Here is a 72,089-nt window from a genome sequence, read left to right on the forward strand (position 1 = left end):
AGCTGTTCATTATATGATTGTATGGTATGTGGTATTATGGGGGAACTCACTAAGCTTCGTGCTTACAGTTTAGAGTTTTGGTTTCAGGTACCTCTTCAGCGAAAGGGAAGGAGTTGGCACGGTAACAGCACATCATACACACCCCTTGTTTTCCGCATTATGAGATTGTTCTGGGATTTGTACTCTGACACTATGGTTGATTCCATGTATTGGTTTTCAGACACGTAACATGATTTGAGAAACGATATGATCGAATTTTGTTTATTTTCAAATGTTTTGCAAGGTGTTTAATTAAAAATGGAATTTTTTAACAAAAAAAAAAAAAAAAATTGGGTCGTTACACATATTTATTTCTTTTGTTTCCATTTATGTGTGCCTTAAATCGTTAGAATTCATATTTTTAGTCACTTCAAATTTACCTTTATTTTGTATTAGAATTTAATAGTCACTTCACGAAACCTGAGTTTGGTATTCATTTTCTAGGCTAGCCTCTCTTTGCAAGAATTGCAGGCTTATTCACGTAATCATTTATAATCATAAACATTTACTGCATTGTGGAAGAAATTTTCTCTTGCTATATAATGCTACAAGAATTGTAAAATTTGGTGTTTCGAAAGGTTATTTCAGTCGTCTCACAAATGATTAAGGATTGGATTTGAATTCCACGACTTCATGGAAAGAAAGTTGGTTTCCATCATTAGTAGGATCAATTTTGTGCTCATTTCCAGCCTAATTTCAAAACAGAATGGAATTGTACTCCAGTACTGAAAAAAGAGATTGAAGGTTGTTTTTGTAGAAGTAGGCAAATAGGGATAAGTCTTAGGGTTTGAGAAGAGTAGCAGCTCATATGATTTTACATGGACGGATGAAGAGATGGAGCATATAATTGAATTCTTTGATATCATGAAGATGGGAAGTTTATCAAGTATCTTAATTTACTTTTTTATTCACCATATACATGTTTTATTAGATTCTTGAATATTTTAAAACTTTACTAATGTAAAAAATTTTGTATGTTTGGCAGCTGTGCCGAAAGTTATAACCTATTGAGACTCATTTTTTCAGTAATAGATTGTTATTATATGTGAAACGTAAACTACACTACCTATATTTGTTATAATTTAGAAGAGTAAAGTATGTTCTAGTTTTTTTATTCACCATATGCATTTTTTATTTTAGATTATTTCTTTTGTATTTGTTTCATCTTGTTGGTTTGAAACAAATCAAATGAAATAAAACTCATATGTGATTTACATGTGATTTGTATGTGATTTACATGTGAATTACATGTGATTTATATGTGATTTCCATGTGAATCACATGTAATTTATATGTAAATCACATGTAATTCATATGTAAATCACAAGTGAATTACATGTGTGTGATTCACATGTAATTTACATATGAATCACATGCAGTTCACATGTAAATCACAAGTGAATCACATACAAATTACATGTGATTCACATGTAAATCACAAGTGAATTACATATGAATTACGTCTATATACACACATGTAATTTGTGAGTTACATGTGATTTATATGTGAATTACATGTGAATCACATGTAATTCATATGTAAATCATAAGTGAATTACATGTGTGTAATTCACATGTAATTTACATATGAATCACATGTAAATCACAAACGGATCACATATGAATTACATGTGATTCACATGTAAATCACAAGTGAAATACATATGAATTACATCTATATACATACATGTATGAGTGTTATTTGTTAATTATTTTTTAAATTTTCTTATGAATTTCACAGTTGAATCTTAAAAGATACAATCACATTTGAATGTCACATTATATAATCACATGTGAATCTTACATGACATAATCACATGTGAGTCATACATTATATATACATATGCATTTTTGTGAGTGCTATTGCATTGATCATTTTTTTTCTTGTAGATTTGGAAGAATTTATGGAAAATATTGAAGAGATAAAAAAATGATAAATTGAAGAAAACATGAAAATCTTGACATGAAGAAATGATGACACTTTAAATTTTTGTAACATTTTTATATATATATTATTTTGTATCAAATAATATATTTGTAATATTGGGTTTAAATATTTGTAAATAAAAATGTATTTTGTTTTTTGATTTACTTACGAACATTATAATATAACAAATATATATATATATATATATATATATATATATATATATATATATATATATATATATATATATATATATATATATATATATATATATGCGCTTGAAAAAGTATGCATATATACACTTGAAATGTTAATTTTTTTGGTTAAAAACTTATAGTTTTTTTTTAATATTCCAGTTTTTTAAAAATTTACTGATTTTTAAAAACTTAATGTTTTTTGAAAAAAAATGTAGCTTTTAGAAAAAAAGTATTATTTTCAATTTTTTTAAAAGCTTGTGTTTTCAAAAAAAACAAAAACTCTCATTTAAAAAAAAATGAAAATTATTATTTTTATAAAAAAAATCCAAAATTTTGATTTATAATTAAATTTTTAGAAATTTTTATTAATATTCCCAACAACTCTAAAAATTAAACATTAGATAAGATTGATACGATGACGACCATATCCTTAATGACTTAATTTTGATATAACATTCCACATTTAGTTCTTGGGAAACTATGAGTTCTTAATTTTTATCTAATACCCCTATATATATATATATATATATATATATATATATATATATATATATATATATATATATATATATATATATATATATATATATATATATATATATATATATATATATATATATATATATGGAGAGAGAGAGAGAGAGAGAGAGAGATAGGTTCAAATGTTTCTAGCAATGATTGTGTTCCTAAATGCACCAATCACAATTTAGCAAATAATTAAATAATTAATTTAATCAAAAAGGTATTTATGGTTTTTTGCACTTGCAATTTAAGAAAACAAAATAAATAGGTGTTGACCTAATATCTCTTCTTTATAACCATCGCAGCTACTCAAAACCTTAGGCGAGTGCTCTGATCATGAATTTGTTGATATTGCTAGGTCGCGGCTGGTGGAGATCGAAGATGTCACAAATGGATATTAATGCTTGATAAGGTGTCTAAGTCCATAACTTATTTGGTACATACTTGTCACACCCCCAAACCAGAATGGCGGAAACATTCGGGGGTGGATGACTTCACGTAGTATCACAACAATTGAATATTGTAAAGAAAGTAACACAACCATCATATATATAAAATGAAAACGTATATTGTTGCGTTATACATGTTAACAAAAGAATATTACAATATGATGATAAATGTTTAATGATAAAAACATCCTTTGTGTTCCTTCTCCCAAAAGCTGGTAGTTTACCTGTATCACTGATTCCCTGAGAAATACAAGTGGTTTTGAAAAGTGTCAACAATTAAGTTGGTGAGTTCATGAGTGTTTCGAGTTGAAAAGTATATCCCTTTTGGTAGTAAATTGGTAAACGAGGTTTTTAGAAAATCCAATATTTTCTTGTAAAATGAAAAAGTTTCCAAAGTTGGAACGTGTTAGTAACTTTTATAAACAAATGATAACAATAATTTTGTATGAAAATATAATGTAGGAAAACTGCGATGCACATATGAATCTCGTAAATCAATCTTGTTTTATACTTTTTATGTGAGTTTTATAACCATACTAATGACACTGACGGCCTGTAACAACATTCTTCAAGTGTTGCAGTGTTATGACATTTGTCACCCCAGACCTGCCGGTCTAACTATAGCTAGTAGTTTAGGTGCGGGATTGTCAATCCCGTATAGATCTATACACAAGTATCACGCTCTCCCTCCAAGAGATTATGGTATATAATACAGGACTTGAAATGCATACAAAAATGTACGTTGAAGTTTAACTATCTCACATTACCTAGTATAAGTAGATTTACAATGAAATGACCTTACTTCTTTTGAAAGTGTTTCGTTTTTCAAATTGTATAAAATGTAGGATTGACTTGCTAACTATACCTATTATAGTTTTTCAGATAGTATGTTCCATTTCGTAGACATAACTTAGTGATATAATCGCCCTTGTATACATAAGATGTTTGTATCGATATTCGAAGTTAGAAATTGCATTTATGTTTATAAAACGATACTTTTAACGTGTAATGTACTTGTATTTCCCCCCTAAAACATGAAAAAGAATTGAAAAGTAGGGGTATGAACTCACTCGTTAAGTTTGAAGAGAGGGACTAGAGTTGAGCAGAGTTTCGATCGCGGATAGTTGCGTCGTCGGGCTCTTCGGGGATCTCTGCAACGTAAATCTTTCGAGTGTTTACAATGTTTTTGGGAAAAATAAGGTTGTCACATCATCCCCCTGTTAAGGGAATTTCGTCCCGAAATTTAATCTAAGATAGATATTACAAATTAGGAAAAAGATGCGGGTACTTTCGTTTCATTTGATCCTCTCGTTCCCAGGTGTATTCAGGTCCTCGCTTGGCGTTCCAGCGGACCTTTACGATAGGTATGCGGATTTGTTTAGTCCTTTTGACTTCCCGATCCATGATCTCTACTGGTTCCTCTACAAATTGGAGGTTTTCATTTATTGCAATTTCGTCTAGAGGGACGACAAGGGTCTCGTCGAATAAGCATTTCTTTAGGTTTGATACGTGAAAGGTAGGGTGTACGTTGTGGAGTTCCTGAGGTAGTCTAAGTTTGTAAGCCACTGGACCGATCCTGGCAAGGATCTCGAATGGTCCGATGTATCTGGGGTTCAGTTTCCCACGTTTTCCGAAGCGTATCAATCCTTTCCAAGGCGAGACTTTTAGTAGGACACGGTCTCCAACTTGGAATTCCAAGGGTTTTCGTCTCTTATCTGCATAACTCTTTTGTCTATCCCTTGATGCCCTTAGACGTTCTCGGATTTGAACAATCTTCTCCGTAGTTTCCCGTATGATTTCTGGCCCAGTAAGTGTGTTGTTAGTTGCTTGTCCTTTTGCTAGTTGGGTGTCTCCCACTTCGGCCCAGCATAGAGGTGACCTGCACTTGCGGCCATAGAGGGCTTCGAACGGGGCAGCTTTGATACTGGTGTGGTAGCTATTGTTGTACGAGAATTCGACCACGGGTAGATGCGTGTCCCATGCTTTGCCAAAATCGATTACGCAGGCTCTCAGCATGTCTTCTAGGGTTTGTATGGTTCTCTCGCTCTGGCCGTCGGTTTGAGGGTGATAGGCGGTACTCATGTCTAGTCTTGTCCCCAAAGCTTTTTGTAGCGACTTCCAGAATCTTGAGGTGAATCTACTATCTCGGTCCGAGATAATGGATACGGGCACACCGTGCAGTCGTACAATTTCCCTGAGGTATGTCCTTGTTAACTTCTCCAATTTATCCTACTCTTTGATCGGTAGGAAATGCGCTGATTTAGTTAACCTGTCGACAATTACCCAAATGGTGTCGAGTCCGTTTGTCGTTTTGGGTAACTTGGTTATGAAATCCATAGTTATCCGCTCCCACTTCCATTCGGGTATTTCTGGTTGTTGTAATAAGCCTGAAGGCTTTTGGTATTCTATTTTGACCTTAGCGCACGTCAGACATTTACTCACGTAGGTAGCAATTTCGGCTTTCATGTTCGGCCACCAGTACAACTTCTTGAGGTCGAGATACATCTTGTCGGAGCCGGGATGTATGGAGTATCGTGTTTTATGGGCTTCGTCCATGACGATTTCTCTGAATCCACCAAACTTTGGTGTCCATATTCGATCCATGAAATAACGAACTCCGTCGTTCTTGGTTTCAAGATTCTTATCCATTCCCCTTAGGGTTTCTCCTGCCACATTTTCGGATTTTAAGGCTTCTATTTGGGCTTCCTTGATTTGCGTGGACAGGTGGGAATGGATCGTCATAGTTAGGGACTTCACTCGGCGACCTGAGTATTCCTTCCGACTGAGTGCATCAGCCACTACATTAGCCTTTCCGGGGTGATATCGAATTTCGCATTCGTAATCACTTAGTAGCTCTACCCACCGTCTTTGTCTCATGTTGAGTTCTTTCTGGTTGAGGATATGTTGAAGGCTTTTATGGTCAGTGAAGATCGTGCATTTTGTGCCGTAGAGGTAGTGTCTCCATATCTTTAGAGCGAAGACGACTGCTCCTAGCTCAAGATCGTGCGTTGTGTAGTTCACTTCATGCGTCTTTAGTTGTCTTGAGGCATAGGCGATGACCTTCCCTCGTTGCATCAGGACACACCCGAGTCCTTGGTTTGATGCATCACAATAGACCACGAAGTCCTCCGTCCCTTCTGGCAGGGTTAGGATGGGCGCACTACATAATGCTCGTTTTAGCGTTTGAAATGCGGCATCTTGTTTTTCTCCCCAGTCGAAAGTCACATTTTTCTGAGTTAGTGTGGTGAGTGGCTTGGCAATCTTGGAAAAATTCTGTATGAACCTTCGGTAATACCCGGCGAGTCCTAAAAATTGTCGGATCTCTGTAGGGGTTCTTGGAATCGTCCAATTCTCTATTGCCTTGATCTTCGAGGGATCCACGTGTATTCCTTCCTTTCTTACTACATGTCCTAGGAAATCCACTTCTCGAATCCAAAATTCGCACTTAGAAAATTTTGCGTAAAGTTTCTCTGCCCTTAATGTTTCCAAAACCTGGCGGAGATGTTGGCTGTGTTCTTCCTGGTTTCTAGAATAGATGAGTATATCATCTATGAACACGATCACGAATTTATCCAGGAAGGGACGACATACTCGGTTCATCAGATCCATGAACACTGCTGGAGCGTTTGTCAACCCGAAGGGCATCACTACAAACTCGTAGTGACCATATCGTGTTCGGAAAGCCGTTTTGGGGATGTCTCCTTCCAGTACTCGTAGTTGGTGATAACTGGATCTTAGGTCGATTTTTGAGAAGTAGCTCGCTCCTTGTAGTTGGTCGAAAAGATCGTCTATACGTGGAAGGGGATATCGGTTCTTGATTGTCAGTTTGTTCAGTTCTCGATAATCGATGCACATGCGAAAAGATCCGTCCTTCTTTTTCACGAATAGGACTGGTGCACCCCATGGTGAGAAGCTTGGCCTGATGAATCCCTTGCTCAACAGCTCGTTCAATTGACTGGAGAGTTCCTGCATCTCGGCTGGAGCTAAACGGTAAGGTGACTTTGCTACTGGGGTGGCTCCGGGAATTAAGTCGATTCTGAATTCGACTTGACGTTCCGGTGGAATTCCTGGGAGATCTTCTGGGAAAATGTCTGGGAAGTTGCAGACTTCTGGAATATCTTTAATGTTCCTTGATCTTTCTTCTGGTCTACTACGTGGGCTAGAAAGGCATGGTACTCCTTGCGAAAATATTTTTGTGCTTTAACACAGGAGATGATTTGTAATTTTGCACTAGGTTTGTCTCCATATATGATGAGATTTTCACCGTTGGGAAGATTAAGACGAACGGCCTTTTCATGGCAAAGAATGTCGGCATGAGTCCATACCGATGATTATATCAAAACTTCTTATCGAAATGGGCATAAGGTCGATTTGAAATAAGTGTTCGTTTAAATTTAATGTGCACCCGACGTACATATCACTTGTGCTTTCTGTTTTTCCATTAGCCATTTCTACAGTGAATATTTTATTAAGTGGTTGGGGTCTCTGGTTAAGTAGATGTTTGAATTTATGGCTCACAAAACTTCTCTCCGCACCGCAATCAAAGAGTATGCATGCATAAATGTTGTCGAGGAGAAACGTACCCGTAACTACTGTTGGATCAGTTATTGCTTCATTTTGACCTATCGCCAGCACTCTCCCAATACCACCAACATTCCTTGTCTTGGGGCAGTCCCTCTTGAAATGCCCGGTTTCTCCACATCCATAACATGCTTGGCTTACTCCAGTACCAGGAACTTGAGTGAATGGCCGCGCTGGTGCCTTACAGAAACGGGTTGTGTGCCCTTTCCTGTCGCAGTTCTTACAGTACATCTCGCGACAATTACCGTGGTGATGGTAGTTGCATTTGTTGCACTTTGGCAAGTTCCCTGCATATTGTTTTGTTGGCGCCGGAGTTGTAGGAGTTGTGTCGGGAGTAGTAGCAGCATGAACCGCCACCATTTGTCTCTTTGAAGGTTCTTGCGAGGTTAGTCCCTTTCTCTTGTTCCAGAATTTCTTCTTGCTGTTGTTATTGTTGTCGTTGTTCCCTTTGGTTGGTTCAGTTACGATAGTCGTGACTCCTTGGCAGACGCCATGATCAACGAGAGATTGTGCCAGTTCTTTGGCACTATCGAAGGTCATGGGCTTGGAAGCTAGCACACTTCCTCGCAGTTGGGGTGATAATCCCCAGATGTACCTCTCCACTTTTTGGCTTTCTAGAATTAACATCCCAGGACAAAGTGTTATCAAATCGCTGAACCTATTGGTGTAGCCTGCGATGTCCGATCCTTTCATCGAAAGGTTCCACAATTCTTGTTCCAGCTTCTGAATCTCGCCCCTTGGGCAGTATTCCCGTAGGAGCATTCGCTTCAAATTTTCCCAACCCATGGAGTTCTCCACCACCAGGGTTAGTGTCTTGACGTGGCCGTTCCACCATGTCAAGGCGTGTTCAGAGAATGTACAGGCAGCAAATTTTACTTTGCTTTCTTCCGGGCATGCGCAAATTTCAAATACGGCTTCCGTTTTCTCTATCCATTGGGACAGAGCCAATACTCCTCCAGTTCCATAAAAGGGAATAGGTTTTCCATTGGTGAAGTCTTTGTAAGTGCAGACTCCAGTACGACCTTGGCTTGGGCCGTTGGTAAAGCTATTTATTCCACCTCCCGACCCATTGTTGCTCATTTGAGCCATCGCCGCAGTTACAGCGGCTGTTACAGCAGTTTGGAACATAGCTGTATCCATAGTTGGAGGAAGTGGTGGAGGTGGTGCTAGAGTTGAGTTTCTGCGTGTTGATCTACGAGGAGGCATGTTCTGGTAGAGAAAATAAGAATGAATACTATAAGTTTCTAATGTTTTGACAATCGTGTAGTTGAGGGTTAGTCGTATCTTGTAATTTGTTTTGACTTTAGTTTTTGGTTTCAAATTAGATATAACAATTTAATTAATTTCGAGAGGTATATAAAGAGGTACTGTCACACCTAAGGTGTGTTTCATTATGCTTCTAGGAAAATTTGACCTATCTAAGAGGTCTCCGTTTACAGATACAAAAGAAAATAAGAGAAAAACTTTATCCGCGGTCCTAGTCTATATCAAAATTTGTTGGAGCTTGAACAAACTCTACTTGTGACGCTTGGAGCTAGATTCGCATCTGACCGTTTGACTCCCATCAGTCGCCTCTCGAATTCCGCTTGTTGTTCTTTCATCTCTCTTATTTCATCTAGAGCTGTTATCATTTGGTTCTGAAGTGTCCCCGTGTAGATTTGGATATTCTCATGTAGTCCTTCCAAACGGCTGATGTCGGAGGCGTTACCTTGGGTAGCAGCATTGATCTCTCGAATTCTGGTTGCTTGTTGGTCTGCCTGGTAGTTCTGGTTAGCTATAGCGTTCACGACAACGGGAAGTGCTCGATCAGCTGAGCCTCCTCCACTGACATTGTAAAAATCCCGACACATGCCGAATGGAGGGCGTACACCTTGCTGACGGCTCCAGTAGTAGAGGTGGCTTCCCCAGATGGGAATGGGTCCCGGTTGATGTGGCCTGATCACTGGAGGATGGGGGATGGGAGGGTCGATTACTTCCGGTTCGGAATCTGTTCCGCTAGAAATTTCCACGATCTCCTCGTCGACTTCGTATTCTTCTCCGACTTCGATTTCGAATTCTTCTTCGACTTCTTCTTCGATTTCCTCTGGGTCTTCCTCCGGGTCTTCTTCTATCCAGCCTCCGTTACCTTGATTTAGGTAGTAGGGGTCTCCCGGTAAAGGAAATCCAGCCATTTGTCTGTACTGGGATAGAGGTATGAGATTTTTATAAGAAAAGAAATTTCTAATTAACGACTTCCTAAGCCTATTTATATCTTTACTGAGCGCAATGTTTTATCGTTTAATAATAGACTTATAGTATTTCAATTTAGCGAATTTAGATTTTATAAGTTTTTGGCTTGTTGACTACTACGACCATTCCTCGACGTATATTGGTCAAATCCAGGATAAATATAGTTGATCAGGCTATATTTATTCTTGATTTGATTACATACCCCAAGGCTCGATCGTGGTATTGCAACTTGCCATACTACTTTTTAGAAAAACTTGTCATGTTACGAGGCTGATACGTGCGGGTAAAATGTATATATTTAAAAGAAAATATATTTCTATGAAAATGTTTTTATCAGAGGGTTTTTGGTTCCCGTTGTATTTATAGTTTGTATATCTTATGTGGTTTGATATACTTAGTTCACTATAAACAATGCTCTGATACCAATCTATCACACCCCCAAACCAGAATGGCGGAAACATTCGGGGGTGGATGACTTCATGTAGTATCACAACAATTGAATATTGTAAAGAAAGTAACACAACCATCATATATATAAAATGAAAACGTATATTGTTGCGTTATACATGTTAACAAAAGAATATTACAATATGATGATAAATGTTTAATGATAAAAACATCCTTTGTGTTCCTTCTCCCAAAAGCTGGTAGTTTACCTGTATCACTGATTCCCTGAGAAATACAAGTGGTTTTGAAAAGTGTCAACAATTAAGTTGGTGAGTTCATGAGTGTTTCGAGTTGAAAAGTATATCCCTTTTGGTAGTAAATTGGTAAACGAGGTTTTTAGAAAATCCAATATTTTCTTGTAAAATGAAAAAGTTTCCAAAGTTGGAACGTGTTAGTAACTTTTATAAACAAATGATAACAATAATTTTGTATGAAAATATAATGTAGGAAAACTGCGATGCACATATGAATCTCGTAAATCAATCTTGTTTTATACTTTTTATGTGAGTTTTATAACCATACTAATGACACTGACGGCCTGTAACAACATTCTTCAAGTGTTGCAGTGTTATGACATTTGTCACCCCAGACCTGCCGGTCTAACTATAGCTAGTAGTTTAGGTGCGGGATTGTCAATCCCGTATAGATCTATACACAAGTATCACGCTCTCCCTCCAAGAGATTATGGTATATAATACAGGACTTGAAATGCATACAAAAATGTACGTTGAAGTTTAACTATCTCACATTACCTAGTATAAGTAGATTTACAATGAAATGACCTTACTTCTTTTGAAAGTGTTTCGTTTTTCAAATTGTATAAAATGTAGGATTGACTTGCTAACTATACCTATTATAGTTTTTCAGATAGTATGTTCCATTTCGTAGACATAACTTAGTGATATAATCGCCCTTGTATACATAAGATGTTTGTATCGATATTCGAAGTTAGAAATTGCATTTATGTTTATAAAACGATACTTTTAACGTGTAATGTACTTGTATTTCCCCCCTAAAACATGAAAAAGAATTGAAAAGTAGGGGTATGAACTCACTCGTTAAGTTTGAAGAGAGGGACTAGAGTTGAGCAGAGTTTCGATCGCGGATAGTTGCGTCGTCGGGCTCTTCGGGGATCTCTGCAACGTAAATCTTTCGAGTGTTTACAATGTTTTTGGGAAAAATAAGGTTGTCACATCATCCCCCTGTTAAGGGAATTTCGTCCCGAAATTTAATCTAAGATAGATATTACAAATTAGGAAAAAGATGCGGGTACTTTCGTTTCATTTGATCCTCTCGTTCCCAGGTGTATTCAGGTCCTCGCTTGGCGTTCCAGCGGACCTTTACGATAGGTATGCGGATTTGTTTAGTCCTTTTGACTTCCCGATCCATGATCTCTACTGGTTCCTCTACAAATTGGAGGTTTTCATTTATTGCAATTTCGTCTAGAGGGACGACAAGGGTCTCGTCGAATAAGCATTTCTTTAGGTTTGATACGTGAAAGGTAGGGTGTACGTTGTGGAGTTCCTGAGGTAGTCTAAGTTTGTAAGCCACTGGACCGATCCTGGCAAGGATCTCGAATGGTCCGATGTATCTGGGGTTCAGTTTCCCACGTTTTCCGAAGCGTATCAATCCTTTCCAAGGCGAGACTTTTAGTAGGACACGGTCTCCAACTTGGAATTCCAAGGGTTTTCGTCTCTTATCTGCATAACTCTTTTGTCTATCCCTTGATGCCCTTAGACGTTCTCGGATTTGAACAATCTTCTCCGTAGTTTCCCGTATGATTTCTGGCCCAGTAAGTGTGTTGTTAGTTGCTTGTCCTTTTGCTAGTTGGGTGTCTCCCACTTCGGCCCAGCATAGAGGTGACCTGCACTTGCGGCCATAGAGGGCTTCGAACGGGGCAGCTTTGATACTGGTGTGGTAGCTATTGTTGTACGAGAATTCGACCACGGGTAGATGCGTGTCCCATGCTTTGCCAAAATCGATTACGCAGGCTCTCAGCATGTCTTCTAGGGTTTGTATGGTTCTCTCGCTCTGGCCGTCGGTTTGAGGGTGATAGGCGGTACTCATGTCTAGTCTTGTCCCCAAAGCTTTTTGTAGCGACTTCCAGAATCTTGAGGTGAATCTACTATCTCGGTCCGAGATAATGGATACGGGCACACCGTGCAGTCGTACAATTTCCCTGAGGTATGTCCTTGTTAACTTCTCCAATTTATCCTACTCTTTGATCGGTAGGAAATGCGCTGATTTAGTTAACCTGTCGACAATTACCCAAATGGTGTCGAGTCCGTTTGTCGTTTTGGGTAACTTGGTTATGAAATCCATAGTTATCCGCTCCCACTTCCATTCGGGTATTTCTGGTTGTTGTAATAAGCCTGAAGGCTTTTGGTATTCTATTTTGACCTTAGCGCACGTCAGACATTTACTCACGTAGGTAGCAATTTCGGCTTTCATGTTCGGCCACCAGTACAACTTCTTGAGGTCGAGATACATCTTGTCGGAGCCGGGATGTATGGAGTATCGTGTTTTATGGGCTTCGTCCATGACGATTTCTCTGAATCCACCAAACTTTGGTGTCCATATTCGATCCATGAAATAACGAACTCCGTCGTTCTTGGTTTCAAGATTCTTATCCATTCCCCTTAGGGTTTCTCCTGCCACATTTTCGGATTTTAAGGCTTCTATTTGGGCTTCCTTGATTTGCGTGGACAGGTGGGAATGGATCGTCATAGTTAGGGACTTCACTCGGCGACCTGAGTATTCCTTCCGACTGAGTGCATCAGCCACTACATTAGCCTTTCCGGGGTGATATCGAATTTCGCATTCGTAATCACTTAGTAGCTCTACCCACCGTCTTTGTCTCATGTTGAGTTCTTTCTGGTTGAGGATATGTTGAAGGCTTTTATGGTCAGTGAAGATCGTGCATTTTGTGCCGTAGAGGTAGTGTCTCCATATCTTTAGAGCGAAGACGACTGCTCCTAGCTCAAGATCGTGCGTTGTGTAGTTCACTTCATGCGTCTTTAGTTGTCTTGAGGCATAGGCGATGACCTTCCCTCGTTGCATCAGGACACACCCGAGTCCTTGGTTTGATGCATCACAATAGACCACGAAGTCCTCCGTCCCTTCTGGCAGGGTTAGGATGGGCGCACTACATAATGCTCGTTTTAGCGTTTGAAATGCGGCATCTTGTTTTTCTCCCCAGTCGAAAGTCACATTTTTCTGAGTTAGTGTGGTGAGTGGCTTGGCAATCTTGGAAAAATTCTGTATGAACCTTCGGTAATACCCGGCGAGTCCTAAAAATTGTCGGATCTCTGTAGGGGTTCTTGGAATCGTCCAATTCTCTATTGCCTTGATCTTCGAGGGATCCACGTGTATTCCTTCCTTTCTTACTACATGTCCTAGGAAATCCACTTCTCGAATCCAAAATTCGCACTTAGAAAATTTTGCGTAAAGTTTCTCTGCCCTTAATGTTTCCAAAACCTGGCGGAGATGTTGGCTGTGTTCTTCCTGGTTTCTAGAATAGATGAGTATATCATCTATGAACACGATCACGAATTTATCCAGGAAGGGACGACATACTCGGTTCATCAGATCCATGAACACTGCTGGAGCGTTTGTCAACCCGAAGGGCATCACTACAAACTCGTAGTGACCATATCGTGTTCGGAAAGCCGTTTTGGGGATGTCTCCTTCCAGTACTCGTAGTTGGTGATAACTGGATCTTAGGTCGATTTTTGAGAAGTAGCTCGCTCCTTGTAGTTGGTCGAAAAGATCGTCTATACGTGGAAGGGGATATCGGTTCTTGATTGTCAGTTTGTTCAGTTCTCGATAATCGATGCACATGCGAAAAGATCCGTCCTTCTTTTTCACGAATAGGACTGGTGCACCCCATGGTGAGAAGCTTGGCCTGATGAATCCCTTGCTCAACAGCTCGTTCAATTGACTGGAGAGTTCCTGCATCTCGGCTGGAGCTAAACGGTAAGGTGACTTTGCTACTGGGGTGGCTCCGGGAATTAAGTCGATTCTGAATTCGACTTGACGTTCCGGTGGAATTCCTGGGAGATCTTCTGGGAAAATGTCTGGGAAGTTGCAGACTTCTGGAATATCTTTAATGTTCCTTGATCTTTCTTCTGGTCTACTACGTGGGCTAGAAAGGCATGGTACTCCTTGCGAAAATATTTTTGTGCTTTAACACAGGAGATGATTTGTAATTTTGCACTAGGTTTGTCTCCATATATGATGAGATTTTCACCGTTGGGAAGATTAAGACGAACGGCCTTTTCATGGCAAAGAATGTCGGCATGAGTCCATACCGATGATTATATCAAAACTTCTTATCGAAATGGGCATAAGGTCGATTTGAAATAAGTGTTCGTTTAAATTTAATGTGCACCCGACGTACATATCACTTGTGCTTTCTGTTTTTCCATTAGCCATTTCTACAGTGAATATTTTATTAAGTGGTTGGGGTCTCTGGTTAAGTAGATGTTTGAATTTATGGCTCACAAAACTTCTCTCCGCACCGCAATCAAAGAGTATGCATGCATAAATGTTGTCGAGGAGAAACGTACCCGTAACTACTGTTGGATCAGTTATTGCTTCATTTTGACCTATCGCCAGCACTCTCCCAATACCACCAACATTCCTTGTCTTGGGGCAGTCCCTCTTGAAATGCCCGGTTTCTCCACATCCATAACATGCTTGGCTTACTCCAGTACCAGGAACTTGAGTGAATGGCCGCGCTGGTGCCTTACAGAAACGGGTTGTGTGCCCTTTCCTGTCGCAGTTCTTACAGTACATCTCGCGACAATTACCGTGGTGATGGTAGTTGCATTTGTTGCACTTTGGCAAGTTCCCTGCATATTGTTTTGTTGGCGCCGGAGTTGTAGGAGTTGTGTCGGGAGTAGTAGCAGCATGAACCGCCACCATTTGTCTCTTTGAAGGTTCTTGCGAGGTTAGTCCCTTTCTCTTGTTCCAGAATTTCTTCTTGCTGTTGTTATTGTTGTCGTTGTTCCCTTTGGTTGGTTCAGTTACGATAGTCGTGACTCCTTGGCAGACGCCATGATCAACGAGAGATTGTGCCAGTTCTTTGGCACTATCGAAGGTCATGGGCTTGGAAGCTAGCACACTTCCTCGCAGTTGGGGTGATAATCCCCAGATGTACCTCTCCACTTTTTGGCTTTCTAGAATTAACATCCCAGGACAAAGTGTTATCAAATTGCTGAACCTATTGGTGTAGCCTGCGATGTCCGATCCTTTCATCGAAAGGTTCCACAATTCTTGTTCCAGCTTCTGAATCTCGCCCCTTGGGCAGTATTCCCGTAGGAGCATTCGCTTCAAATTTTCCCAACCCATGGAGTTCTCCACCACCAGGGTTAGTGTCTTGACGTGGCCGTTCCACCATGTCAAGGCGTGTTCAGAGAATGTACAGGCAGCAAATTTTACTTTGCTTTCTTTCGGGCATGCGCAAATTTCAAATACGGCTTCCGTTTTCTCTATCCATTGGGACAGAGCCAATACTCCTCCAGTTCCATAAAAGGGAATAGGTTTTCCATTGGTGAAGTCTTTGTAAGTGCAGACTCCAGTACGACCTTGGCTTGGGCCGTTGGTAAAGCTATTTATTCCACCTCCCGACCCATTGTTGCTCATTTGAGCCATCGCCGCGGTTACAGCGGCTGTTACAGCAGTTTGGAACATAGCTGTATCCATAGTTGGAGGAAGTGGTGGAGGTGGTGCTAGAGTTGAGTTTCTGCGTGTTGATCTACGAGGAGGCATGTTCTGGTAGAGAAAATAAGAATGAATACTATAAGTTTCTAATGTTTTGACAATCGTGTAGTTGAGGGTTAGTCGTATCTTGTAATTTGTTTTGACTTTAGTTTTTGGTTTCAAATTAGATATAACAATTTAATTAATTTCGAGAGGTATATAAAGAGGTACTGTCACACCTAAGGTGTGTTTCATTATGCTTCTAGGAAAATTTGACCTATCTAAGAGGTCTCCGTTTACAGATACAAAAGAAAATAAGAGAAAAACTTTATCCGCGGTCCTAGTCTATATCAAAATTTGTTGGAGCTTGAACAAACTCTACTTGTGACGCTTGGAGCTAGATTCGCATCTGACCGTTTGACTCCCATCAGTCGCCTCTCGAATTCCGCTTGTTGTTCTTTCATCTCTCTTATTTCATCTAGAGCTGTTATCATTTGGTTCTGAAGTGTCCCCGTGTAGATTTGGATATTCTCATGTAGTCCTTCCAAACGGCTGATGTCGGAGGCGTTACCTTGGGTAGCAGCATTGATCTCTCGAATTCTGGTTGCTTGTTGGTCTGCCTGGTAGTTCTGGTTAGCTATAGCGTTCACGACAACGGGAAGTGCTCGATCAGCTGAGCCTCCTCCACTGACATTGTAAAAATCCCGACACATGCCGAATGGAGGGCGTACACCTTGCTGACGGCTCCAGTAGTAGAGGTGGCTTCCCCAGATGGGAATGGGTCCCGGTTGATGTGGCCTGATCACTGGAGGATGGGGGATGGGAGGGTCGATTACTTCCGGTTCGGAATCTGTTCCGCTAGAAATTTCCACGATCTCCTCGTCGACTTCGTATTCTTCTCCGACTTCGATTTCGAATTCTTCTTCGACTTCTTCTTCGATTTCCTCTGGGTCTTCCTCCGGGTCTTCTTCTATCCAGCCTCCGTTACCTTGATTTAGGTAGTAGGGGTCTCCCGGTAAAGGAAATCCAGCCATTTGTCTGTACTGGGATAGAGGTATGAGATTTTTATAAGAAAAGAAATTTCTAATTAACGACTTCCTAAGCCTATTTATATCTTTACTGAGCGCAATGTTTTATCGTTTAATAATAGACTTATAGTATTTCAATTTAGCGAATTTAGATTTTATAAGTTTTTGGCTTGTTGACTACTACGACCATTCCTCGACGTATATTGGTCAAATCCAGGATAAATATAGTTGATCAGGCTATATTTATTCTTGATTTGATTACATACCCCAAGGCTCGATCGTGGTATTGCAACTTGCCATACTACTTTTTAGAAAAACTTGTCATGTTACGAGGCTGATACGTGCGGGTAAAATGTATATATTTAAAAGAAAATATATTTCTATGAAAATGTTTTTATCAGAGGGTTTTTGGTTCCCGTTGTATTTATAGTTTGTATATCTTATGTGGTTTGATATACTTAGTTCACTATAAACAATGCTCTGATACCAATCTATCACACCCCCAAACCAGAATGGCGGAAACATTCGGGGGTGGATGACTTCACGTAGTATCACAACAATTGAATATTGTAAAGAAAGTAACACAACCATCATATATATAAAATGAAAACGTATATTGTTGCGTTATACATGTTAACAAAAGAATATTACAATATGATGATAAATGTTTAATGATAAAAACATCCTTTGTGTTCCTTCTCCCAAAAGCTGGTAGTTTACCTGTATCACTGATTCCCTGAGAAATACAAGTGGTTTTGAAAAGTGTCAACAATTAAGTTGGTGAGTTCATGAGTGTTTCGAGTTGAAAAGTATATCCCTTTTGGTAGTAAATTGGTAAACGAGGTTTTTAGAAAATCCAATATTTTCTTGTAAAATGAAAAAGTTTCCAAAGTTGGAACGTGTTAGTAACTTTTATAAACAAATGATAACAATAATTTTGTATGAAAATATAATGTAGGAAAACTGCGATGCACATATGAATCTCGTAAATCAATCTTGTTTTATACTTTTTATGTGAGTTTTATAACCATACTAATGACACTGACGGCCTGTAACAACATTCTTCAAGTGTTGCAGTGTTATGACATTTGTCACCCCAGACCTGCCGGTCTAACTATAGCTAGTAGTTTAGGTGCGGGATTGTCAATCCCGTATAGATCTATACACAAGTATCACGCTCTCCCTCCAAGAGATTATGGTATATAATACAGGACTTGAAATGCATACAAAAATGTACGTTGAAGTTTAACTATCTCACATTACCTAGTATAAGTAGATTTACAATGAAATGACCTTACTTCTTTTGAAAGTGTTTCGTTTTTCAAATTGTATAAAATGTAGGATTGACTTGCTAACTATACCCATTATAGTTTTTCAGATAGTATGTTCCATTTCGTAGACATAACTTAGTGATATAATCGCCCTTGTATACATAAGATGCTTGTATCGATATTCGAAGTTAGAAATTGCATTTATGTTTATAAAACGATACTTTTAACGTGTAATGTACTTGTATTTCCCCCCTAAAACATGAAAAAGAATTGAAAAGTAGGGGTATGAACTCACTCGTTAAGTTTGAAGAGAGGGACTAGAGTTGAGCAGAGTTTCGATCGCGGATAGTTGCGTCGTCGGGCTCTTCGGGGATCTCTGCAATGTAAATCTTTTGTCGGGGGCTCGAGTGCGGAAACCAAGGCAATGAAATGGTCTCTGGAACAGGGAGAAATGCTGAGAAATTGTGAAGGTGTGCCAAAACTCGAGTTTTATGCCCTCTATTTATAGGGCTGAAGATCCTCGTACGCGGCGCGTACTTCCGGAGTACGCGGGGCGTACTTCGGTTACTCGGGGTGTAATAATGCGTCATGGCTTACGACTCCTGGCTAACTAGGCGTAGCTTGGGCGGGCCGATGGGACTCGACTCTGGGTCTAGTACGCGGGGCGTAATCCCTGCTTCCAACTTCTAAATTCCGTAACTTTCGCGTACGAGCTCCGTTTTTCGCGTTCTTTATATCCACGCGTAGGTGAGATTATGATCTACAACTTTCATTTAGACTCCGTCGGCTAGTTTTGATTTATTTTTAATGATATAATTTTAATAGGCCGGGCCTCCTAAAGTTCGTTAAAATTTCATAGGTTCTTTATTCGACATCGGTTTTCGTTTGTCTTTTGATTGTTTTATTACCACCGAGGAGATCTTTAACTTCCGTTTAGGTGGCGATAGCTAAATAACACTCGATCTTCAATCCGAGTTTTTAGCCCTCTACTACTGTTACGAAACTTTGAAAATTCGTAACTTCTTCATACGAGGTCCAATTTGGGCGATCTTTTTATGCACGCTCATCTTTCAACGAGATCTACGACTTTTGTTTAGATATTTTAAGGCTAAAATGTATTTTATTGAGATTCCACTTTTTACGTCAAATAATGTTTTAACGTCGTGTCGTAATTATACGAGTGGTTATAATTTCTTCAATATAACTCGGTTTTGAGTGTTCTTTATGTTTTTGGAAACCTGGGCATGATATCTAATATTCGATGCATCCCAACTTAGATACCTGAACACTTTATTTTCGAGGTTAATTTCGTTGTTTTTAGCTTTCGAGTGTTTACAATGTTTTTGGGAAAAATAGGGTTGTCACAATACTTGACCCGACCCGGCATGGTCTATTTGGGTTGCATTTCATCCAAACTATTTATGGATAATTTTATGAGAGTTATACACATATGTTTATTAATATATTGTAAGTTATAATATATTAATATGAAGTCATGTTATTTAATTAGTCTTAGTCTTAAATTAATTATGAATTATTTTAGAGATTAAAAGGAAGACTAATTAGATTGTCGACTATTGGTTTTATATGGTATGGGCTAACACTCATTTGTTAATGGGTTAGGCTTGTATGGAAGTCCATGGATGATCCATGGAGCTTTTAACCCATGGATCCTTGGAAAAGGAAAGGTCATGGATTATTAGGGTTTCACCCTAATCATGTACACTATATAAGCATGCTTATGTTGCATGAAATAGCCACTAGTGAAACTAGTGTAACTAGAGTATGTGTGTTTGTGTGTGACCGATTTTACAAGTGTGTATACACTCTCTCAAAGTTTTCCAAGAGTTTGTGGTGATTTGTGATTCCATTTGAGGCATTCACACTATTGGGGCTTGGCCCTCAAACTCCTTAGGAATTAAACTCATCATCAAAATGTATGTAATCTCATCTAATTCTTTTATGTTTAAAAGTACCCCATGCCATGTTAGATAGGTTATGAACCTTGGAAAAACTATTATTTCGCATGTATTTAGACAAACATAGATCCAAGGTTTATTAGGGTTGCATTCACACTTAGGAAGTGTTAGATTGCTCAAAACCCAAGAGTGGTATTAGAGCCTAGGCTTGCTTGTTTGAATACTTGATGCAAATTGCTCAAAATCGAAGATTTTATGCTGTCTGCACAACTGACTCGCCTAGTCCATGAAGGGACTCGACGAGTCCAAGGCAAAACTCATCCAACTCGGCGAGTTGGTTCATGCACTCGACGAGTTGGACCCCCAGACAGCATATCTTCGAGTTTTGGTGCTGGAATTGGTCTAGAATCATTACCTTAAATTGTTTTGGACTAATAAAACCTGTTTTTGATGTGGTAATGATGATGGTGGACCAATTTCAAAGTTATAATCAAAATTTCAATTTTATATGTGTTCATATGATTCTTGAAATTGTTGATGTGGATTTTCATGTTCATATGAGTTTTGTTAGATCATAGGAATTATTTGCATATTGTTTGTTAGTTAATTCTTGATCTTAATGTGTTTTAATGGAATTCTTAATTTGTCCTCAAGTTATGGAATTCCAAGAGGTTTTCTTTTAAATGTTTTTTTTAAGAAGTTGTAGGTTACATTTTCTTGAAGAGTTTTTCCCATAAATGTTTTCTGGACTTCATAACTTATCCTCAAGTTATGGATTTCCAAGAGACTCTTCATTAAAAGTATTAAAAACTTAACTAAAACTCATAAGTTATGAATATCCAAAAGTTTATGAATTGTTCAAAAACTTGCCCTCAAGTTTTGGAATTTGGAAAAGTTTCACACACTTTAATAAACTTTAATTCCAACACTTAGAATTTTAAAAGTTAAAATTCAACACTTATACTATTTATAACATTAATGGTTATATATATATATATATATATATATATATATATATATATATATATATATATATATATGTATAAGAACAAGTCGTTTTACCGTTAGTAGGCCTCATTCACGAAGTCGGTCTATAAGGTAGATATAAGGTTTTTGCCTATAAAATGGTGACTTAATGGGTGTCCACTCTCACCCACCGCTTGCTTGATCGGTTGAGGGTCGTTAGTCGAACGGGTAGGACAATGACTTTAAATTCTCATTAAAAGTATAATGATTATTATAAAGTAACTAAATACTTTTATTTAAATCCCAATCTTAGTTACTTTAGGAAAAATGTGAATATGGTGCTAGCCCATGGAGTTCACACTTTGTACCTTACCATGTCGTTAGTGGAGCGTGTGTGGTTAACCGGCACACTAACTTGGACTAGTAAGGACCACGAAGGGTGACTTAATGTTTGTTATAGATCAATGGAGCGTGTGTGGTTAACCGACACATTGATTAGGTGATAATATTAAGGGTACCAAGTGAATTGGTATGGTTATTCACACCTTGTTTTGTGATCCTCGGCATCCCAGTCACAAAATTTGAGAGGGCACACTCGAGATTGAAACATGCCATTGAAAAGTTCAATGAATCTCAAAAGATCTAGGAATTTCAAATCCAATTAAAACCTAATAAATTATTTCGTTTTTCATGGTGGAAATTGGTGAATCGTCATTCGCCTACCTTCAAATATTTTATAGCTTGGATTACGGCATCCCTCTTCCAAATTATAAAATATTGTGCTGGGTCCTAGCCTTAATATTTCATATTGGGTGTTATATTAAGGACTTTGAATCAACTAACTTGATTTTCTCCCATTATAGATGTCTGGTTCAGACAACTATGATCTTCCCAAATCTATTGAAGATGGTGTCACTGAACATCATGCTTCACTTCCTCCACCTCCTCCAATTATTCTCCCTCACCCACAAGTTCTCAAAAAGTTTAAAGTCACTCAATCCCTATTGGCAAGAATAGTCTATATGTGCTCACATCTTGGAGATAAAGTCACATATTGACAAGCTGGGAGAGTTGGGTGTCAAAGTCTCGTGAAAGTTGGATGTTCAATCACTTTCTTAGTAACATAGTGAGTCTCTTTGGGACTACTATGAGACAGACTATGACATGACCCTTAATGGTCTTATCTATTTGCTTGGTGTTGTGGAATCAGCAATGATTTGGAACACCGGTAGAGCAAATTTGATGGACATTGACAATGGTAGCATTGGATATCTAGAAAAAGATTTCTCTTCCCAATGGAAAGGGATCGGCCATAGTCAACTCGGTTGACCAAATGGTAAAGAGAATGGCTAAGTTTGAGATAGTCTCATGTGCCATTACCAAAGGGTCTATATGTTTTATTGCCAAAGGGAGGGACACTGATTGCGAAGCTGCCCTATTCACCTGAAAGGTCATAAGGTTGATCAAGTCAAGAGGTTTGACTCTACTTTAGTTAAAGTCCACTGACTAACTCTATTAAGTTCCTATTTGGAGATTCTTATTACATAATGTGAATGGGTCACATGTTGATGTTTTTTAAGATCAAAGAAAAGATAGGAAGCTTAAAGAAGTATATGCTAATTCTGATTGCGAAGATGGGTTTCAATCACATGGTTCGGTGATCAGAATTTTGAGCTGTTGCTTAAGAATTATAATATATTGCTTAGGAATAGATAACAACAAGGTTTTCATGTGGATTGTAAGGATAAGTTTTTCCTCAAAGTTTTAAAATAAAAGAAAAAAAGTGTTTTAATTTTATTTATTTTAAAAATATCCTTACAATGGCATCTATGGAAAATTGTTGCTTATATGTTTCCAGTATTAGCAATATTGGAAAGTGGAATTGATTCCTTCATTTGTGGTAGTGTCTGAATTTACCAAATGAAGAAAGTTTTTCATCACTCAAGTTTCAATTGGATAGAAACTTGGAATCATACAAGTTGTATTGTATGATGATTGAGAATTTTCATCTTTGAAAATTAAGACTAATTCTTTGATCACATGTACATGTGAGTCAATTGAAGGACTAAGGAATTAGGTACACTGGGTGTGCGTTGGTCAAGGTCCACCACAAAGATTGATTTGTCATGATTTACTAAAGATTAGTAAATATGATTATACTTATGAGGTTAAGTATAATTCTGTAACATTGGAAAGGTTACAATGTATGACAAAACAAATGAGAAGAATCAAATTAGGCAGAAAGATAAAAGTTTCTCAAATCTGAAAGAATGGGAGAGTACTTTAATATCATATTTCATGATCATCTTAATGATTATGAAACCATATCACAAATTCATACTCTAAGGACGTCTTAGTGCATTGTTATGGCTAAGAAGAGATGTCATGAATTGTTGGATTGGTTAAAATCAAGAAGATGAATCATACTTCGTTCCAAAACAACTCTTAGAGTCATACTCCAAGATTGTAACATTGAGTGACATAAAGGAAGATTTATTTACACTAGTCAAATGTAAGAGTAAAATGTTTTCTACTCTTGTACATTTGAGATTGGTAAGTTGTGATGTCTTGGATGAGACAAAGACCAACTAAGACCAATTGTGTGAAGTGTTAGTCTTGATAAGAATCCGCACTATCCCTTGAATATTTGCTTTGTCAAGGAATGGTTCTTGACTAGGGAAACTTATATGTCAAGGGAATAGTGGGAGCCTTAAATATCCTAAAAGAGTTTCAAGATTTAATTAAGAGTAAAACCTGTAATTTATCACTAGCACACGACTTAAGGTTTGCAACCTATCGTGTTGACATAATTCTTATTTCAGTACCTACTTCAAATAAGTTGAATTTGCATGTGAGTTATCAGAGTTCAACTTGGAATCATTGGTGGGCCTTGTGCTACCAAGGTGACAAGAAACTAAGATTGAACAAGTTTAATCCGTGTAAGGCTGAATTTGTCACTAACCTTATCTTTTGATTATGGTTTTGACAAATTCACATGGATAGGAACTCATACACTATAAAATCTAAGTGTCATAAGGTTTCTTTCCGATTCATTAAAATGATGGTGAGGAAACGCTTTCACTAAGTAGATTTTATGTAGATATCAATTGTGTTATTTGCATTTTCAAAAGTCGTTAGTGGAGCGCGTGTGGTTAACCGACACACTAACATGGACTTGTGAGAAATGGAAAATGCCTAAGCAATTGAGACTATGATTACGGCATCCCTTTTCATCATTCTGAAAATTGTTTAGACACACATGTGAGCTATCTAAGAAAGGGTGTATGAATCTAAATTTCAGAAGTCTAGCAGATTTCTGGAAATATGTCAGAGCTAGTGGGAGCATAAGTGTTATGCTGATAATCATCATGTTAGTGGGAGCATGATTATTATGTTTAGTGTTGCAAGTTAGCAATGTTAATTATAGAAAACAAAGTTTCAATTCGTGAAGTTGCAGGGGTTGAAAAGTTGTTTGGCTATAATTAAGGGAGAGGAAATTATACTTCATTTCAATTCTAAAGCTTAGATTGAGATTTTAATCATCTTTAGTCAAGAATATATATGAATTTTGTGTTGGAATGGTAAGAAATTCCATATATATTGCGTTTTCAAAATTCGATTATGATTACGGCATCCCTCTTCATAGTTAAATTTTGAAAACATGGCATATAAAAATATTGTAGCAAAAGACTGGTCTAGTATCATGTCTTTATGTGAGACATCATGAATCGTGTCCCATATGCATCGGATATAGGATCGATTTCATGTGCTATAATATTCATCCTTTCTAAATTTTCCAAATGCTCAGGGCATTTAGAAGGAAAAAGTCTAGAACTGGATACGACTAAAGTGATTAAGCAATTGTCGAGGACAATCTGAGGTTTGCCAAAGATTGGTTGCTCATGGACATTTGGAAGTATAGTGTTAATTTTGGCAGGACCATATTGACATTTTCTGAAAAGAGGTAACTCTTGTTCAGAAGTGATAGTCAAAATGGGACTATGGAAATGTCTCCATAGGAGGGAGTTATTCAATCTGTGTAACATTAGAAAAACTTAATGCAAGAAGGATGTTCAAAGCAATGTACTTTGAATATGAGACTTCGTTTCCATAAAGTTGATCTCCTTTGGAATACTCTGTAATGACTGTTGACAAGTTTTGTGAATTTGTGTATAATCACTACAAGAGGAACATTGCATAAAAGTTTAAAATCTAACAGATTTTTGGTAAATGGTAGGAATTAGGAATTCTTACATTTACAATAAGGATTTGGGATTGTGAAATGAACATCGTTGGAATCATGTTCAATTGATCTATTTCACAAAGTAAAGATCATAGACGAACATAGTGTGCATACTTGGAGTATGGCATAACTACTGTTTAGAAAACAAAGTGTACATGCTAGGAGCATGGGACGACTGTTGTTTTTATTCAAGTATTAAGTTGATTGTTTGAAACATTATACAATGAATAATGTGTAATCAATATGGTGATAAATAAAAGGTGGTTCTATTTATATTCAAAAGGGTTCTGAAACCATATTGGATTCGATTATTATTGTGTTTCACTATGCATGTTTGGACTTCCAAAATAGCTAGGTTATTCTTTCCGAATGACTAAGTTATTTAAACACTCCACAGTCGTTCATACATTGGAAGTAGGTATGAATCAAGATTGTCATGAATCGAGTTTGTAGATGGCTAAATGGGTTTAGTCATAGCAATGGTTGCTACAACATTCATGAGTGCTCATAAGTTATGAGTATTGGAATAAACCCACGCTCACTTGTATCATTTCATGGAATTTATCTTGAGTGATCGTGAGACGGTAATATCATATAAATCTTCAAACCTAGAGATATGAGTTGTTACCTATGAGTTGGTTGTGCATTGATTGCACGTAAACGCATCAGTAACTTGATGTTATAAAACGTGCCTTTGTGTACAATTCAACAAGTAGTAGAACAAGTATATGAGTCAAAGTTTATCTGTTCCTTCTAGACGAACATAGTGTGCATACTTATCTGGGCCCCTCGATGATTTTGTTGTGACCTTTGTACCGGCCGGTCAGAACTAAATTGATGTGTTCGATTAAGTTCTTTGTCAAACAAATCGGAAAATCGGGAAACAAACTGCTGGACAATAAATACGACGTTGTTCCATGTATTTGTCCGGCTGATATCATGAGAACAGAGGATTATATGATCACTTATCTAAAATGGCGCTTCATAGTTCAACAGAGTTTTCGAGAGCTACGATTGCTGGTTGGTTCCTGAAGTAACATACGCAAATATAGTTATTAGACTTATCCAAGAGGGAGTCTGTTGGATAAGGTGTCTAAGTCCATAACTTATTTGGTACATACTTGACCCGACCCGGCATGGTCCATTTGGGTTGCATTTCATCCAAACTATTTATGGATAATTTTATGAGAGTTATACACATATGTTTATTAATATATTGTAAGTTATAATATATTAATATGAAGTCATGTTATTTAATTAGTCTTAGTCTTAAATTAATTATGAATTAATTTAGAGATTAAAAGGAAGACTAATTAGATTGTGGACTATTGGTTTTATATGGTGTGGGCTAACACTCATTTGTTAATGGGTTAGGCTTGTATGGAAGTCCATGGATGATCCATGGAGCTTTTAACCCATGGATCCTTGGAAAAGGAAAGGTCATGGATTATTAGGGTTTCACCCTAATCATGTACACTATATAAGCATGCTTATGTTGCATGAAATAGCCACTAGTGAAACTAGTGTAACTAGAGTATGTGTGTTTGTGTGTGACCGATTTTACAAGTGTGTATACACTCTCTCAAAGTTTTCCAAGAGTTTGTGGTGATTTGTGATTCCATTTGAGGCATTCACACTATTGGTGCTTGGCCCTCAAACTCCTTAGGAATTAAACTCATCATCAAAAGGTATGTAATCTCATCTAATTCTTTTATGTTTAAAAGTACCCCATGCCATGTTAGATAGGTTATGAACCTTGGAAAAACTATTATTTTGCATGTATTTAGACAAACATAGATCCAAGGTTTATTAGGGTTGCATGCACACTTAGGAAGTGTTAAATTGCTCAAAACCCAACAATTAACACTTGGAAATGCTTGGAATAATTTTACCTAAGGCTTGGATTGAATTAAAATCACCAAATACAACCTTTAAGGGAGTTTACGGCCTTGGCATGGGGCCTATGGTTGTAAACTCTCATATCTCCTTGAATAATTGTTTTTAAGGTCCCAAAATTAATCACATGTGATTCTAAAAATTCCTACAAGCCTAGAAATGAATTTTGGGCATCATTTGACATCCTTTTAGGAGTTTACGGCCTTGAAGTATGTTCTATGGCCGTAAACTCTCATATGTGAGGTTTTGTTGTGTTTTAGGTCCTTAAACTATTTTTGGTTGGTTCTATGATTTATTCCAAGGCTTTTGGTGGTGTTGGATGGCTTTCTAACACCTTAGAAGTGATTTTACACCCTTGTTTAAGGAGTTTACGGCCCAAGCACATGCCTTGGCCGTAAACTCACACAAACCCTTCAAAATTTATGTTTAAAGTGTTCTAAGGCCAAAGCAATTATTCTAGAAGTCATATCCGTGTCTTGTTGGGGTCTAGGAAGGGTTTCAGGGCTTAAAAACCCTATAATTATGAGTTTATGGCCTAGACACCATCCTTGGCCATAAACTCATGTAAAAGTCTCTAAATTATAGTTTAAGGCATTCTAGGTCCATTCCATAAAGTCATCTAGCCATATCTAAGGTCCAATTGTGTTTTGTAAGGGTTTTTGGGCTCCAAAACCCATTTCATATGATTTCACGGCCTAGGACTGTTCCATGGCCGTAAACTCATGAATGTGGTCCTATTCCATGTTTTGAACTCAAATTTGTAGGCTAGGGACGTTACATAACAAGCTAGGGAAGGTACCTTAGAGATTTAAGGCCTTAAATTTGAGTTTTGGACCCTTGAACTTAGATTTAGGAGAGAGGTTAGAGAGAGAGTAGAGAGAGGAAGAAAAAGCTTCAAATGAATGTTTAAACATGTTTATATAGGTCCTAAAACTTGGACATGGTGGAATTCTATCCGATACCGGCATTAAACGGGGTTTTAGGTCGCACTTGATTAGGTTTCCGTCACCCGGCGGGGATGTTTCTAAACTTTTTGAAATAAACATTTTTGGGCTAGTTTCAAGAGTTCCAAAGGGGTTTGGACACTCATTTGAGTATAATAAACATATTAACTTAAATAATTTAACCCAAAACGAAAACGGAACGGATTGACAAACGGCAAATTTTTACGGGTAGAAAGGGTTTTTCGATGATGGAAAACTTCGGGTTGTTACAGAAGAAAGCTTGGCGAATCAACTTGAAGAGGTCGTTATGTCCGATAAATCATCATAAAGCCTTTGGGAAGCTTCGTATGTTGGTTTCTCTTAAGATATCCTCGAATCAACTTTAGGTTAGTCTAATAATGGAATCTCGATTTTATGGCATGAAATCTCAAATTACTCGTTAGTACAACGGTAGTCACTTATTACAAATACTACAGTACTTTCAAGATTTCAATAGACTTAAGGTAGCTAGTACGGTTGTAGTTATTTGATACTACACCATATTACTATTTCATTTTCCCATTACATTCACTTCGTGAACCTTCACACGATGCACGGTAATGTGGAAACTATATTTTTGGTTAATGATAGTCAGATTTGGGAAAATACACACTCTTACAAGAGACACACACATGGATACTAGATGCCTTGGTAGAAGGATACAGTTAGTAGGAAACATATGGTTTTCTAGGATGTTCATTTACATACAAATAGTTACAGTTCATTACATACAAATACTTACAGTTCATTCGTACAAATACTTACATTTCAAATACATACAAGTACTTACATACAAATTAAGACACTAAAATGCTTATGATCTCACCAGCTTTAAAGCTGATACTCGTTTTCAAAATAACTTGTATCCTCAGGTCAACCATAGATAGGTACCGATGCGAGGCTTAGAGAAGATGGTGCTCGTTCAAGACTCATCTTTCATTTTGATTTATACTTTAGTGTCTATTACAAATTGACATAACACATGTATTAAAATTATATTATTAATGTAATGGATGATGTTGTTTCTTGTTTACTACTTTTCATTGTTGTGATACTGTACATGACGTCCTCCGCCCCAGAACGTTTCAGCCGTTCAATGGTTTTGGGGTGTGACAGATTGGTATCGGAGCATTGTTTATAGTGAATTAAGTATATCAACCCATAAAAGATATACAGACTATAAATACAATGGGATTAAAATACTCTGACCAAGAGTTTATACTAAATAATAAAATATTTAATCAAGTATACATATACTCTGACCAAGAGTTTATACTAAATAATAAAATATTTAATCAAGTATACATGCTGCATTCATACTAAAATCAGTGTTACTAGGACAGTACAAAAGAATTACGATTGTTGGGCAACACAGGTGGACTTAGAGACATATAGTCAAAACTGGGAAGATATAGCCTGATCACCTATATTATCCGAGGGTTGACTAGCATGTGCCTAAGTGTAGTTGTGTGGTTGCAACAAGTCTAAAATCTTACCAACAATACCACAATGAGAACAGTAGAACATAACATTAAACTTAAAATACTATATGAGTATTTGGTGTTACTACAAGTACTTTATACATGAGAACTAAAACGGGATCTTCATTACTAAGTTGATAGTTGCTAAGTGGATACACTAAGGCTGTATGTAATTAGGATGTTATAGACTTAGAATCTGTGAAAATTTTACTTTACCCCTATTATGTGTGAATTTGGAATTAAGGTCGCTTATTCGAAGGCCTATCCTGTTTCGGTTACATATAACTGGTATGCACTTCACAAATAGTGAAGTAACTAATGAAGATTTTCTAAATAATTATCTAGATAACTCGTCTAATAATTATTTTCTTACCCCAATTCTCGCGTAGATAACATGGCTGGACTCCATCCCCACGGCAACCAGTACCTTCCGAACGAAGTCACTGTTGGATGGTTTGGAGAAGAACCAGAGAATGATCATCCGATTCCTTTAAACGATCACCATGATGGAGACCTTTCGGATGGTGCTAACTTCGAACCCGAGGTTGAGAACCTACCCCAGGAAACTTGTGACAACCCGAAATTTCCATTCTGAACAAACCATTTGAAGCCAATAGAAGTAGAACAGTTACAGTGAAAACTTAGTTTTCGAGTTTAAGTTTGGCAGTTTTCAGGATTTTACACTTAAGGAGATATTAGGAGAGTGGATGCACTAGGGTTTTGTGCAACACTGTTATTCCATTACTCTAGGACATTAGAGTTCATTCCAGGAATAAAAATATTTTCTACCAAAATATTTCAGGACTATAAATAGTTTTCTGAACCAAATTTATTCATTATTCAAATTTCCAACTAAAGAAAAACCATTTTCTCTCTGACAGATCTTCGGGTTTTTATACCAAAACGTGAGTAACTCTTTATAGTAATGTTAGAAAGCTTTATATGTGTCTATAACATGATTTAGAAGGCTAAAACATGAGATCTAGGAGTTTACAACCCAAGGTGTTCTTGGGCGGTAAACTCCCGAAACGAAGCCAAAACCGACACTTGTGTTATGATAAGGCCTTAGATGATTATGTGTGCATGTTAGGGACAAGAAAACAAGCAAAAATCCACCCAAGTTTGGGAGTTTACGGCCCTAGATAATCCTAGGCCGTAAACTCCAAAATCAAACATAAAATGATGATTTAAGGGCTCTAGGACTTTAAGGCTTGTATCTAGACTATGTTTCCAAGTAGTGAAAGGCCTTAAACACATCAAATGACACAAAAAAAAGTGATTTTACGGCCCAAGTGAATCTTAGGCCGTAAACTCCATTGAAATGGACAAAAGGGGTGGTTTCATGACACCTAAAGCCCTAGACCTTTACAAGAAATTGTACCTACTTAATGGAAGGACCAAACCACATCAAAATCACTTAACAAAGTGAGTTTACGGCCAAGACATGGTTCTTGGGCCGTAAACTCCTAAAAAGGGCACCAAGGTGTGCCTAATGCCTTCTTATGCTAGTAGTAAAAGTCTAGAACATATACCACAAGTGCAAGAGGCTTGAAAACAACAAAAGCAACACCCCAAGGGAGTTTACGGCCGTAAACTCCAAGGGGAATGGCCTTGAGGCCGTAAACTCCTAATTGGAGCATTTCTAGACCTTAAACCCTTCCAAGGACTTAGCCACTAAGTTAGAATAATTCTAGAAAGCAATTTGGGACTTCAAAACACACCAAACACACATGTTTGGGAGTTTACGGCCGTAAACTCAAGAGTTTACAACCGTAAAATCCATGTGTGATGGTTTATGGAGAGTAAACTCTCATATAGGGTCCTTTGGAAACCCTAAACACAAATACCCTGTCCCACAATAGCTTAGATGCAATCCTTAAGGCTTAAAACACTTATATAAAGTGTTTATTATGTCTAGGATGTCTTAAACATTATCAATTGGTCATTTGAGTCTAATTGACTGCATATATGTGTGATTATATGTTCATTAGGATCGTAGTGTGTGCACAAGTCGTCGCTTGACACCTAGCCATCCTATACCGTTCAGTTTGTTCCAATCACCAACTACAGGTGAGTTCATACCCCTTAACTAATGTTTTAAACTATTTTTAAATGTTTTATGGGGGGGATACAAGTAGAATCATGCTACTTATTATGTCAATCACAAGTGATTAGTAAGTAGAATTATATACTTATTACACCAATCACATGTGATTAACATACAGCATTCAAATGATTTGGCTACTCATTAGCCGTTTTACCAAATAGTTTCCTTCAAATGATTTTTATAAACATTTTATATGTTTTAAACTCCTTATTACACTGTAGATCTTACTCCGTACATTACCTTTCAAACTTACTTACAACTGTGTTTCAAACAAATGTTTCCTTATACTTAAACTGTTTTATTAAACTTATGCCTTCAAATTGTTTTATAGATTGACATCAAGTCGATCTTTTCTTAAAGTAATACTTATGTTGAAATGTCTTACAAAATTTATTTATGCTTTTATATTATAAATTGCATGCCTCTATATGTATAGTTATATAAGAAATGTTTAAAAGACTTAGGAAGGCTATCCACCCTATTTCCTTTTCGTGCCTTGAGATGTGGTCTGGTGGGATATCGGGTATTCGTTCGAAAGTCGTTTAAATATTAGTTATATATCATGTGTACATATATAGTCATAAAAGGGTCCTTCCAGTTCAACATATTCCCTTGGGTAGCAAGGGTATACATCCATGTCCATACTTACCAGATAGATTACTAGTAAACTACCATATGAGTAGTTTGGGAAGATACTAGAACAATTACTAGAACGCGATATTATACAAATGAGTCAGTTCATTCATGAGTCAATACCTTCTAGAACATTACAGTACATTACTATACTTGCTAGATAGAGAGAACACACATTACAGCTAGCACTTTTACACAAGTACATATACATGATTACCTTTACATGATTACACTTACATGAGTACATTTACATGATTACATATACATGATTACTTTTACATGATTACACTTACATGAGTACATTTACATAAGTACATATACATGATTACACTTACATGAGCACATTTACATAAGTACATATACATGATTACTTTTACATGATCACATTTATAGGAGCACTGTTACATAGATATAGGAGTCCTATTACATTTTATATGTATCGACTCTGTTATCAAAATCCTCATTCTTATCTTTACTTTGTGATTCAATCACATAATCGACGAGATAGATTGGATTTAATATCCTAGTACCAAAGGATACGTTGCGGGATTGACCATTCCTAGAATCTCTATTAGCTACAGAGGTAAAAGCACATCCATGGATGTCAACGGTTGGTACCATTACAGGTATACTTTAAGGGACTAACTATTCCTATACCCAGCTGTTAGCAACAGAGGTAAAAGTACGTCTACGGGTGTCTTAAAGTTAACAATGTTAGTTACCCTAGTATCAAAGGGTAATATTCAGGTTAGTTGTATTATTACCTTTATTCTGTGACTCGCTCACATAACCAATGAGGTGTATTATATTTAAGTATCCTAGTACCAAAGGATACAATTTCTTATAATGATAATAATAGTAACACAGTTAGGTCTTGGTAGAAGACTACAATCAGAACAGTTAGGTCTTGGTAGAAGACTACATTCAGAACAGTTAGGACTTGGTAGAAGACTCCTTTTGTTACTAATAGGAATCATAGGGATTCTAGGGTTTTTCAAACATTTACAGTTGTTCTACAAACATTTTCATACTTATACGAGCTTTCTTTCAAAACAATGTCAAGTCTTAAAAATTATAAGTTTTACAAATTAAGACACATTAATACTTATGATCTCACCAGCTTCAAAGCTGATACTCGCTTTCAAAATTTCTTGTATCCTCAGGTCATCATAGACAGGTACCGATGCAAGGAGAAAGGAAGATGGTGCTTGTTCAAGACTTATCTTTCATTTTGATTTATGCTTTAGTGTTTATCAAAATTTGACTGAACACATTTGTATAATAATTATATTATTAATGAAATGGATGATGTTGTTGCTTGTTTACTACTTTACATTGTTGTTGATATTATACATGATGTCCTCCGCCTAGAACGTTTCCGCCGTTCCTGGTTTTGGGGTGTGACATATTGGTATCAGAGCATTGTTTATAGTGAATTAAGTATATCAACCCATAAAAGATATACTAACTATAAATACATAAGGGATTAAAAATACTTTGACCAAGAGTTTATACTTTAAATAGTAAAATATTTAAGTGAGTATACGTGCTGCATTCATACTAAAATCAGTGTCACTAGGACAGTACAAAAAGAATTACGATTGTTGGGCAACACAAGTGGGCTTAGAGATATATGGTCAAAACTGGGAAGATATAGCCTGATCACCTATATTATCCGAGGGTTGACTAGCATGTGCCTAAGTTTAAGTGTGTGGTTGCAACAATGCAAAAATCTTACCAACCCTACCACAATGAGAACAATAGAACATAACATTAAAATTTAAAATACTATAGGAGTATTTGGTGTTACTAGAAGTACTTTATACTTGAGAATTTAAAACGGGATCTTCATTACTAAGTTGATAGTTGCTAAGTGGATACACTAAGGCTATATGTAATTAGGATGTTATAGTCTTAGAATCTGTGATAATTTTGCCTTACCCCTATTATGTGTGAATTTGGAATTAAGGTCACTTATTCGAAGGTCTATCCTGTTTAGATTACACATAGCTGGTATGCACTTCACAAATAGCAATGTAACTAATGAAGGTTTTCTAAATAATTATCTATATAGTTCGTCTAATAATTATTCTCTTACCCTAAATTCTCGCATAGAAAACATAACTGGACTCCATCCCCTCGGCAACCGGTATCTTCCGAATGAAGTCATAGCTGATTGGTTTGGAGAATAACCAGAGAATGATCATCCTTTTCCCCTTGAATGATCACCATGATGAAGACCTTTCGTATGATGCTAACTCCAAACCAGAGGTTGAAAACCTACCCCGAGTAGCCCCCCTTTCCAATTCCTAACCCTCGTCCGGCTTTTCGTGGCCCGACCCTGAGTGAGTGGAATGCTTGGAAACATGGAACCTAGGACAAGGTCAGTCTAAGCCATTTATTGGCGACCGAAGCTTTGACGACTTGAGCAATAGGGGCTCAGCAGATAGAGTCTTGCCAATCTTGGTCCATAGAGTGGCCCGAAATGAGATTCAAGGCAGGACAACCTTACATCATACTACCGAAGTTGTCACCGATGCGATCAGAGAGATCAGAGAGAAACCATAAAACCCTGCTGCAAGCACTGGCCGAATCATGAGCCGAAGTCATAGAACTCCGATTATGCCAGATGGTGTGTGAAAGACACCTACTTGACATGGAACGTCAATTGGTTGAACTAAGAGTTCACCAGAGGGATGACCGTCGCCAGTAGTAGACGCTTTACTTTATTTCCCTTATAAAAAGGAATCGTGTTTTTCTGTCTATGCCTCATGCGGCATTTTCTATGAAATTATCTTGTTCCATAAGTACTTTAACTAGGTCTTTATGCTGTCAGGAACTATCTTTTGCGAATATGATGTAAGACTTTTACAAGGTCATTTTACAGAATCTTTACATCATGAATATCAAAGATATTGACAGCCGGCTAACTTCTGTGTCATTCTTCATTCAAGTACTCTTATCATTCTTTCATTAGAGTCTATCTGAATCATGCTTTAGTCAAGTCATTGGACTATAGCAAGTTAGATCCGGAGACAGTTCCAAGTCTCTATCAGTGGTTGGATCTTGTTATTCACCAACCCACGATACCTCGGCTTGAACAACAAACGTCTTGAGACCATTCTACGAACTTACTTCCACCCGTTACTAGGACTACATCATAGGGATGTAGGCCAAACCTTCGCGAACACACTTTCATTACGTACTAGGACTGCATCATAGGGATGTAGGTCAAACATTCGAGAACATACTTCTACTCTTTACATGAACAACCTAAGTACATCAGGGTCAACCAAAATCGCTCACAAAATCCTTATCTTTCGTGTTACAGAATCATGTCGGCATCCGGAAACAACCAGCCAAGCAACGAGACCTCTACTTTTCCTATGGACGCCGCTACTTTTCAAGACACCGTTACAGCTGTCGTGATGGCTGCCGTAACAGCAGTCCTGGCAAACCGCAGCACTGCCAACGCAAACAAGGCTGAAAAAGGAGTTGACGATCCCGATCGTGTTAACGATCCAGGGAATCAACAAATAGTAACAATCGCTACCACCCAAAACAACAACTCAGAGTTCAAGAAAAGAAAACATCAAGCCAAAGTAGAACGCAAATGGTTTCAGAGAATTGCCAGGCAACAACCACAAACCTCTGTCATCCCAGTACCGAGCAGACCATATAAAGGAACACTCCCGAAGTGCGACCGGTGCAACCATCACCACAAGGGAATTTGCCGAGCCTGGCAATGCAATAATTGCAACAAGATGGGACACATTGCTCGTTTTTGTGGAACTACCTCCACCACTGGAGCAAGCCGACTTTGCTATAGTTGTGGTGAGGCAGGGCACTATTACAGAAATTACCCAAAAAGGGATATCAACGAGAGCAACCGTATCCCCCTAACTCCTACTCAACACTTCACTTCATCCACTGATGTGGGTGCTGTCCAGATATGTCACCAATGCGGTGAAATTGGACACCTCAAGAAGGGTTGCCCGATAACACAGAACTCTGGCGTAGATGGGAGAATTCTCAGGATCACAGCTGCAGGAGAGCCTGCTCCGAAACCACGTTAAATGCAATTAAGGTGTTTCGTTGTAACAGACTTATAAATTATCTAGAACTAGTGCAACCAGAGTCTTACCTTTTGCGAGATCCTATCTGTATAAGGACTCTCGTGCTGCGTATACTTGTCTTTTGTAGTATACCTTATTCGCAGCAATAGTCTTGTGGTAAATCTAAAGTACTGTAACTCTGTTCATGGTTGCACGGTTGTGTTTTGTCTGTAAACGTCTTATGTTCAAATCTAATGTCTTTAAGTTTCGGTATGATTTCGACATATCATACGACTCGATTCAATTTGATCCTCACGCAAACAGCTTCATACGTATACCTCTTTCTTCTAGATCACTTTTCCAGTGAAACCGTCACATCAGAACACCGAAGTACTCATGCCAGGAGTACCTATTAGTTATTTTCTTTCCGAAGAAATCCCCGAAGTACCACTCGTGCAGTACGTCAAATTTAATCCAGGGATTCATGCGGTTGATCTATCACTGAGGAATGTATGCATAAGAGTGATATATAATCAAGGTTCTACAGGTTTAGAATTGATGATTCCACTTTAAATTCTTTTTCCCCGATGGGATGTGAGCTTAAAGAAGAACCAGTTATTCGACTACCTTTTCAACCTTAATTATATATGACTCGTATACACGAAAGGGTGATTGTGAAACTATGTATGAATTCTAATATGAACTTAAGGACGGAGAACTGCCTAAGTACGAGTAATCACATCTTCATGAGAACAAGCATAGAACCCAGTACGACTCCCGTAAACAAATCACCATATAGTTTAAACACCCACAGAGATACAAGAACAGTTTGGACAACTTAGCGAACTACACATAAATAGAATTAGAAGACTAGGTTTCTCACCCTAGAGAACCTCGGTCATATTCTTCCAGAGATCGACGGATCGCATTGTATGTCCCTCGGTTATCGAGGACTCCGTAGAGATTTTTCATTAGAAATCGTTATCTCTGCCGCGCGTAGACAAAATGGTTGAGCAAACGCAAAGAAAGAAACTACTTCCAGGAATGGATCTGGGATCCGAATATCATCAGTTCGAGTGTTAGGGAAAGATGTTCAGAAGACTATCCCCTGAACTCGATGCGGACACTTCGAGTCCGTAGTGATACCCTCGGGTAGGACCAATACGCCCATAGCTTTCATGAGCTAAACGAGTAGGGTACGTCTTTCTTACTTGGATCAGTTCGTCATTTCTCCATGTAATGACTTACTTATCTACCCTTGTAGTAAGAAGGAACCCATGGGAAAACATTTCCTTCAGAGGAACTTGTAGCGATGTTCTCAAAGAACGAGTTTTGAAATTGAAGAGTCAAATTTCTAAGACACACTATTAGTAATGTGAGAAATTATGAGCACTCTTACAATTTGTCAAAACCATTGAGCATTTATCGACATCAGAGACGCCGACAGGCTTTTGCCAGATTCTAGGTCTTACCGACCTACCGCCTTAGTTCATTCAGAACTCCTTTCAAGCTACAGAAACTCGTATGACTTTGACCCAGCAAGGGGTGGCCTTTGACTGGGAGGTCACGCAAGAAAAGGAACCTTTGAGATTCCAAGTGAGTGACCAAGTTCTTTAGGATAACTCACTCTGGGAATGGCTTAATACGCTTCGTAAAGCGTGGAAAGCTAAATCTAAGTTAGACAGGACCTCTGAGATTCTTATCAGAATCGGTCATATGCCTCGCACAAACTAGATCGACTCCGCGAACTCAGTAACATACTTTCTACTCTTCGCTTCTCGATCGTGAAACCATACCTTCCCGTTAGGACTCTTGCAAGTCCACTCGTCGAGATCCTCGCCTTCGTATTAGAACCGTAGTGACCCTCAACCGAGAGGTCAAGCGGACGAAGCGACGCCGTCGCCAGTTAGTGAAGGTTCGTTGGAATGCCAACCGAGAGCCCGATTTCACTTAAGTGCGCTAGAACCAATCGATTAGGAAGTTTTCTCCTCACGACTCGATCATTCGTGCATACTTCCTTGCCTAAATTCTAATTTCGGGACAAAATTCCCTTTAACAGGGGGATGATGTGACAACCTGAAATTTCCATTCTGAACAAACCATTTGAAGCCAATAGAAGTAGAACAGTTACAGTGAAAACTCAGTTTTCGAGTTTAAGTTTGGCAGTTTTCAGGATTTTACACTTAAGGAGATATTAGGAGAGTGGATGCACTAGGGACTTGTGCAACACTGTTATTCCATTACTCTAGGACATTAAAGTTCATTCCAGGAATAAAAATATTTTCTGCCAAAATATTTCAGGACTATAAATAGTTTTCTGAACCAAATTTATTCATTATTCACATTTCCAACTAAAGAAAAGCCATTTTCTCTCTGACGGATCTTCGGGGTTTTATACCAAAATGTGAGTAACTCTTTATAGTAACGTTAGAAAGCTTTATATGTGTCTATAACATGATTTAGAAGGCTAAAACATGAGATCTAGGAGTTTACACCCCAAGGTGTTCTTGGGCGGTAAACTCCAGAAACGAAGCCAAAACCGACACTTGTGTTATGATAAGGCCTTAGATGATTATGTGTGCATGTTAGGGACAAGAAAATAAGCCAAAATCCACCCAAGTTTGGGAGTTTACGGCCCTAGATAATCCTAGGCCGTAAACTCCAAAATCAAACATAAAATGATGATTTAAGGGCTCTAGGACTTTAAGGCTTGTATCTAGACTATGTTTCCAAGTAGTGAAAGGCCTCACATCAAATGACACAAAAAAAAAGTGATTTTACGGCCCAAGTGAATCTTAGGCCATAAACTCCATTGAAATGGACAAAAGGGGTGTTTTCATGACACCTAAAGCCCTAGACCTTTACAAGAAATTGTACCTACTTAATGGAAGGACCAAACCACATCAAAATCACTTAACAAAGTGAGTTTACGGCCAAGTGATACGTGTATGGGCTTGATTTGATGAGTAAGGTAGTGTTTAGGTAAATTAAGAGAGAATAACAACCACAAATGATATGTGAATGGAAAGAAATGGATAGATTAGTAACAACTCAAGACCTATTAAGTTGTATACCAGTGAAAACAATCCAAGACCTATTGGATTGAGTTCGTATCAAGTCAAGAACACGTCCTAACAAGATAATTTGTGAATTATAACAATAATTCTAATTGAACAAAGGTTTTTTTCTTAAAAATTCGTCTATATCTTTTTCCATGCATAAACTTGGCTTTATATGAAGCCTTTATTAAACTTGGTGGTTACAATCCAACCAACCAATTATTCATTAAAACTAGTAAATGAAAATTAAGGAAACTCTTGAAATAACACAAAAAAAACGTCCAAGACACTTGAGGATGAAGAAAAAACGTTTATGCTTCATTAAGGAGCCATAAGAAGCATTAATGAGCCATCAGAAGCATTAAAGTGTAACCCTAATCCACCAAAGAGTGATAAAAACGGCTAGGAGGCTTTATGAAGTAAAAAGTAACGTTTTTAACACTTATGAAGCCTTAAAAATGTTGCCCTAGCCTTCATGCAACCCTAATTCAATTTGTGGGCTACCATGCACAACCCAACCATTGAGCCCAAGCCACCTTCTAGCCCACTAGTAATCACTAATCCATCACCTTTTGGGCTTTCATAATCCATGCATGGATCATCCCCTCCCCCTTTGGAAGGAATTGACCTCAATTCATCAAGTCCATCATCATCAAGATAAGGTGAAAGATCTCCCACATTAAAGGTAGCATGCATTCCATGGTCTCCTCCCAAATCCACCTTGTAACCATTATCATTTTCATAAGGTAGCATGCATTCCATGCTCTGATACCACTTATGATGCGTGTATGGGCTTGATTTAGTGAGTAGGGTAGTGTTTAGGTAAATTAAGAGAGAATAGCAACCACAAATGATATGTGAATGGAAAGAAATAGATAGATTAGTATAGTAACAACTCAAGACCTATTAAGTTGTATACCGATGAAAACAATCCAAGACCTATTGGATTGAGTTCGTATCAAGTCAAGAACACGTCCCAACAAGATAATTTGAGAATTATAACAATAATTCAAGGTGAAAATAATGGTTCTTTGATTAAAATTCGTGTATTACTTTTTCCATGCATAATTTGGCTTTATATGAAGCCTTTATTAGAAATTTGGTGGTTACAAGCCAACCAACCAATTATTCATTAAAACTAGTAAATAGAAATTAAGGTAACTCTTGAAAGAACACAAAAAAAACGTCCATGAGACTTGTGAATGAAAAAAAAACGGCTATGCTTGCTTAAGGAGCCATAAGAAGCATTAAGGAGTCATTATAAGCATTAAAGTGTAACCCTAATCCACCAAAGAGTGTCAAAAACGGCTAGGAGGCTTTATGAAGCAAATAGTAACGTTTTTAGCACTTATGAAGCCTTAAAAATGTTGCCCTAGTCTTCATGCAACCTTAATTGAATTTGTGGGTTACCATGCACAACCCAACCATTGAGCCCAAACCACCTTCTAGCCCACTAGTAATCACTAATCCATCACATTTTGGGCTTTCATGATCCATGCATGGATCATCCCTTCCCCCTTTGAAAGGAATTGACCTCAATTCATCAAGTCCATCATCATCAAGATAAGGTGAAAGATCTCCCACATTAAAGGTAGCATGCATTCCATGGTCTCCTCCCAAATCCACCTTGTAACCATTATCATTTTCATAATTTGTCACTTCCACACATGTATCATTCCCTCCTTCTTCGAAAGGAATTGTCCTCAATTCAGTAAGAACGAAATTGTGTTGTTCCCCTATACGAACCTTCCCTGACAGCAAGTCTTGAAAACAAAATTTTATTGCATAATGTGACCTTTTCTTTATTTCAACTTGGTCTTTTCTCCACATACACATGTTCTTCTTCAAATAACTCAAATAACTCGCCAAATTCAATCCTAACCGTATCTTCCATTTGTGGATGAAAAACCACTTCCATACATTCCCATGAACTCGGCCCTGCAAATTAACCTTGCAATAATTTAAATGGTTAATTGTAGTCATTTTAAAGAATGGGTCATGGTTTGTATTTGTAAGTTGATGAGCAGCATGCCCCAATATCACGGCTTCCCAATTAAAGGCACACCAAAAGAATATGAGTCCAAACATCATGAGCTCCCTCCTATGTAAATAATTAGGACTTGCATCTTCATATTTTCTCTTAGAAAGATGGTTTGTAAAAAGATGGATACCATCCTTCTTCTTTCGTTCCCAACAAACTTCACGCCGTCGGTCTTGGTGTTTTTGAACAATGAATGAAGAATTAATGAAAATATGTTTTGTTTGTGGATAACATAGAAAATAGGCATAAGAATTGCCACACAATGCCTCTTTTGGTGACTGATTGATACCACCATGAACACATATTTTTTTGGAAATCATCATAATGTCTTTTGAAGGGTACAAAATTCTGCCATCATCCAAAAATAATTGGTCTTGCTGTTTTTGAGCCACGAATGAAAAGTCTCCATCTCTAATTGCACAAAACTTTTTATCAAAAGTAATACACAAGTCTTTTTTCTCCTTTTGATCAATGAATGAAGACAAAACAAAAACATCATTATTAAGATCATAATTAGTAAAATCAAACCTCTCACCAAGGCCTTCAAAATGCAAAATATAAGCATTCCATGGCCTCCAAAGTGTAAAAATCTCCCACACTTTGAAACGAAAATGAAGATGAAAAACGAATAAACCTTCTTGATCAATGAAGCTTCCAATTTGGATTTCTTTAAGATCTTTAGAAAAGAAATTATGTTCATGAAAGATATGAGAACCTGAATTTTTTGGATACTTATAGTCATTTGTTCTCGTGGTTGTAAGCTCTTGGAATGAAATTTGTTGTTCAACAAAAATCACAATTTCTTCAACAATTTTGTCCATATCAACAAATTTGATTTCTTCCACAATTGCTTCAACAAATTCATCTCCGATCACGAAATTAGTTTCTTCTTCAATTTCTTCAATAAATTCCTCTTCATCCAAGAAATTTATTCTTTCACAAAATTCCCCTTCTCCATCGGTGTCGTAGATGGGACTGGAATCTTCTTCCTCCTCTTCTTCAAATTTATCTTCCTCTATTTGTTCTTCATCATATAATTTGCGCAACATTTTTGGACAATAACTTCTGAACAACTGAAATAAAAAAATAGCAAGAATTTTTTCTTGAACAAGAACTCAGTTACACCCAATCGGAACTAGGCTCTGATACCACTTATGATACGTGTATGGGCTTGATTTGATGAGTAAGGTAGTGTTTAGGTAAATTAAGAGAGAATAACAACCACAAATGATATGTGAATGGAAAGAAATGGATAGATTAGTAACAACTCAAGACCTATTAAGTTGTATACCAGTGAAAACAATCCAAGACCTATTGGATTGAGTTCGTATCAAGTCAAGAACACGTCCTAACAAGATAATTTGTGAATTATAACAATAATTCTAATTGAACAAAGGTTTTTTTCTTAAAAATTCGTCTATATCTTTTTCCATGCATAAACTTGGCTTTATATGAAGCCTTTATTAAACTTGGTGGTTACAATCCAACCAACCAATTATTCATTAAAACTAGTAAATGAAAATTAAGGAAACTCTTGAAATAACACAAAAAAAACGTCCAAGACACTTGAGGATGAAGAAAAAACGTTTATGCTTCATTAAGGAGCCATAAGAAGCATTAATGAGCCATCAGAAGCATTAAAGTGTAACCCTAATCCACCAAAGAGTGATAAAAACGGCTAGGAGGCTTTATGAAGTAAAAAGTAACGTTTTTAACACTTATGAAGCCTTAAAAATGTTGCCCTAGCCTTCATGCAACCCTAATTCAATTTGTGGGCTACCATGCACAACCCAACCATTGAGCCCAAGCCACCTTCTAGCCCACTAGTAATCACTAATCCATCACCTTTTGGGCTTTCATAATCCATGCATGGATTATGAAAAAAACCTTTGTTCAATTAGAATTATTGTTATAATTCACAAATTATCTTGTTAGGACGTGTTCTTGACTTGATACGAACTCAATCCAATAGGTCTTGATTTAGTGAGTAGGGTAGTGTTTAGGTAAATTAAGAGAGAATAGCAACCACAAATGATATGTGAATGGAAAGAAATAGATAGATTAGTATAGTAACAACTCAAGACCTATTAAGTTGTATACCGATGAAAACAATCCAAGACCTATTGGATTGAGTTCGTATCAAGTCAAGAACACGTCCCAACAAGATAATTTGAGAATTATAACAATAATTCAAGGTGAAAATAATGGTTCTTTGATTAAAATTCGTGTATTACTTTTTCCATGCATAATTTGGCTTTATATGAAGCCTTTATTACAAATTTGGTGGTTACAAGCCAACCAACCAATTATTCATTAAAACTAGTAAATAGAAATTAAGGTAACTCTTGAAAGAACACAAAAAAAACGTCCATGAGACTTGTGAATGAAAAAAAAAACGGCTATGCTTGCTTAAGGAGCCATAAGAAACATTAAGGAGTCATTATAAGCATTAAAGTGTAACCCTAATCCACCAAAGAGTGTCAAAAACGGCTAGGAGGCTTTATGAAGCAAATAGTAACGTTTTTAGCACTTATGAAGCCTTAAAAATGTTGCCCTAGTCTTCATGCAACCTTAATTGAATTTGTGGGTTACCATGCACAACCCAACCATTGAGCCCAAACCACCTTCTAGCCCACTAGTAATCACTAATCCATCACATTTTGGGCTTTCATGATCCATGCATGGATCATCCCTTCCCCCTTTGAAAGGAATTGACCTCAATTCATCAAGTCCATCATCATCAAGATAAGGTGAAAGATCTCCCACATTAAAGGTAGCATGCATTCCATGGTCTCCTCCCAAATCCACCTTGTAACCATTATCATTTTCATAATTTGTCACTTCCACACATGTATCACCAAGACATGGTTCTTGGGCCGTAAACTCCTAAAAAGGGCACCAAGGTGTGCCTAATGCCTTCTTATGCTAGTAGTAAAAGTCTAGAACATATACCACAAGTGCAAGAGGCTTGAAAACAACAAAAGCAACACCCCAAGGGAGTTTACGGCCGTAAACTCCAAGGGGAATGGCCTTGAGGCCGTAAACTCCTAATTGGAGCATTTCTAGACCTTAAACCCTTCCAAGGACTTAGCCACTAAGTTAGAATAATTCTAGAAAGCAATTTGGGACTTCAAAACACACCAAACACACATGTTTGGGAGTTTACGGCCGTAAACTCAAGAGTTTACAACCGTAAAATCCATGTGTGATGGTTTATGGAGAGTAAACTCTCATATAGGGTCCTTTGGAAACCCTAAACACAAATACCCTGTCCCACAATAGCTTAGATGCAATCCTTAAGGCTTAAAACACTTATATAAAGTGTTTATTATGTCTAGGATGTCTTAAACATTATCAATTGGTCATTTGAGTCTAATTGACTGCATATATGTGTGATTATATGTTCATTAGGATCGTAGTGTGTGCACAAGTCGTCGCTTGACACCTAGCCATCCTATACCGTTCAGTTTGTTCCAATCACCAACTACAGGTGAGTTCATACCCCTTAACTAATGTTTTAAACTATTTTTAAATGTTTTATGGGGGGGGGGGGGGATACAAGTAGAATCATGCTACTTATTATGTCAATCACAAGTGATTAGTAAGTAGAATTATATACTTATTACACCAATCACATGTGATTAACATACAGCATTCAAATGATTTGGCTACTCATTAGCCGTTTTACCAAATAGTTTCCTTCAAATGATTTTTATAAACATTTTATATGTTTTAAACTCCTTATTACACTGTAGATCTTACTCCGTACATTACCTTTCAAACTTATTTACAACTGTGTTTCAAACAAATGTTTCCTTATACTTAAACTGTTTTATTAAACTTATGCCTTCAAATTGTTTTATAGATTGACATCAAGTCGATCTTTTCTTAAAATAATACTTATGTTCAAATGTCTTACAAAATTTATTTATGCTTTTATATTATAAATTGCATGCCTCTATATGTATAATTATATAAGAAATGTTTAAAAGACTTAGGAAGGCTATCCACCCTATTTCCTTTTCGTGCCTTGAGATGTGGTCTGGTAGGATATCGGGTATTCGTCCGAAAGTCGTTTAAATATTAGTTATATATCATGTGTACATATATAGTCATAAAAGGGTCCTTCCAGTTCAACATATGCCCTTGGGTAGCAAGGGTATACATCCATGTCCATACTTACCAGATAGATTACTAGTAAACTACCATATGAGTAGTTTGGGAAGATACTAGAACAATTACTAGAACGCGATATCATACAAATGAGTCAGTTCATTCATGAGTCAATACCTTCTAGAACATTACAGTACATTACTATACTTGCTAGATAGAGAGAACACACATTACAGCTAGCACTTTTACACAAGTACATATACATGATTACTTTTACATGATTACACTTACATGAGTACATTTACATGATTACATATACATGATTACTTTTACATGATTACACTTACATGAGTACATTTACATAAGTACATATACATGATTACACTTACATGAGCACATTTACATAAGTACATATACATGATTACTTTTACATGATCACACTTATAGGAGCACTGTTACATAGATATATCAGGAGGAGTCCTATTACATTTTATATGTATCGACTCTGTTATCAAAATCCTCATTCTTATCTTTACTTTGTGATTCAATCACATAATCGACGAGATAGATTGGATTTAATATCCTAGTACCAAAGGATACGTTGCGGGATTGACCATTCCTAGAATCTCTGTTAGCTACAGAGGTAAAAGCACATCCACGGATGTCAACGGTTGGTACCATTACAGGTATAGTTTAAGGGACTAACTATTCCTATACCCAGCTGTTAGCAACAGAGGTAAAAGTACGTCTACGGGTGTCTTAAAGTTAACAATGTTAGTTACCCTAGTATCAAAGGGTAATATTCAGGTTAGTTGTATTATTACCTTTATTCTGTGACTCACTCACATAACCAATGAGGTGTATTATATTTAAGTATCCTAGTACCAAAGGATACAATTTCTTATAATGATAATAATAGGAACACAGTTAGGTCTTGGTAGAAGACTACAATCAGAACAGTTAGGTCTTGGTAGAAGACTACATTCAGAACAGTTAGGACTTGGTAGAAGACTCCTTTTGTTACTAATAGGAATCATAGGGATTCTAGGGTTTTTCAAACATTTACAGTTGTTCTACAAACATTTTCATACTTATACGAGCTTTCTTTCAAAACAATGTCAAGTCTTAAAAATTATAAGTTTTACAAATTAAGACACATTAATACTTATGATCTCACCAGCTTCAAAGCTGATACTCGCTTTCAAAATTTTTTGTATCCTCAGGTCATCATAGACAGGTACCGATGCAAGGAGAAAGGAAGATGGTGCTTGTTCAAGACTTATCTTTCATTTTGATTTATGCTTTAGTGTTTATCAAAATTTGACTGAACACATTTGTATAATAATTATATTATTAATGAAATGGATGATGTTGTTGCTTGTTTACTACTTTACATTGTTGTTGATATTATACATGACGTCCTCCACCCCAGAACGTTTCCGCCGTTCCTGGTTTTGGGGTGTGACAAAACTCCCGTTCCAATTCCTAACCCTCGTCCGGCTTTTTCATGGCCCGACGCCTCCATGGGTCGAATGTTGGGAAGCATGGAGCGAAGATCAAGATCAACCTATGTCGTTTAATGGAGACCAAAGCTTCTACAACATAAATGAAGGGAGCACAGTAGATAGAGTTCTACCAATCCTGATCCATAGAGTTGCCCGAAACGAAATTCAGGGCATGACAACTCTATGTCATATCGAGGAAGTTGAAACCAATGGAGGGATGCATATCCTTCGCACCAACAGCCTTGAATATACTCGTAAGAGATCTGAGAGAGACCACGAAACCCTGCTGCAAGCACTAGCTGAAACCCGAGCCGAAGTCATAGAGCTCCGAGTACATCAGAGGGTATACGAAAGATACCTACTTGATATGGAACGTCAACTGGCTGAACTGAGAGTTCACTAGAGGGATGACCGTCGCCAGTAGTAGATGCTTTACATTATTTTCCATGTTGTAAGAATCGTTTTTCTGTCTATGCCCTATGTGGCATTTTGTATGAAACTATCTTATACTGTAAGTACTTTTGGTTAAGTCTTTATGCTGTCAAGGACTATCTTCTCTAGATATGATGTAAGACCTTTTACAAGGTCATTTTCCCGAACTTTTACGTCATGAATATCAAAGATATTGACAGTCGGCTAACTTCTGTGTCATTTTCTTTATTCAAATACTCTCATCATACTTCATGTGAGTATACCTGAAACATGCTTTAGTCAAGTCATTGGACTATAGCAATTTAGCTCCGGAGACATTTCCAAGTCTCTTTTAGTTGTTGGATCATGTTATTCACCAACCAACAATACCTCTACTTGAACGACAAACGTCTTGAGAACATTTCACGAACTCACTTCAACTCATTACTAGGACTGCATCATAGGGATGTAGGTCAACCCTTCACAAACTCACTCTCACTCAGTACTAGGACTGCATCATAGGGATGTAGGTTAAACCTTCGCGAACACACTTCCAATCCGTACTAGGACTGCAACATAGGGATATAGGTCAAACTTTCGAGAACATATTCTTACTCTTTACTTGAACAATCGAAGTACATCTAGGGTCAACCAGAATCCCTGACAAAATCCTTATCTTTCGTATTGCAGAATCATGCCTCCATCCGGAAATAGTCACCCGAACAACAAAACCCCTACCCGTTATATTGATGCAGCTACCTTTCTAGTCGCAGTCCTACTATCGTGGCAGCTATTCTGATCCACCTTAACGCTAACTATGCAAATGTTAGCGGAATGAGTATCAATGATTCCAATCCAAGAGACAACCAAGTACACCCAGGAGCAACGAACTACCACAACACTCCGAATCGTAAGCCCAAGAATAGCAAACAAAAGTTCAGGGATGGAGTCAAGGGAAAATCACACCAAGGGACGAGCAAAAGACAGCAACCAGTGACAGCCTTCATAGCCCCGATGTCTACACCTTCCACTACCATTCTTTCTGGTATCCCAAATAACCCAGTAAGACCTTATGCTGGAAAAATCCCAAAATGCATCAAATGCAATTACCACCACCATGGACTGTGTTGGGAAATGCAGCGCTTAAACTGCAACAAAAAGGGACATACCATCCGTTATTGCATTACTCCGATCCAACACATTACTTCAACCACAAATGTCGGAACTTCTCGGATATGCCATCTACGTGGTGTAATGGGACACCTCAAGAGGGAATTCCTATCAAAGAAGAACAACGGCGAATCCGGAGGAGTTTGACCTCTGAATGGAAAGAGGAAGTAAGGACCCTACTATAGTATAGGTTCCCTCCCAACTGTCAGTAATTTGTATGTTCTAAAACATATTTAAAACTAGTGCAACTAGAGTCTTATTTTTGCGAGATCCTGTCGGTATAGGGATGCTCATGTTGTGTATACTTGTCTTTTGTAGTATACCTTATTCGCAGCAATGGTCTTATAGTAAGTCTAAAGTATAGTAACTTTGTTGATGGTTGCACTGTGGTGTTTGTCTGTAACGCCTTATGTTCAAATCTAATGCCTTTAGTTTCCGTATGATTCCAACTTTATCATACGACTCGAGTAAATTCGATCCTCACAATACCAGCTTCATACGTACATCTCTTTCTCAGTAAACGTCTTTTAGCGAAGCCGTCATTTCAGAACACCGAAGTACTCATACATAGAGTACCCCATAGTTCTTTTCCTTTTCGAAGAAATCCCCAAAGTACCACTCGTACAGTACGTCAAGTTCAATCCAAGGATTCATACGGTCGAGCTGTCGCTGAAGAATGTATACATAGGGGCAATATATAATCAAGGTTCTACAGTTTTAGAATTGATGATTCCGCTTTAACTTCTTTTTCCTCGTAAGGATGTGAACTTAAAGAAGAATCAGTTATTCGACTATCTTTTCAATCTTAATTATATACGACTGGTATACACGAGATTGTGATCGTTGAACCGTGTATGGATTCTAAAACGAACATCACGACGGAGAACTGCCCAAGACTACGAGTAAATCGCATCCTCATGTGAACAAACTTAGAACCCAGTACGACTTTTGTAAACAGATTTCCCTTCAGTCTAAACACCTACATAGATACAAGAACAGTCTGGACAACTTAGCGAACTACACAAACACATAATTGGAAGACTAGGATTCTCACCCTAGAGAACTCCGATCTTATTCCTCCAGAGATCGACGGATTGCACCATATGTACCTCGGCTATCGAGGACTCCGTCAAGATTTCCATTAGAAATCGTTATCTCTACCTCACATAGATGAATTGGTTGAGCAAACGCAAGGAACGAGTTACCTTTCAAGAAATGGATCGAGATCCAAATATCAGCAGTTTCGAGTGATAGTGAAGGATGTCTCGAAGACTACCTTCAGAACTCGATGCGTACACTTCGAGTCCGTATTGATACCGATCGGATAGGACCAATACGCCCCTAATATTCATGGGCTTAATGAATAGGGTACGCCATCCTTACTTGGATCAGTTCGTCATTCTCCTTGTAATGACTTACTTATCTACCCTCGTAGTAAGAAGGAACCCATGGAACCATTACCTTCAGAGGAACTTTCGCGAAGTTCTGTAAGCACAAGTTTTGAAATTGAAGAGTCAAGTTCCTATGACACACTGTTAGTGATGTGGGAATTTTTGAGTACTCTTTCAATTTGTCAAAACCGTTGAGAATTTGTCGACACCAGAGACGCCGACAGAAATTCACCAAATTCTAGGTCTTACTGACCTACTATCATAGGCCATTTGGAACCCCTCTCAAATTACAGAAACCCATACGACCTTGACCCAGCAAGGGGTGGCCCTTGACTGAGAGATTGAGCAAGAAAAAGAAACCTTGGAAATTCCAAGTGAGAGACCAAGTTCTTTAGGAAAACCCACTCTGGGAATGGCTTAATACGCTTTGTATTGCGTGGAAAACTAAATCCAAGATAGTTAGGACCTCCGAGATTCTTACCAGAATCGGTCCTGTATCTCACAAACTAGATCTACTCCACAAACTCAGAAACGTACATTTTACCCTTCGCGTCTCGATCTTGAAACCGTACCTTTCCAACAGGGCTCTCGTAAGTCCATTCGACGAGATCGAAATTAACGAGATCCTCACCTTCGTGTTAGAACCGTAGTGACCCTCAACAGAGAGGTCAAGTGGACGAAACAACGCCATCACTCGTTAGTGAAGGTTCGTTGGGATACCAACCGAGGACCCGATTTCACTTAGGAGCGCAAGAACCAATCGATTAGGAAGTTCCCACCTTATGACTCGATTATTCATACCTACTTCCTTACCTAAATTCTAATTTCGGGACGAAATTCCCTTTAACAGGGGGATGATGTGACAACCCGAAATTTCCATTATGTACAAACCATATCAAGTCAATAGAAGTTAGAATAGTTACAATTAAGTTCCAGACTTTTGGGTATAAGTTTGACAGTTTTTCAGGATTTACACTTAAGGAGATATCAGGAGAGTGGATGCACTAGGGTTTTGTGCAACACTGTTATTCCAAAACTCTATGATATTAGAGTTCATTTCGGGAATAAAATATTTTCTACCAAAAATCCCGGGACTGTATATAGAAATCTGAGCCATATTTATTCATTAGTTACATTTCCAACTAGAGAAAAGCCATTTTCTCTCTCACGGATCTTCGGGTTTTCATCTCAAATCGTGAGTACTTCTATCTAGTTGTATTATATAGCTTAGATTGTGTTTAATAACATTAAAATCATAGCAAAACAGCAAGATTCGAGAGTTTACCGCCCAAGAACACCTTGGGGCGTAAACTCTTTTATAAGAGCCAAAGTGTGCCCAATGTCCCTCCAAGCCTTGGAACTCAAACTAGAAACTACAATGACATTTTTAGACCACAAAATCATTAAGACACAAAGGCTAGAAGTGAGTTCATGGACAAGGATGTTCTTGGGCCGTGAACTCCATTTTTAGGTGCCAAAACACCCCCAAAGCCTTCCTTAAGCCAAGAGACTATTTTAGACATGTACCCTAATGAGTTTAGGGCTAGAAAACACCCTTATAACACCAAGAGTAAGGTGTTCACAACCCAAGAAGTCCAAGGGCCGTGAACTACAAATAATTGTGCCAAATGGTGCTATAAACTCTTCTAAAGCCTTGTACACTAGCCTAGTTAAGTTCCTACTTAATTTAGGGACTTGAAAACACCAAAAACACCCATCCAAGGGATATTACGGCCGTAATCTCCACGGGATTTGGTCTCAGGGCCGTGAACTCCCAAAAGGAGTTATATAATGCCCTAAAATCTTCCAAAGACCAAGCCATTAAGTAGAATTGCTTCTTAGGGTCTTATAGAGCCTCAAACATCAATTGGCTAAGTAAGTATGAGCTTACGGCCGTAAACTCAAGAGTTTAAGACCGTAAACTCATTAATTGGTGACATTAGGGTCATGAACTCCATTAGGGAGTTTCCCTTGATCCCTACACACAATAGCTTTTCCCTACAAACACTTAGATGCAATCCTAAAGCCTAATAACACTTGATAAAGGTGTTTAGCATGTCCTAGGGTGTCTTGACTTGTTTATTAGTTGTTTATAGACTAATTTGTTACAAATATGTGATATTATATGTTAACTAGGATCATAGAGTGTGTTCTAGACTTCACTTGACACCTAGCAGTCCTACATCTTCGGTTCATCTGTATCACCCACAACAGGTGAGTTCATACCCCCTTAATCAATGTTTTAAATGTTTTTAAATATTTTATGGGGGGGGGGGGGGAATACAAGTAGGATCATGCTAGTTGTTATACTAAATCACATGTGATTAATAAGCAGCAATCAAATGATTTACTACACATTAGCTGTTTTACCAAACAGTTGTTATTCAAAGGATTTTCATATATGTTTTATATGTTTAAAACTCCTGATTTAATTGTTCATTATACACTATATGTTTCAATTCAAACTCATTTACAATTGTGTTTCAAACAAATGTTTCTTTGTATTTAAAACTATTTTGTTAGATAAATACCTCCAACCCGTTTTATAGATTGACATCAAGTCGATCTTTTCTTAGATAGTAATCATGTTCAAAAGGTTTAACAAAACTTATTTTATGCTTTTATAATATAAATTGCATGCCTATATATGTATAGTTATATAAGAAATGTTTAAAAGACTTAGGAAGGCTATCCACCCTATTTCCTTTTCGCGCTTGAGATGTGGTCTGGTGGGATATCGGGTACCCGTCCGAAGATCGTTTAAATATTAGTTATATATCATGTGTACATATATAGTCATAAAGGTTCGTCCAGTTCATTCAATACCCTTGGGTAGCAAGGGTATACATCCATCTTCATATGTACCAGTTACATTACTAGTAAGCTACCATAGGGGTAGTTCAGGAAAATACTAGAACTATTACTAGTACACGACATTATACAATGAGTCAGTTCATTCATGAGTCAATACTTGCTAGATAGAGAGAGAACATACATTATAGCTAGTACACATAGTACAATACTATACATGCTAGATAGAGAGAACATACATTACAGCTAGTACACACAGTACATTACTATACATGCTAGAAAGAGAGAACATACATTATACCTAGCACGGGCAGAACATTTCAGTACATATAGGCTAGACGAGAAAGATTACACTTTCAGTTAGCACATTCATTACACATACATTTATGCAGTTATGTGAACCATTGGGCGGGTCATGGCACTTCCTGCCATGACCGCGCTTGTATCCCGAATCTCCTTAATTGGGGAGCGTATGATTTTGCGTATAGATCTATACTAGATTGACTATCCTACACCATGCTGCTCGCTACAGTGGGACTTGCAAGTCTACTGGTGTTAAATGTCATTTCTTACGGCGTCTTACATCGTCTTTTTACTACAGTCGGTAGCAGGATACAGGTCGATCACATGTTATATTGAATACCTTTTTGTTTTAAGATAGTTAGTACAGCGGTAGTCATTTATTACAAATACTACAGTACTTTCAAGATTTCAATAGACTTAAGGTAGCTAGTACGGTTGTAGTTATTTGATACTACACCATAGTACTATTTCATTTTCCCATTACATTCACTTTGTGAACCTTCACACGATGCACAGTAGTGTAGAAACTATATTTTTGGTTAATGATAGTCAGATTTGGGAAAATACACACTCTTACAAGAGACAGACACATGGATACTAGATGCCTTGGTAGAAGGATACAGTTAGTAGGAAACATATGGTTTTCTAGGATGTTCATTTACATATGAATACTTACAGTTCATTACATACAAATACTTACAGTTCATTCGTACAAATACATACATTTCAAATACATACAAGTACTTACATACAAATTAAGACACTAAAATGCTTATGATCTCACCAGCTTTAAAGCTGATACTCATTTTCAAAATAACTTGTATCCTCAGGTCAACCATAGACAGGTACCGATGCAAGGCTTAGAGAAGATGGTGCTCGTTCAAGACTCATCTTTCATTTTGATTTATACTTTAGTGTCTATTATAATTTGACAGAACACACTTGTATTAAAATTATATTATTAATGCAATGGATGATGTTGTTGCTTGTTTACTACTTTTCATTGTTGTGATATTGTACATGACATCCTCCGCCCCAGAACGTTTTCGTCGTTCAATGGTTTTGGGGTGTGACAACTGTCATATTTCCCACATTCTTTCTTGTAATAATATGACATTTTCCAACATATTTTCCTCTGTGTTAGCTACAATCTAGGATCTAGAATCATTGTAATTAGATTAAGTCGATTATTTAGATCAAGTGACTCGGGGAATACTTGATCAAGTGACTCGAGTATTACATTGTGTTAGAATAAATTAAAAGTTTTTAATGTCTAACACATTCTATTAGAATTTATAGTTTTATTCTTTTAGAATACACTAAAAGTTTTAATATTTTAAAGTTGATTATGTTTTCTTTGTGGATATATGTTATGAAGATGTTGTCATTGATATGGAAAAAGAAGAAAACACGGAGAACAATAGTATTCTAGCAAAATATATAAAGTGTTTCTTAACAATAATATTCTTTTAGAATGGACTAGTGCTTTTGTTAGATTTTGATGTTTTTATTTTTATTTTTTTAACCATTCTTAGTTTTAATCTTCAAAAATACATGTAAGTCTTATTTTTTACGAATTAATGTAATTAGTGATTCTTAAAAAATAAAATCTGTATTCTTTAGAAAATGTTTTTCTTGATAATATGTTATATAATTCTTTAAGCATGTTAACTATAAAAACTATATTGATTGAACCATATTTTACAATAATAAAATCGAAAATATATTTACTAGTTTATGTTTGACTCTCTGTCATTCTAACAGAATAAAAGCGGTTAGTCTTAGAAATTATAATAGAATTAAATTTGAATTAATTTAAAAAATTTAGATTTAAAAAAAAAAATCACCCCTTAAAATCCAAAAATTTCCTTTTTTAATATAGGTTAATTGACCAAAACACCCTTCTGCTGAAATTTGTGTGATTATATGGTACATGTTACCCTATTGTAATATCATATACCCTCATATCATGACCATTGATTTTATTCATCCATTGGTCAAGAATTGTGCTTACGAGCACACAATAGATGTAAGAAACAAAATAACCTAGGCATATATATATATATATATATATATATATATATATATATATATATATATATATAGAGAGAGAGAGAGAGAGAGAGAGGGAGGGAGCTAGGTTCAAATGTTTCTAACAACTATTGTGTTCCTAAATGCACCAATGAAAATTCAAGAAATAATAAATAATTAAATAAATCATTTAAGTATATTTTAGACCTTTTATACTTTTAGTTAAGGAATCATTTAATTGAAATCCTGCAATTAAGGAAATTGAATAAATATATTTGACCTAGTATCTTTCTTATATCCTGTCTTATATCAACGAGTATGTGTGTGGTCAAACGCGTTTATCATCAACCATGGTTTTTTAGGGTGTATAAACTAATATAGCCCACTTCCTCTCTTCGCCGACCTCCTCTTTCAATTTATTCAATTCTTAACAATTCCAAACACTCACTCACTCAATTTATATCTTCTTCCATTAGCAAATTCCAACCGAGTACTTAGAAACCTCCAATATCCTCAAACCCCTTTCACTAAAAAAAAACACCGCTAATGTGCTCGGCTTCATTGGCTTTGACCCGGGGTGAATGAAAGAGTTCATTCATCCAAAAACCACCGTTAATACTGCTAATGGAAACGGTACAAGCACTTCTAGTAGCAGATTCAAGATCGAGAAACAGAACAGTATAGGAAGAGCATTGCAGACAGCAGTGACAAGAGCTTTTTCAATCAGAAGATCTTCATATGTATCTGAAAGGTATGCCAGGACCCATGATCAGTATGAAAATCCACTTGATGATGTTGATCATTTTGAAGCACAGGAACAAGAACAAGGAGAAGACTTGCATATGGGAATATCTAAGGAGAAAAGGGGCAGGGGAAGTATACTGAAAACTTGTCAGCACATTTTTGTTTCTCGATCTTGAATCATTTGAATGAATGAATTCTCCATAAAGTTTGTAGAAGATAATTTTCATGATGGATATGATATGATAGTTAGATTATTTTTATGATAATGTTGCAAAACTCTTTGGTATTCCAGCAATAAAGCACCATGTAAATTTCGTCAAAATTTTTGCATAATTTTTCTACCTTCTAAGTGTTCGATGAAATGCCTATAGGACCCCATCTTTTTTTCATTTCAATTTTAGGATTACATTCTATTATAATAAATTAAAAGTCTTTAATGTGTATTATATTCTCCAGTTTAAAGGACTCGTAGGTTATCTTAGAAGCAGATTATACTAGAAGGTGAGACTGAGTTTTTATGTCAATCGTATATGTGTATGCACATCTGATATAAAATACATATTTGTAGTTATTTGTGACAACCCGTAAATTCCTACCTTGTAAAGTCAATCCAATCAACCAAAATTCAGACTTATTTCTATTGCCTTTTAGCCTTGTTAAAGGTCATTTCAATGAATTCTAGGGCCAGTAAACTTATGGATTGGATGTTGAAAAGTGTTAGCTTAGTATTAGAGGAATGAAATCAAACCAGGAAACCCATCAAAGAGTGTTCACGACCGTAAACCCATGTGTGGTCGTGAACCTCTCTTAGGTCGTGAACCCTTAGCATATATATATATATATATATATATATATATATATATATATATATATATATATATATATATATATGGGTTTTTGCCATTTTTCCTTCACTTCTTCTCCTCTTGGCCGTGAACTACCCTTTCTCTCTCAAGTTACATCCAATAAAAACTCTCATTTCACTCCAAAATTGTAAGTGTATCATCCCTTTACTTATGTACACTTGAAATCCCTTTGATTCCATAGTGATTCATCTCTTTTCCTTCAAGATCTTCAAATCACCATCCTTTCCACCAAGAATACACACACTTGCTCTTGGGCCGTAAACTCCGTAAAGGCTTCCAATTAGTAGGTATCCTATCCATATACTTGTTGTCCATTAGAATCTCTTGAATCCCCATGAAACAAACACCTTCTAAGCATGATATTTCAAGAGTTCACGGTTGTGAACCCTTCATAGGATCATGATATGGCCGTGAACTCCCTTCAATCAATCACATGTGATTGTAAAACTTCATTGCAAGTGTTTCCTAGTCCCTAAGGTTGTTTCCCTTACAAGTTAATTGTTATATACACTAATTATATACATATATGTATCAATATATGTCATTTAGGACTCGTTTGTGTCTCAAAACTTCATTCGTGGAAGTTATCATCCTTACTCAAATCTTCAATTGAATTGCCCACATAAGGTGAGTTCATACCCCTATAATCTATCATTTAAATGTTTTAAAATGATTTTAAGGGGGGAATACAAGTTGAACACAATATTATTGTGTTAATATTTACATGTAACAATCATCACATTAAAGGATGTAACATCCAGATTTCCATATATATTATTTTAATCATTTATTTTCAGAATTTTGAAGGGACTCAACGAGTTGGTGCCTCAACTTGTCGAGTAGGGTCGCGACTGGTGACAAGGATTAATGAGTGGACTCGACGAGTCGATGAGCCGACTCGAGGCGTTAGCGTTGTTGACGGAAACCCTATTTTTCTCAGGCCTGGGCCTATTTTAAGGCATTTATAGCCTCCATATCATCCCCATCAGTGCCCATTCGACCCCTGAGAGAAACCCTAGCGTTTATTGTGAGAAAGAGAGGGAAGGACGCTCATTTGAAGTCATTCTCCTAAGAAGAAGGGCAAGGTGCTTCAAGGATCAAGGAGGAGAGCTTGTGGATCTGTTTCATCTCCATTTCAGGCTTCAGATCTAGGTATAAGCTCTTACCTTCTTTGTTGTTTGATTAGAATCCTTGGTTGTGAAATTACGACTTGTATCACCTTTTTGATGGGGTTTGGGTACATCAAACCCCCTTTGCGAGCCATTCTATAGATTTGGACCTTGTAAGGTCCAGAAAGTCAGAAAGTAGGAAGCTATGACTGAGTAACCATGAAGCTTTGAAGCTAGGAAGCTTTAATGGAGTCTTAATGTGTAACAACCCGAAATTTCCGCTTCATTTTAATGTAACTCTTTCTCGCAACCGATCGTCGTTCCGATTTCGATTTCCGATCTTCCGTTTAATTAAGTCATTAATTAGTACACATTTAAGATGACTTAATGGGTGTTTTAATACATTTAGAAATCATTTTAACACTCAACTTTAGTGGTCGGAATAATTCTAAAATTTACCGTATCGGGTTACGGTAACTCAATCGGGTACGACCAAAAACCCCGTCTAACGCCGGTATCGGGTAGAATTCCACCGTGTCCAAAACCTAAACACTATATAAACATGTTTAGGACTTCATTTGAAGCCTTTGGTCAAATTATCACTAAACATTACCCACCTCTCTCCTAATCCAAGTTTAAGAGATCAAAACTCAAAATTAAAACTTCTAATCTCTAAGGTACCTTCCTAGCCTTAATCTATAACATATTTGGCATCCAAATTTCGAGTTTAAGACATGAATTAGACCAACATTCATGAGTTTACGGCCATGGAACCTTCATGGGCCGTAAACTCACATTTCAAGGGTTATTAAGCCCTAAAACCCTTCCTTTGCATAGTTGGACACTAGATATGGCTTAAGGGCTTAAAGGGATGAACTTATAACATGTAGAACATGGAGTTAGAAGGAAAAAAGTGAGTTTACGGCCAAGGAACTCTCTTGGGCCGTAAACTCATATACATGGGGTATTTAAGCCATTTAACCCTTCCAAAACCTAGTTGGGACTTAGACATAAACCTTGGACTTGCTAATCTAGACTTGGAACACTTTAAACTTGAATTTTGTGTAACAAAGAAGAGTTTACAGCCAATACACTCTCTTAGGCCGTAAACTCCTCTAAAAGGGTGAATTAAGGCCTTTATACATGTCCAAATGCTTCCAAACTCAATCTATGGCTTTGTGGTAAAATCTAGATGCATCTAAAAATGGTTTAAAGGATTGGAACACATCAAAAGTATGATTTGTGGGAGTTTACGGCCTAGGAACATATCCTTGGCCGTAAACTCATAAAACAATGTTAAAGATGCATCAAACACACCCAAGTGGCATGTATAAATTTCTAGAATCACATGTGATTGTTTTAAGCACCAAAAACTATTCTTTTTGTGGTAAAGGAGAGTTTACGGCCTTAGAACATTCCTCTAGGCCGTAAACTCCAATGAATGTCTTAATTGATGCTCTAAATTCATAACAATGCTTAGAAAATTAGTTTGAATCACATGTGATTGCCCTAAATGACTCAAATCAATTTTTCTTAGCCTTGGTGGGTTTACGGCCGTAAACTCTATGAGTGTGGCCGTAAACTCATGTTTTAAGTATCTTAAATCCATTTCAAGTGTTCCAAGGTGTTTAGATAATCATTCCTAGCAATCCCTAAGTCCAATTGAGCCCTTAAAACACCAAAACCTCACCCACATGAGTTTACGGCCGTAAACTCATGTATGTGAGTGTTCCATTGTTGTAAACTCTTTAAAATGTTTACTTATGGGGAGTAAACTCAAGTCCCAAGTCCCTTGTGTCATTACAAATCCGAAGATGTCACCCGGGTCACTCCGAACGCTTGTTTTGAGGTGTTTAACCTCATTGGAGTGTAATGTTCCATATGATGAGTGAATGTATCTCTAATTGTATATATATGGACATTATATCATTTTACATAGGGTCATCGCGAGTAATCAAACCCCGAACCGATGTCTAGCATTCAAAACTGACGCGTTTCCGAGTCCGGTGAGTTCATACCCCTACCCTTTTTCACTGTTTTCACTGTTTTCAGGGGGGAACACAAGCAAAGTACAAGGGAATTCTTGTACTCATAACATGTTTTCAAATATTTGCTTCATATTCTTATGCTTTTATAACTGATAACTACAACTGATAACAGATCGAATATACAGATCACGTAACATATATTTGTGAAATAAGTCTTTAAACTAGTATGTTTTACATGTATTTCACAAATGGTTTTCCACATTTTATCAGTTAAAAGCATGACATTAAAGCATTTGAATATAATACCTATACACTGTTTTGTCCTCGGTAACACTCCACGCACATACGCGAGTGGAGGACTTTCATATTATTACTAGTAAATTTGTTATTCCGATACAATTGGAGACACATCCTCGGAGAACACTCCACCTGGATTACGCGAGTGGAGGACTACACCCATAACCAGAATCTCTGGTATTTAGAGAGCGTGACTTGAGTGTATAGATCTATACGGGGCTGACTACCCCACACCTGGCTGCTAGCTACAGCCGAACCGAAATGGTTCAAGGGTGACGAAAGTCATAAGTATGTGGACGCCTTATTGCCACATGTGGACTACTTATTGCCACAGGTTTCAGTCTATTGTATGGTTATGGAACTCGCAATTAGGATAACATAGATTTACTTACAGTAATAATGGATTACTTTATACATCGTTTACATAAGATACATACATGCAGGAAAGCATGGGGCTTTCCTGGGTAACACTTGTATAACTAGAAAGAGCCACAGAATGGATAACATTACATCTTTTACAATTTGTAACACACAATAAGGAAAGTATGGGACTTTCCTGGTAACACATGATAAGTAAACAGAACAGTTCAACTAGTCAGATAACCAACTATACATTTTCACATGAGTAAACATGTTTTCAGTGTACAAACTTACTATACTTTACAATTGTGAAACAATAACCAACTTTTAAGAAAATACGGGATTTTCTTGGTGTACATAACATTTCAGAAACAGAGAGGAAACCGATACATTTTTGTAAAACAAAACCGCTTATGAACTCACCAGCTTTATGCTGATTTTCAAATCGTCTGTGTTCTCAGGTCAGCATTAGAACAGGTACCCGAAGATCCTTTTGCATGAAGACGGTGTACATGAAGACCCGTTACATTTTGTCTATATATACTATGTATCACAACTGTACAAATTTTACTTTTGAAACAACTGTAAAACTATTATTATGTAATGTAATGCTTATTTTACTTTACTTACTATGTACATTGGATTTGATACTCAACATGGTAGTCAACCCCGGAAATGTATTCCGCCTTCGGTTTTCGGGGTCTGACAGATTGGTATCAGAGCCCTTGTTTATAGTGAATAAAGTATACCAAACCTTACATGGTATAAAACTATAAACACTAAAGGGCCTAAGTGCTCTGAATTTAAAAGTATCTTCAAACTATAAGTATTTTCAAAAGTATACAAGTGTACCGAACCGTCGTCATCCGTAACCACAAGTAGAACAGAACATAAGTAAACGGGTGTTGTGTACTACGGTTAAACCTGGGCAGTTATGTAGTTGTGTCTAGGGTCAATATGGCATGGCCAACTATATTCATTCGAGACACGGCCAACATGTGCTTGGGAGTGACTGTGGTATACGGCATGCCTAAAACTTACCCTAATATCCCAAACATCGAATCATTGTCGTAAACAATTCATGAAATACTATGGGAGTATTTCTAGACCTCGATTCTCTGTAGTAGCTCTTATTCAAGTGGTTTCCTTGTGATCACTCTTAGCGATAAAATTTATGTTCGATAACTCTTTCCTGTTTTATCGCTTACTCGAATCATATAACTGTCGTATCTATCGATTCAATGTAGAGGACTTACCATCCTCTCTTTCTTGATCTTATTAGATCAAGATGCCTCCTCGAAAGAGACCTAGCTCAAAGAACAACAACAATCCTTCTTCGCCGCCACCTCCTCCCCAGTTCGATCTAACATCGCTCCAAACAATGATGACCGCTGCGATGGTAGCAGCTATGTCACAAATGAACCCTAGTGGTTCAGGTGGTGGTACACAATCTCAAAACCCTGAGGGTAGCCAGGGACACCAAAGAGGGGGTTCCTACAAGGATTTCATGAATGCAAAACCGACATCTTTTAATGGAACTGGAGGTGTCATTTCTTTATCTCGATGGTTCGAGAAAATTGAGTCCATCTATGAAATCTGTGCTTGTGCGGAATCCGATAAAGTCAAATTTGCAGCCTGTACCTTCGCGGATAAAGCCTTGACTTGGTGGAATGGCCGAGTCAAATCTCTGACCTTACCTGTAGCAAATACCATGGGCTGGGAAGCCATGAAGGAACTTCTCATTGCTGAGTATTGCCCCCGTGGTGAAATGCAGAAATTAGAGCACGAACTCTGGAACCTAAAGATGAAAGGTTCCGACATTGCTGCATATACTTCCCGATTTGATGATCTTGCACTTCTCCAGAAAACAAGAAGATAGAAAGGTTCGTTTGGGGGTTATCTCAACCCATAAAGAGTCACGTTTTGGTTGCTCGTCCGGATACCTATGATAGTGCCAAGACTTTAGCTCAAATTCTGATTGATCACAACGACGATGTCAAGGAAATCACTACCACTTCTGAGCCGACTCAAAGAAGTGGTGAAAAGAGGAAATTCTGGAAGAAGAAGAAGGGTCAATCTTCTCAAGGATCCTCCAAGAAACAACAGACGGTGGCAGTCCATGCTGCTACTACTACTCCTGTTGTTGCTGTTTCTGCTATGGGATCCACAGCCTCAACTCCTACCAGTAAATATCCTGGTAACCTTCCTCAGTGTGACAAGTGTAAATACCATCATCATCCCGGCCCCTGTCGAGAATTGTCTTGTACCAACTGTGGTAAGAAAGGGCACACAGTTCGGTACTACAGAACTTCTACTCAATCAGCTAACCAATCATCGGGAACAGGTGTTAGTCAAGCCTGCTACAACTGTGGTGAAGTTGGGCACTTTAAAAGGGATTGTCCCAAGAAGTCAACTACTGGTAACACTGGAAGAGTTCTAACCATGGGACGGGAGGAAGCAGTTGCTGATCCCACTGTTGTTTCGGGTACGTTCCCTCTCGACAATTCATATGCTAGTATTCTTTTCGATTCGGGTGCTGAAAGGAGTTTTGTTAGTCATTCATTCAAACATAATCTAAAACCAAAACCTCAACCACTAACTGAAACGTTTACCGTCGAGATGGCTAATGGTGAGAAAGAAAGCGCTAACGACGTATTCATAGGTTGTACGCTTACCCTAAATGATCACTCATTTCCTATAGACCTCATGCCCATTTCCATTAAGAGCTTTGATGTTATCGTTGGCATGGATTGGTTGAGTCCCAATCATGCTGACATTCTTTGTTTCGAAAAAGCTATCCGTCTCAATCTTCCTTCGAATCAAACTCTCATAATCTATGGCGATAAACCCAGTTCCAACCTTCATATCATTTCTTGCATCAAAGCTCGAAAGCTCCTTCGAAAGGAGTGTGCTGCATTCTTAGCTCATGTGATCAACGAGAAACAAGAAGTTAGAGACCTCGCGAGCATTCCCGAAGTCTGTAACTTTCCCGATGTGTTTCCCGAAGAACTTCCAAGAATCCCTCCCGAACGTCAGGTCAAGTTCCGTATTGACCTAATTCCTGGAGCTACTCCCGTAGCAAAATCCCCGTATCGCTTAGCTCCCGCAGAAATGCAGGAGTTATCCAATCAACTCAATGAGTTGCTCAGTAAAGGATTCATTAGGCCGAGTTCCTCACCTTGGGGAGCTCTGATTCTGTTTGTCAAAAAGAAAGATGGATCCTTTCGGATGTGTATCGACTATCGTGAGCTGAACAAGTTAACCGTTAAGAATCGATATCCTCTTCCAAGAATAGACGACCTCTTCGATCAACTCCAGGGAGCCAGTTACTTCTCTAAGATAGACCTTCGGTTGGGGTACCATCAGTTACGAGTCCAGGAGAATGATGTTCCCAAGACAGCTTTTAGGACTCGGTATGGGCACTACGAGTTTGTAGTGATGCCCTTCGGTCTAACCAATGCACCTGCTGTGTTCATGGACCTGATGAACCGGGTGTGCCGTCCCTTCCTAGACAAATTCGTTATCGTGTTCATTGATGACATCCTCGTCTACTCCCTAAGTGAAGAAGACCATAAACAGCACTTGAGACTAGTGTTAGAAACTCTTAGATCCGAAAAGCTTTACGCAAAATTTTCCAAATGTGAATTCTGGTTACGGAAGGTAACTTTCCTCGATCATGTAGTAAGCGAGGAGGGTATTCATGTAGATCCTTCCAAGATTAAAGCGATAGAGAGTTGGTCGGCACCGAAAACGCCCACGGAAATTCATCAATTCTTGGGTCTAGCCGGCTACTATCGACGATTCATTAAGAACTTTTCCAAAATCGCCAAACCGTTAACCACTCTAACACAGAAAGGTGTACCCTTTTGTTGGAGTGATAAGCAAGAAACTGCATTCCAAACGTTGAAGAGAGCCTTATGCAGCGCGCCTGTTCTGTCTCTGCCTGAAGGGACAGAGGACTTTGTTGTCTACTGCGATGCGTCTAATCAAGGCTTAGGCTGTGTGCTTATGCAAAGAGGAAAGGTGATTGCCTATGCCTCTAGACAGCTGAAAGCACACGAGGTCAATTATACCACACACGACTTGGAGCTAGGAGCGGTAATCTTCGCATTGAAGATTTGGAGACATTATCTCTACGGAACCAAGTGCACAATCTTCACTGATCACAAGAGTCTGCAGCACATCCTTAATCAGAAAGACTTAAACATGAGACAACGGCGATGGGTAGAATTACTCAGTGATTATGATTGTGAAATCCGTTATCACCCCGGCAAGGCCAATGTGGTAGCAGATGCCCTTAGCCGAAAGGATAGTGCAGGCCACAAAGTGAAGAACCAGACGATGACCATCCATTCCAATTTACCTATGCAAATCCGAGAAGCCCAGTTAACAGCCCTCAAATCCGAGAACATGTTTGATGAAGCCTTAAGAGGGATGGAAAAGAAACTCGAGATTAGAGGTGACGGAGTTCACTGTTTCATGAATCGAATCTGGATTCCCAAATCCGGTGGATTCAGGGGAATAGTCATGGAGGAAGCACACAGAACCAAATACTCTGTTCACCCGGGTTCAGACAAAATGTACCCGGATCTCAACAAACAATACTGGTGGCCAAACATGAAAGCTGAGATAGGTACATTTGTGGGCAAATGTCTGACTTGCACCAAGGTCAAAGTTGAACATCAGAAACCTTCAGGTCTGCTCCAACAACCCGAAATTTCCGAGTGGAAATGGGAGATGATTACCATGGACTTCATCACCAAACTACCCAAGTGTTCTAGTGGGTACAATACCATTTGGGTAATTGTCGATCGTTTGACAAAATCCGCTCACTTCATCCCGATCAAAGAATCATACAAGATGGAGAGACTCGCGCGAATCTACATTCAGGAGGTAGTGCGTCTACACGGTGTACCTGTTTCCATTATCTCTGACCGAGATAGTAGGTTTACCTCCAGATTCTGGCAATCTCTTCAGAAAGCCCTGGGAACCAAACTAGATATGAGCACGGCGTATCATCCTCAGACCGATGGTCAGAGTGAGAGAACAATCCAAACCCTAGAGGACATGCTTCGGGCATGTGTCATTGACTTTGAAAAGTCGTGGGATACACACCTATCCTTGATTGAGTTCTCATACAACAACAGTTACCACACCAGCATTAGGGCTGCTCCGTTCGAAGCCCTATACGGTCGTAAGTGCAGATCCCCTCTGTGCTGGGCCGAGGTGGGGGATACACAGTTAGCCAGGAGTCGAGTCCCCGACAGTGTTCTCACTGGTCCTGAAATCATCCGCGAAACCACCGAAAAGATCATCCAAATCCGTAACCGACTGAAAGCCTCACGTGATCGTCAAAAGAGTTATGCTGATAATCGTCAGAAACCATTAGAATTCCAGGTTGGAGACCATGTTCTGTTAAAAGTCTCGCCCTGGAAAGGCACTGTACGCTTTGGCAAGCGTGGGAAACTTAATCCAAGGTATATTGGACCCTTTGAGATCCTCTCCAGGATTGGTCCAGTTGCCTATTGTAACAACCCGAAATTTTCGCTTCATTTCAATGTAGCTTTTTCATAAATCAACTCACGCAACCGATCGTCGTTCCGATTTCCGATTTCCGATTTCCCCCTTTAATTAAGTCATTAATTAGTACACATTTAAAATGACTTAGTGGGTGTCTTAATACACTTAGAAATCAATTTAACACCCAACTTAGGTGATCGGAATAATTCTAGAATTTACCGTATCGGGTTACGGTAACTTAATCGGGTACGACCAAAAACCCCGTCTAACGCCGGTATCGGGTAGAATTCCACCGTGTCCAAAACTTAAACACTATATAAACATGTTTAGGACTTCATTTGAAGCCTTTGGTCAAATTATCACTAAACATTACCCACCTCTCTCCTAATCCAAGTTTAAGAGATCAAAACTCAAAATTAAGGCTTCTAATCTCTAAGGTACCTTCCTAGCCTTAATCTATAACATATTTGGCATCCAAATTTCGAGTTTAAGACATGAATTAGACCAACATTCATGAGTTTACGGCCATGGAACCTTCATGGGCCGTAAACTCACATTTCAAGGTTTTTTAAGCCCTAAAACCCTTCCTTTGCATAGTTGGACACTAGATATGGCTTAAGGGCTTAAAGGGATGAACTTATAACATGTAGAACATGGATTTAGAAGGGAAAAAGTGAGTTTACGGCCAAGGAACACTCTCTTGGGCCGTAAACTCATATACAAGGGGTATTTAAGCCATTTAACCCTTCCAAAACCTAGTTGGGACTTAGACATAAACCTTGGACTTGCTAATCTAGACTTGGAACACTTTAAACTTGAATTTTGTGTAACAAAGAAGAGTTTACGGCCAAGACACTCTCTTGGGCCGTAAACTCCTCTAAAAGGGTGATTTAAGGCCTATATACATGTCCAAATGCTTCCAAACTCAATCTATGGCTTTGTGGTAAAATCTAGATGCATCTAAAAATGGGTTAAAGGATTAAAACACAACAAAAGTATGATTTATGAGAGTTTACGGCCTAGGAGCATACTCTTTGGCCGTAAACTCATAAAACAATGTTTAAGATGCATCCAACACACCCAAATGGCTTGTATAAAATTCTAGAATCACATGTGATTGTTTTAAGCACCAAAAAAACTATCTTTTCAAAGGTAAAAGAGAGTTTACGGCCTTAGAACATTCCTCTAGGCCGTAAACTCCAACAAAGGTCTTAATTGATGTTCTAAATTCATAACAAAGCTTAGAAAATTAGTTTGAATCACATGTGATTGCCCTAAGTAGCTTAAATCAATTTTTCTTAGCCATTGTGAGTTTACGGCCGTAAACTCTATGAGTGTGGCCGTAAACTCATGTTTTAAGTGTCTTAAATCCATTTCAAGTGTTCCAAGGTGTTTAGATAATCATTCCTAGCAATCCCTAAGTCCAATTGAGCCCTTAAAACACCAAAACCTCACCCACATGAGTTTACGGCCGTAAACTCATGTATGTGGGTGTTCCATTGTTGTAAACCCATTTAAATGTTTACTTATGGAGAGTAAACTCATGTCTCAAGTCCCTAGTGCCATTACAAGTCCGAAGATGTCACCCGGGTCACTCCAAACGCTCGTTCTGAGGTGTTTAACCTCATTGGAGTGTAATGTTCCATATGATTAGTGAATGTATCTCTAATTGTATATATATATATATATGGACATTATATCATTTTCATAGGGTCATCGCGAGTTATCAAACCCCGAACCGACGTCTAGCATTCAAAACCGACACGTTTCCGAGTCCGGTGAGTTCATACCCCTACCCCTTTTTCATTGTTTTCACTGTTTTCAGGGGGGGAACACAAGCAAAGTACAAGGGAATTTTTGTACTCATAACATGTTTTCAAATATGTGTTTCATATTCTTATGCTTTTATAACTGATAACTACAACTGATAATAGATCGAACATACAGATCACGTAACATATATTGTGAAATAAGTCTTTAAACTAGTATGTTTTACATGTATTTCACAAATGGTTTTCCACATTTATCAGTTAAAAGCATGACATTAAAACATTTGAATATAATACCTGTATACTGTTTTGTCCTCGGTAACACTCCACGCACATACGCGAGTGGAGGACTTTCATATTATTACTAGTAAATTTGTTATTCCGGTACGATTGGAGACACGTCCTCGGAGAACACTCCACCTGGATTACGCGAGTGGAGGACTACACCCATAACCAGAATCTCTGGTATTTAGAGAGCGTGACTTGAGTGTATAGATCTATACGGGACTGACTACCCCACACCTGGCTGCTAGCTACAGCCGAACCGAAATGGTTCAAGGGTGACGAAAGTCATAAGTATGTGGACGACTTATTGCCACATGTGGACTACTTATTGCCACAGGTTTCAGTCTATTGTATGGTTATGGAACTCGCAATTAGGATAACAGAGATTTACTTACAGTAATAATGGATTACTTTATACATCATTTACATCGTTTACATCTTTTACATCTTTTACTCACTGTAACTAACATTCAGGAAGATACGGGACCTTCCTGGGGAAAACACGGAATCTAATCACGATTACATCTTTTACACCTTTCACATCGTTTACATAAGATACATACATGCAGGAAAGCATGGGGCTTTCCTGGGTAACACTTACATAACTAGAAAGAGTCACAGAATGGATAACATTACATCTTTTACAATTTGTAACATACAATAAGGAAAGTATGGGACTTTCCTGGTAACACATGATAAGTGAACAGAACAGCTTAACCAGTCAGATAATCAACTACACATTTTCACATGAGTAAACATGTTTTCAGTGTACAAACTTACTATACTTTACACTTGTGAAACAATAACCAACTTTTAAGAAAATACGGGATTTTCTTGGTGTACATAACATTTCAGAAACAGAAAGAAAGCCGATACATTTTCGTAAAACAAAACCGCTTATGAACTCACCAGCTTTATGCTGATTTTTAAACCGCTCGTGTTCTCAGGTCAGCGTTAGAACAGGTACCCGAAGATCCTTTTGCATGAAGACGGTGTACATGAAGATCCGTTACATTTTGTCTATATGTATACTATGTATCACAACTGTACAAACTTTACTTTTGAAACAACTGTAAAACTATTATTATGTAATGTAATGCTTGTTTTACTTTGCTTACTATGTACATTGGATTTGATACTCAACACTGTAGTCAACCCCGGGAATGTATTCTGCCTTCGGTTTTCGGGGTGTGACAGATTGGTATCAGAGCCCTTGTTTATAGTGAATAAAGTATACCAAACCTTACATGGTATAAACTATAAACACTAAAGGGCCTAAGTGCTCTGAATTAAAAGTATCTTCAAAATATAAGTATTTTCAAAAGTATACAAGTATACCGAACCGTCGCCATCCGTAACCACAAGTAGAACGGAACATAAGTAAATGGGTGTTGTGTACTACGGTTAAACCTGGGCAGTTATGTAGTCGTGTCTAGGATCAATATAGCCTGGCCAACTATATTCATTCGAGACACGGCCAACATGTGCTTGGGAGTGACTGTGGTATGTGACATGCCTAAAACTTACCCTAATATCCCAAACATCGAATCATTGTCGTAAACAACTCATGAAATACTATGGGAGTATTTCTCGACCTCGATCCTCTGTAATAACCCTCATTCGAGTAGTTCTTTGTGATCACTCTTAGCGATAAATTATCTGTTCGATAACTTTTTCCTGCTTTATCACTTACTCAAATCATATAACTGTCATATCTATTGATTCAATGTAGAGGACTTACCATCCTCTTTTCCTTGATCTTATTAGATCAAGATGCCTCCCCGAAAGAGACCTAGCTCAAAGAACAACGACAATCTTTCTTCGCCGCCACCTCCTCCTCAGTTGGACCTAGCATCAGTTCAGACAATGATGACAGCTGCAATGGTAGCAGCTATGTCACAAATGAACCCTAGTGGTTCAGGTGGTGGTACTCAATCTCAAAACCCTGAGGGTAGCCAGGGACACCAAAGAGGGGGTTCCTATAAGGATTTCATGAATGCGAAACCAACATCCTTTAATGGCGCTGGAGGTGTCATTTCTTTATCTCAATGGTTCGAGAAAATTGAGTCCATCTTTGAAATCTGCGCTTGTGCGGAATCCGATAAAGTCAAATTTGCAGCCTGTACCTTCGCGGATATAGCTTTGACTTGGTGGAATGGCCGAGTCAAATCTCTGACCTTACCTGTAGCCAATGCCATGGGCTGGGAAGCCATGAAGGAACTTCTCATTGCTGAGTATTGCCCCCGTGGTGAAATGCAGAAATTAGAGCACGAGCTCTGGAACCTGAAGATGAAAGGTTCCGACATTGCTGCATATACTTCCTGATTTGATGATCTCGCACTTCTCTGCCCGGGGTTAGTCACTCCTGAAAACAAAAAGATCGAAAGGTTCGTTTGGGGATTATCTCAACCAATAAAGAGTCATGTTTTGGCTGCTCGTCCGGATACCTATGATAGTGCCAAGACCTTAGCACAAATTCTAATTGATCACAACGACGATATTAAGGAAATCACTACCACTTCTGAGCCGACTCAAAGGAGTGGTGAAAAGAGGAAATTCTGGGAAAAGAAGAAAGGTCAATCTTCTCAAGGATCATCCAAGAAACAACAGACGATAGCAGTCCATGCTGCTACTACTACCCCTGTTGTTGCTGTTTCTGCCATGGGATCCACTGCCTCAACTCCTACCAGTAAATATGCTGGTAACCTTCCTCTGTGTGACAAGTGTAAATACCACCATCATCCTAGTCCCTGTCGAGAATTGTCTTGCACCAACTGTGGTAAGAAAGGGCACACAGTTCGGTACTGCAGAACCCCTACTCAATCAGCTAACCAATCATCAGGAGCAGGTGTTAGTCAAGCCTGCTACAACTGTGGTGAAGTCGGGCACTTTAAAAGGGATTGTACCAAGAAGTCAACTGCTGGTAACACTGGAAGGGTTCTGACCATGGGAAGGGAGGAAGCAATTGCTGATCCCACTGTTGTTTCGGGTACGTTCCTTCTCGACAACTCGTATGCTAGTATTCTTTTCGATTCGGGTGCTGAAAGGAGTTTTGTTAGTCATGCATTCAAACATAATCTAAAACCAAATCCTCAACCACTAACTGAAACGTTTACCGTCGAGATGGCTAAAGGTGAGAAAGAAAGCGCTAACGACGTATTCATAGGTTGTACGCTTACCCTAAATGATCACTCATTTCCTATAGACCTCATGCCCGTTTCCATTAAGAGCTTTGATGTTATCGTTGGCATGGATTGGTTGAGTCCCAATCATGCTGACATTCTTTGTTACGAAAAAGCTATCCGTCTCAATCTTCCTTCGGATCAAACTCTCGTAATCTATGGCGATAAACCCAGTTCCAACCTTCATATCATTTCTTGCATCAAAGCTCGAAAGCTCCTTCGAAAGGAGTGTGTTGCATTCTTAGCTCATGTGATCAACAAGAAACAAGAAGTTAGAGACCTCGCGAGCATTCCCGAAGTCTGTAACTTTCCCGATGTGTTTCCTGAAGAACTTCTAGGAATTCCTCCCGAACGTCAGGTCGAGTTCCGTATTGACCTAATTCCTGGAGCTACTCCCGTAGCAAAATCCCCGTATCGCTTAGCTCCGACAGAAATGCAGGAGTTATCTAGTCAACTCA

The sequence above is a fragment of the Lactuca saligna genome, chromosome 4, assembly GCF_052625555.1.
Source record: "Lactuca saligna cultivar CGN05327 chromosome 4, ASM5262555v1, whole genome shotgun sequence".
NCBI classification, from domain to species: Eukaryota; Viridiplantae; Streptophyta; class Magnoliopsida; order Asterales; family Asteraceae; genus Lactuca; species Lactuca saligna.